The 72,089-nt window shown below is 34.3% G+C and overlaps 2 protein-coding genes across 2 annotated transcripts; one reads left to right on the top strand and one right to left on the bottom strand.

Moving 5' to 3' along the window:
* Window positions 1-47,109: 47,109 nt before the first annotated feature.
* Window positions 47,110-55,066, bottom strand: LOC149565590 (uncharacterized). The gene is made up of 11 exons (XM_089819115.1): window positions 54,123-55,066; window positions 52,330-52,391; window positions 52,157-52,218; window positions 49,379-52,066; window positions 49,205-49,277; window positions 48,989-49,108; window positions 48,798-48,899; window positions 48,467-48,523; window positions 48,301-48,357; window positions 48,111-48,217; window positions 47,110-47,491 (listed from the first exon to the last, which is right to left on the bottom strand). The coding sequence occupies exons 1-11, from the start codon at window positions 54,283-54,285 to the stop codon at window positions 47,386-47,388; spliced, it is 3,597 nt and encodes a 1,198-aa protein (XP_089675241.1). The 5' UTR covers window positions 54,286-55,066; the 3' UTR covers window positions 47,110-47,385.
* On the top strand, window positions 54,617-57,067 carry LOC149565589 (uncharacterized). The gene has a single exon (XM_089816351.1). The coding sequence runs from the start codon at window positions 54,617-54,619 to the stop codon at window positions 57,065-57,067; it is 2,451 nt and encodes an 816-aa protein (XP_089672477.1).
* Window positions 57,068-72,089: the final 15,022 nt, after the last annotated feature.

Here is a 72,089-nt window from a genome sequence, read left to right as displayed (position 1 = left end):
AAGAATCACTACAAACAAACATTAGTTAAAAATCTTGAAAGTGCATCAAAGATTTATAAAAATGAAAGGAACAAACACTAACTAATGCTTTCTTGGGTTTTGCAACCCTAAGCAACTAACAAACCTAATCTTCTAGCCACCTCTATAGCTCAAAAAAGGCACCCATAAGAGGCCTTGTTGGTGTGTTAAGATGGGGGTATGTTTGGTGTGCTCTTCCAAACACAAAAATCAATAAATCTCTTGAGTGTGTGAGTGCAAGTGTGAATATAAATGTGAATGAAAATGCACTAAGATCCTAAGCTATGTGGGATGAAGAACACTTCAAGAAATGGCTATGGAGAAAGTCATTCTTGAAAGCCTTCAATAATGAAGATGATATGCAATAAAGAAAACTAACTAAGAATGTAAGCTATGGAATGGAAATGCAAATGCATGAAGAAAACTAAATGAAAAATGCAAGATGCAAACTAAATCAGCTACCAAATGATTAGCATGAACCTATAAAATCACTATGAGAACTCTACTAATGCAAGCTCAAACTACCATGAAAGCTCAAACTATGAATGGAAACTCAAATTTCAAACCAACATGATAACAATGCAATAAAAATGAGAGATGCAAATGCTTGAGACAACCCTCTATTTATAGGCTTAAGGGAGGGCTTGGTGAGGTGGAATCCATGTAGATGCCACATAAGGTGACATGCAAGCCATACAAATGGTCAATAATTCAAACTTTTCTCACACATGTGTGAGCAAACTTGAGAAGAAGAGTGGGAGACAAGAGTGTGTAGGCATGCCATCTCACACATGTGTGAGCACACTCTTAGGCTAATGAGGGTGATTAGGGAGATGATTAGGAATGATTAAGTGGGATTACAGAAGAAATAGGCTTAAGAGGATGAAAATGATGGTTATAGGCTAGGCTTAAGATTAAATTAAATGAGATTTAATTTAATGATGGGTTTAGAGGAATTATGGGATGTGAGGGTTTAAATAAATAAAATTTATTTAAAAAGGGGGAGACTTGGAGGATCATGTGTTAAATTAATTTAACACATTAGAGCTAGGAGTATTTAAATTGAATTTAAATACCTAAGAGAATGAACTCATTTAATTAATTAGTTTAATTAAATAAGTAGAGGAATGTGAGCAATATAATTAATTAATTAATAATTAATTACAATGTCACGAGCAATATTAAAATTAATTAATATAGTGTTTAGGGACGATTTTAAGCGTCTACAGGTTGATGTAGTGAATTATACAAATATGTTATGGATCAAACAACTACTCAAAGAAATGAAGGAGGAAATTACTGAACCTGTGATACTTTATTGTGATAACACAAGTTCTATAAATATATCTAAGAACCATGTGATGCATACAAGGAAAAAACACATTGAAATCAAGTATCCTTACTTGAGAGAGTTGGTTTAAGACAAAGAAGAGAAGATGGAATATGTGACTACAAAAGAACAAATAGCTGATATATTCACAAAAGCTTTACCTAAGGATGCTCATGAGTATCTAAGAGGTAAACTAGGGGTGATACCCCTATCCAAAGTTGTTTAAGAAGCATAACAAGTGCCCTGCATCAACTGAGTTGAATACCATATTTTCCAATTTGATGCAGTGGATCTTGCTTTAGGAATTGCCTAAGTAATCAAGGAGATGGAACAAAAAAATAGTCACAAACAAGGTAACAAAGGGAAACCCTAAATTGCGAACATCTACATGTTGAGATGACAAATCTTTGGCAATGTTGTCAAAGAGGGAGAGTTGCCTTAGAGGGAGAAATAACTTGAAGAGCACAAAGAGTGAGAGAATACCTAGTAAGAAGGATATATGCATTAAAAGAGAAAGATGGAGACAATAAAGATAGATATCCTATAGATCAAAGAAAGTCAGAGAAATCAAAGAATAGATAGAGAGATTAGAGATATACTATAGAGAGAGATATGAAAGAAAGAAATTAGAAAGAAGGAGATTGACACATTACCCTACACAAAGGAAGGACACATATAGATAAAGGGAGAATTTATAGTACAAAGTATTAATTTTCTTTTTGGTATTGTTGTTGGTATTGGTTTACCATCAATACCAAAGAGGGAAGTTATTGAAAAAAAGATTTTTTAATGAATGGAATCTGGAACAATCATTATATTGTTAATGATGTCAAACCTGCTACTTGGTGGTGAGACAATTGCTTGTTTGGTATGAATTATATCATTTGTTTGATTGATGAAGAGGATTTGATTAGATGTGGTAACAAGAGTACCTAAAGGAAAGGTTGAGTTATTTGGTGTATAAAAGGAGCACTAAGAAAAAGTAAGACATGGATGTTATGATGTATTATTTATCTACTTAAAGTTGAAGTTAATGGATACACTAGCTAATTCTAGAAGAAAAAGGAAAATAAAATGAGTCTGCCAAACTTGATTGAGTGATCAATAGGAGCTGAGTGATGTTAGTTCAAGTTAACTAGAAAATTAGTTAGTGCCAAACAAAGTGAAGATCTAGTGTATGCCGAGTAATTTTAGTATGTGTCAAGTGATAGAAAAAGTTAGTATGTGTTGATTGAATTTTAGTGGATAATGAGAAACATAGTATATGTCAAGCATTAGAGGTTAGTTGTTTCCAAGTGACAAAAATTAGAGTTTAATCAAGGATTTACTAAATCTGAGCTAATAATGTTGATTTCTTGGATTATGTGAAGTGTGTGGAAGATAAGCTTGATGAGTAGAAGGCGTATAATTCAAGACAAACCATTTTGAGGTGAATTCAAAGAGGATTGTAGAAGAAGTTTCTAGAGGGAACAAAATGGAAAAGAGGGAAGATTTGATGAATCTAACCTAACCCTAAAAAGGACAATTGTTATTGAGTGGAAAAAGACCTAAATTCTCTTTATAAGGGGATACAAGGCTTGAAGAAATAGTTGGCATGTGCGAGAACCCAAGGAAGACAAGAATTCTAGGGTGTTGTTTCATATGGTGGCTGAATAGGAGAGTCTATAATTGCCATGCAAAGAAAGAAGGCTTAAGAGGATGAATGCTTGAAGGGTGAACAAGATATCATAGATAAAGTGTCTGAAGCCAAGCAGAATAGAGGACTGAAATAGAGATTAGTAATCTGCAAGTGAGTAGTGATTTATTATCAGATCAAGTCCTACTATTACTTTCTAATCATTGTATCAGTTTATGCTAGATCCTTTGGATTAAGGTTGACCTAATAGTCATTTGTAAATCCTTTAATTGGGTGAAATTCTAATGGAATGTTCTAAAGTCCTCTAACAAGGCTCACTCCTAATAGGGTGATTGAAATCCTTTAACCAAGTCACATTTAATAGTCTGTATTGTAACCTTTAATAGGTTTGGCCTTTCACAAGGCATCACTTCAGATGAGTGAGAATTAGTAGCATGTTACTAATGATTTTTCTCAAATTGGGTTTCCACGTAAAATCCTTGTATCAAAATATGTGAATTATTTTCTAGTGTTTAATGTTTACATTTCTACTAAAGTGATTCTGACCTAGGACAATGACCTACTAAGTTATGGAATTATTAGATGCATGCAAGATACATGATAAGGATATATGTATGAGTTTCCTTAAATTCTAGAAAGTATCATTGGGACATTTAGACCTTGGATAATTGATTCACCCCCTCTCCCTTAGTTATTCTAAAGTATTCCAACACCTATGACCCTTTTTCTAGACCCATTCAATAATATTATGTATGGTTAAGGGTCTTGTGACCCCTAACAACACAAATAAGGTGTTCAAATGTGTCATAAGTGGTCATAAGGTACCCTATGACTCCTTTCGATTGATTTGGTCACATTATGTGTGCTTAGGTGTTCTCGAGAGAGGTTGTAAGTATTATAAATATTTTCAAGGTAAATTGAACATCTAATATATAGGGTGCCTAATTTGTTAAAAAAGAAAAGAAAAAGAGACACATTGGAGATATATGGTATCCAATATCTATCAGGTAACCAATTTGCTTCAATATTCATTTTTGATTTAGTATTAGACTTGGTAAGGAAAAATTCAACATGGCTTTTTTAGTGCTTTTGGACATTTCAAAGCTTATTTTTTTCATATCACTAATATTTGGCCTCACATGATCTTACACATATCCTCATGAAGCATAATACATGCATCTTAACGTATATAAACATTATCTAATGTTAAAGATGATATTAATGCATTTGTATTCTTGTATCTTTACTATTATAACCAACACATAAGAGGTCACTTTGGGAATTTGTCACATTTCCATTCACATATCATAATGCAACTAGTACCCCCACAACCAACATGCAAATAAATACCATCTCTAAATATGTAAGTGGCCTAAGCATCTGCGATAATATGTATTTGGCAAATATGTCAATTGATGCATTATATATCACAACATGAAACAAATCACATTTTCTAAAACTCATTTATGACTTCCATGAGACATGATATCAAATGCACGATAACCTTGATAGCCAAATATGTTAATTGAAAATGTTGAACTTGAATAATTGATAAACACTAAAATAACATGTACACATAATACCTAGTCAGAAATAAAATATTGATAATGCCTAACCCAAGGCATAAATGTGTAGGGGCTACACTTATCACTATATTTTTCCTTAGATGATACTCAACTTCTTTGTAGGTTTGTCATCTATAATGAACATAATTTGTCAAATTATCACATATTATGCTAAATCTATAGATGATGAATATGAATTTAGTACCTAGTAAATTTGAGACCTCTAAATTCAACTATAAGCACTTGAATTATGATGTAATTATTGACATTAAGGTCAATTTGTCTATTAGTGACTTAACACTTAGTCAGTTGGTTTCATTTTTATCAAGCTCTATAATTTCTACTAAGATTATTATTCATCTAGTAGTGATAACCAAGTATTTTAGTTGCTACCAAGCCAAGTAGTCAAATTATAGTGCTTATCGAGTTCTACAATGTCTACCGAGCTTCAGTGGCTAAGCATAGTGTTACCTGAGTGTAGTAGAGTCTATCGATCTTTCCAGTAGAAGCAATGAAGATCTTAGTGTTAACCAAACTCTGTAGTGTTAACCAAGTATATTAGTGTCTACCAAGCTTGTAGTGTTAACAAATAGAATTGAGTGTTGACCAAGTCATGCAGTGTCAATCGAGTGATTTAATATCTACCAATTTTCTTAGTGTTCACCAAGTTATACAGTGTTAACAAATTTTGTGCTACTTGAAGTGATCAGTATGGACCAAGCTTCAACTTTAACTGAGTTTCAAAGTTTGTTGAGTGTTAACTATTTCTATCGAGTGTTAGAACGCCACTGAGTTTTTCTTCAGAACCTGAGGTACAACAATAGGCCAACTTTGTGAATTATGATAAATTTGGTATTGTAGCCGACTCTAGAAGGTAATTAATTGGATTGATATATATGTAATGTATTGTATCATATCCAAATATAATCAAGGATGAGTATGTGAAGAAGGAAGAAGTAGATGAGTGTGATTTGAAGAAGGCTACAAGTAGTATATGGTATAACAAAGACTTATCTATCATAGTTAGGTGATCAAATTGCAATTCAAGGAATCTCATTTAGCAAATCAAAGTTGTAGATTAGAGATCATCCACCGATTCATCCTAATGGGTGCATCAGTCAAATCCTTTAACTGAGTGGACTTAACAGTCTTTTGCTAAATCTCCTAACAAAGTGCAGACTTCAGTGTATGTTTTTAAACCCTTTAACAAGGTGGAACTAACAATCTGTATTGCTCCTAATAGGGCAGATCACCAGAAGTGGTCAATTGTAAGCCTTAACAAGCCAAATTTATATTACAGTACTAAAGTTTGTGGGTATCATCCCTACCCCATTTTTACTTTTTATTTGGAAGATTTCTGGGTCACCATATCTTGTATCAAAGTGTTATGAATGTTATTGCTTTCATTCTTTAATGCATGCAATTAGATTGGAATAATATATGAAGGATTGATTGGTGAAGTAAGTTTAAAGTTTTATTGGTTTATGATTCACCTCTTCCCTCTCAATAACATAGCCTACCTTATATTGCCAACAATTGGTATCAGGGCATTTGGTTCTCACATCAAAAGTTTATCATCTTGAGAAAAGATTAGAGGCAATAGAGGTATATAGGCTAGAAAAGACTATTGAGAATGAAAATTTGGATCTAGAATTAGCTACTGGACAACTAAAGAAAGAAAAGGAGAAACTATCTCAATCCTTGCAAAGAAGGAAGGATCTTGCAGCACAAATGGATGACAATTTCTACATTGAACAAATAATAGAAGAATTATGTTTGGGAAGAAATTCAGATTAAGTTGATGCAACAATCAAAGACCTACTTGAGAGGAATATCATTCTCCAAGAATAAGTTAGAAAGTTGAAAAGAGAGCAAGAAATTCAACTAATTAGATTATGTGAAGTCATGGAACAAAAAGACAAAGCCAATAAAGATATAGAATCCAAATCAAGAGCTTATAAATATAAGGATAGAGAATGAAAGAATGAAGAATGATCTCAACATGGAAAAGCAAACCAATGAGAGAATGATGAAATCTCAAGAGAGCATGAATCAATTAAATGAGAAAATTCAATATAGACACAAAGGAAAAGATGGATTAGGATATACAAAAGGTGAATCATCTCAGCAAGGAACTCAAAAGGAAAAATGGCCTACTTGCAATCATTATGGTAAGATAGGTCATACATAAAATAAGTGTTGGAGAAATGGTAAAGAAAAATTCAATGGAAAGTGTTACAACTATAATAAGAATGGGCATAGAACAAGTGAATGCATAGAGAAACCTAAGTTTGAAGGAAAGTGTCACAATTGCAACAAACAAGGACACAAATCTTCATAGTGTAAAACCAACAGAGAAAATTGTGAAAATGATATTTGGTTGGGATTACAATACATGGTCTAGATGTCACTACTGTGGTGAGTTTGGGCACATTGGATAAAATTGTATAAAACATCACATGAGGAAGAGAGACACTACAAAGACATGTTTTGTATGTATAAAACTTGGACATCTTGCCAAGAATTGTATGAACCAAAGAAGAGTTGAAGATGAAAAGAAAGCCAAAGTTGACAACATCAGAAAACAAATGAAACAACAATGGGTGCAAAAATCTCCAGAGAATACAAGTCAAAGTCATGAAGTTGTTGACACCCAAGTCAATGAGTTGGGTGGCACAATCACTCCGACTTAGTTCTCTATGGAGATCACTGGAACTATGATTTAGAAGAAGTCATCTAAAATTAATTCAAACTAGCAAGTAGAAAGATCCATATCAGCATTCAAGATGCACAAGGATCACTGAGCGATGATGGAAGTTCAAGACCTTACCGAGAAAAGTTCGATCGCAAGACCTTATTGAAAAAGGTTGGGATGCACTAGATTTACCTAGTTTTGGATGTAGATGCTGAGTTGGTGACTCTACCGAGTACCAAGTTTAGATCGAGTGGTGGTAACCCTATTGAGTTTGAAGTTCATATCATGATGAAGTTCCTACCGAGTTGAAGGTATCTTCCAAGCAATAAAGATCAAACTAAGTGGAGGACAACCTGTCACCAAGAAAACATATGTATGAAGCATTAATGGCGATTGATAAGACAAAATTTTGTTAAAAGGAGCAAATTCATTGAATAATTTCACCGTGAATTTTCAGAGCTATTAGTGAAGAGCGATTTCAGAGCCCCCAAGTGATTTGAAGTAGTAATTGGTGAAGGTTATTTTTGTGTTCAAGAATTTAGCAAGCGAATGACATCTTGAAGAAGCAAAGCAAAAAAGGGTTCAGAGATATTGATTCATGGAGTGGATTACAAGGCTCCCACATTTGAATTGACACCAGCAATTGTAGAGGCACTTGACCCAATTGGAGCACAATCTTAAATCCCTTTGAAAGTACTTCTTATACACAATTACATGTAATTCTATCACTATTCAATTCAAGAGCTTGGAACCCTAGAAATGAACCAGGCATTCAATAAACTTTGTATGGATGATGTTTTGAAACCTGAGGATACACATTTGGAGACAAAGGGTTTAACACACATTATGCATATGTCACAAGATTTTCAAGGGAAATGAATCAGACACATTTTAAGCAAAGTTCACGAGATGCATTTGTAGTTGGATCACCCTATCCAGATGACAAAGAAGATGATGCAAAAGATTACCGAGTTGTCAATGTTGAATAAAGCTAAGACAATGAAAACCTTAGGTTGGAGTGAACTAATGAAGAGAACTCTTACTGAGTGGGATGGAAGAGGAATGAAGCTTAATGGAGTGATAAACATGGAAATAAAGTTTGGGATACATGTTATTGTTCACAAGTTATATAACTAGAGCAGATAGAATAATGTTCCCCATGAAGCAGTTAACCTAGCACTGAAGGTGGTGAAAAAAAATTTATCTTTTGAACTTGTTGAGCTATTATTGAGTCAATTGGGAAAAAACATGGATAGTATCTGAGTCTCCAAGAACAATCCATTTCTTCTATCTTTAAAAGTTTTCCCCTTCTAAAGGAACTGTGGTATGGAGGAAAGACACACCTATATTATACCAAATAAATGAGTTCAAATCTAATATGGGAGAAAAATTTGAAAGTATAATGGATGCCAACTTTGAAACATTAAAATAAAAAATGCAAAAAGGATATAGGATTCCTAAAAGGTTAGTAGAAGACTATGAGCAGGACATCTATTTTTTTGTTGACTATGATAAAGTTTACATCCAAGCAGTTAGGCCAAGAGTGGCATGGGTAAAACCTTTGGGTTTTGAAGTGAACATTGATGACATGAAAGATATTATTCTTTCAAATGAGCCTGTGGATCCTAAGGCTACCTACTTTGGAACATATGAAGAGGCAAAGGCTAGTATAGAACTTGAAACCAAACTGCCCTAGGCATTAAACAAAGGAAGAAAGAGGATAGAGAAAATCATGAAGAACACAAAGTCATTAAGCCCTTCTCTCATGCTTATGGAAGGTAAAGGGAGATGAGATAGATGAAGATGAAGATGAAGAGGAGAATGCAGAGGAAATAGAACTTGAGGAATAGGAGCCTCCAAAGAAGAAAGGGAAGGTTATAATAACAAAACCTGCAAAGTCTTCCCTTGCTATGTTCACAAGGGCATCCACCAAATCTAAAAGGAAGCTAAACTTAGGTGATGAAGAGAATGAAGCTAAACAAATCATATTTTAGAAGGCTGCCCCTACTTTTGAAGAGAGGCTAAGTAGAGTAAAAGAAGGAGGAGATGCGACATCCTTCAAAACACTTAAGTATGACACTAGGAGTGCAACAAAGAAGAAATAGATTGAAGATGCACTAGTGGCACAAATGGAAGAATGGAAGTATTCCCTTGATGAACTAGTCAAATGAGTTACCAATCTAATTCTCAAGGTAGTTGCACCAGTATGGGAAAATGTAGCAAATGTTTCTAGAAACATCAGAGAATAGACATTGAGACAACTCGTGCCAAGTCTCAATGATAAAGAGCTGAAGAAATCATTAAAGGACAATGAAACGAAATTTACACCAAAGTTCAATGCATATTTGATCCTATCAAAGGACATAGAGTCTGTGGTGAAATCCAATACTATTGCATGGAAAAATATCTATGGGCTACACAAGCCTAGTGATAATGTTGTGAAAATATATGATAAGGATGGAGAAGAAGATGTGGCAAAGGATAATGAAGATGCTGAAATAGAAGATGAGGAAATAGAAAATGTAGATGTTGATGATGCTGGCGAGGAAGAAGAACAAGAACCTACAGGAGGAAGTCTTCTAGAAATACAAAGTATTGAGGACATTGATGTCGAGAAGATAGCAACAGAGATCATGACTTCCCTTTCTCATTCTCTAAATGAAGCTTTAGTAAAATCTATCTCAGAGAAGGTTTCTACCAAGTTGGTTGAGGTAAAATTTGCAACACCGAGAACCCAACCAATCTTTGGAGTTAATTTACTGAGTACTTCAATGAGTGAAGCATCTAACACTTCATCTCTCGAGCAACAGGCTTAGATCTTTCTAGTATCAGGCTTGACCAAGCAGCAACAAGGTATTCCTATTGTTAGTCTTGTTTTCCCTACATTTGTTCCTATTCCATCTATTTCCACTTTTGTTTCCACCATGACTAGCATAATGACAGTTGAGACTCAGTCTCAATCGAGCACTAGAGTTTTGAATAAGGGAAAAGAAATTGTTTCATCTATTATTCATAAGGATAAGGGTAAAGAGGAAGAAATTGATCTAGATGAGGACATTTTTATTCTAAATTGGGATACCTCTAACCTCACTCTTGAAGAGATGGATACCCTTGGAGAACTTTGGAAGAAGAGAGCAAGGAAACAAAAACTTAGAGATGAAAGGAAAAAGAAAAATGAAGTACTTGAAGATATCAAGAGCATATTTGTTGATGCTCTAAATATTGAGGTTGATGAGAAACAACCCATTTTGGATCAATTGGTTGAAATTGTCCCAAAATATAATGAAGAATTGAATGGACAATAAAAACTTCTGTAGAGGGCAAAGAGAAAATTTGAAAGCAAAGTTTTGGAGCACATAGCTACACTAAAAATATATGTCAATAATGTTGTTTCTTTATTTGTTGAGTGACACATCTATCTTTACCAAGGAAATCAAGGATAAATTATCCAAGATAGATGAGGAGTTGAAGGCAAGTGCATAACAATTGTCACTTGATCCTAGTTGCAGTTCTGCACATTTTTCAAAGATCAGGTACTTGACAGATCTCTAGGCATAATTGTTAAGGGAAGAGACCAGGATTAGGGCCACACTTGTAGAAATCCAAGGGATGATTCTTCCAAACATGGATGCACTGCAAAAGAATATTTTACATGCAAGAACACTCATCCATGACAATAACTTCTCCATAACTGATCACATGATGAAACTTATAGCAGAGGTACAGATAGCCTTGCATGCATATGTGGTATTGCAAGAGAATTGGGACAAGACCATGACAATCATTTTGAAGGTACATTGTGACTTCTTGTCACATTTTGGTATTAACTTATAAATATTTTACACCTTTGGCATTTATATCAAAAGGGGGAGAATATTATTGATAAAGGGGGAGATGATTATCATACTCTAGATATATGTATGGGGGAGAGATATATGTATAAGGGAGTAGTAATATGGAGATATATGTACAAATAAGCATAAAATGTGTTTACAAAAGCAAATTTGAAAAAAATAAAGAAATAGAGTAAGAGGTAACCAAGCCATAGAAATAGACATTAGTCAAAACCAAGTTGAAGATCCTGACTATTGATAAGGAAAGTTTTGAGAAATTAGACTTTTGGTATGATAAGTTTTTTTGTCACTAATGCCAAAGGGGGAGATTGTTGACATTAAGGTCAATTTGTCTACTAGTGACCTAGCACTTAGTCAGTTGGCTTCATTGCTACTGAGCTCTACAGTTGCTACTAAGCTTATCATTCATATAGCAGTGATGACCAAGTGTTTTAGTTGCTACCGAGCAAGGCAGTCATATTACAGTACTTGTCAATTTTTACAATCTCTACTAAGCTTCAAAGTCTAAGCATAGTGTTATCTAAGCATAGTAGAGTCTACTGAGCTTTCCTATAGAAGTGATGAAGATCTTAATGTTAACCAAGTCTATCAGTGTCTACTAAGCTCACAATGTTAACAAAGAGAATTGAGTGTTGACTGAGTCATGCCGTGTTAATCGAGTGATTCAATATCTACCGAGTTTCTAAGTGTTCACCGAGTCATACAGTGCTAAACGAGTTTGTTCTACTCAATCTGATTAGTATGGACCAAGCTTCAACTTCAACCGAGTGCCAAAGTTTGCTGAGTGTTGACAGTATTTTCTAAGTGTTGACAGTGTTTGCCGAGTGTTAGAACATCACCGAGTTTGTCTTCAAAGCCTGAGTTACAACAATGGGCTGACTTTGTGAATTATGATGAATTTGGTATTATAGCCGACTCCAGAAAGTAATTAATTGGATTGATATATATCTAATGTATATCCAAATGTAATCAAGTATGAGTATGTAAATAAGGAAGAAGTAGATAAGTGTGAATTGAAGAAGGCTACAAGTAGTAAATGGTATAGCAGAGACCTATCTATCACAACCAGGTGATCATTGTAATTCAAGGAACATCATTCAACAAATCAAAATTGCAAATCAAAGATAAGCCATTGATTCATCTTAACAGGGGCATCAGTCAAATCCTTTAACTGGGTAGACTTAACAATCTTTTGCTAAATCTCCTAACAGAGTGCTTACTTCACTTTATGTTTGTAAATCCTTTAACAAGGTGGACCTAACATTCCTTATTGCTCTTAATAGGGAAGATCACCATAAGTGGTCAATTGTAAGCCTTAATAGACAAACTTTATATTGCAGTACTAAAGCTTGTGGGTATCATCCCCACCCCAATTTTATTTTCTATTTGGAAGATTTCTAGGTCACCATATCTTGTGTCAAAATATTATGAATGTTATTTCTTTCATTCTTTCATGCATGCAATTAGATCATAATAATATATGAAGGATTAACTGGTGAAGTAAGTTTAAAGTTTTGTTAGTTCCTGATTCCCCCCTCCCCTCTCAATAACCTACCCTACCTTATATTTCCAATAGTAATAAATCATTAAATAATTTAGAACTTACTAAAACCCTCAAATTTTTTTTTTGAAAACTTCTATTTTGTTTTCCAAGTCAAACTATCCTAGTATTTAACAATTAGGGTCAAATTAAGATTAGGGGTTTGTAAATGTTTTTTTTTGCTTAGGAGGTATCCTTGTGACCTAGCCTAATCACCAACAACCCATAACTTGGGATGCGAGGTGACTTGTAAGCCTCCTCCCTTGACCATGTTGGCTGGGGTCAAAGCCCCAAGACTAAATAAACATTACAATTAGAATTTAATTAAGGTTACCATTGAATTAGGGTTAAGGTTAGGGCTTAATCAATATTATAGAACTTAATAATTGGTAGGTTGCAATTTGAGTTTGACTTTAGAAAGAGTTAAAATAAATAATTTAAATGTAAAGTTAATTTTGTTAAAATTTAATTAATCAAATGAGATTTCCACAATCCATTTGTAAATTATGAAATTGACTACATAAATCCACAAGTCAACTTCATACTTTAAAACTTAATTATTTAAATTAAAAATAATATTAATTTTGAATAATTTTGATTAAAATAAATTATAAAAGGTAAATTATTGAAACTATAAAATTATTATTTTTTGCTTAATTTATATAGATTATAAAAGATATATTTACTAACATTTTACTCAAATTATCTAAATTTATATAGATCATATGTCTTAATTTTTTCTTTATCCAATATGAATTTACATAGAATATTGAAGACAATGTAGTGAAAGTTAGATGCTAGTATTTTGAGAGTTAGACATAATGAAATTTAAGTTTGACTTTGAAAATATTAGTATATATATAATTTTTTTCCTTTCCAATAATTTATATAATATTAAAAATTAAATTACAATTCATTATTACTCTATTTGAAAATCTAACTTTATTAAATTAAAAATATTTAAAAATATTTCTACCTCTATCTTGTTCTTTATCTGTATCTCTTTATATTAATATTTTAATGCAAATTATGAATTTTTTACATATCTAATGTAAAATTTAAAAAAATAAAGAATATAAATCTTAGAAATGTGTGAATTGAAGTAAAATAATTTTGACCGAAATAATTTTGACTTTATTAAAATAATTAAAAATCAAAAATCAAAAATCAAAATATAATCGTGATATTGCTATGGATTTAACTATGTGATTTTGAGTCAAACTCATTGACCCATGTTTCATGAATAGTGATTTAACATGAATCCATCTCTCATGAGAATGAATGAAACACTTAGCACTCATTGGATCTAGGTGATGCTCACAAGCGTGACCGAGACTTCCCAAAAGGTCACCCATCCCAGTACTACTCCAACTTGAGCGCACTTAATTGCGGAGTTTCCTCCACAGTTAAACCAAAGCTTACAACCCCATTTGCAAAATATAATCATCAAATTTTTCTTGACAAATTTATCCTCTCAATCCTAGAAGTTTAACTGAAAAGACTTAAGAATATTGGAATCTCAATGGACTACTTGAATACATCGCAGTCAACATTTATATTGTAATCAGTTAAAGGCAGGCACACTGTATTTTTAGCCGATAGGCTACCTTGTGCGGGGATGCCCGCCGAAATTAAAGGTTAGACGCCGAGAAAAATAATTGGTTGACCCATCCATATTTTTATCGAGCCGGATAATAAGCTGCAATAAATATAGATCAACTGAAGTTTAATGTTTGACCGCGTGCCAGGTGGGCGAAAGGGACGAAAGTATGTCATTGCGTTCAATGTCTCACACTGGTAATAAAATGGAAATGGTGGTTTTCAATGCTAGATGCCAGATAATTGTGGTGGTAAATTCGTTGTCGGCTACGAAAGACATTAGCCGAGCTGTTGAAAAGACAACCAACCACGATTAACACATTAAGAAGAGACATCCGACCACACAATTGGCATGTGGAGATGAGACAGCCGCCCATGGCAGTGGCATTGGAACATGTCATTCGAAAGGAGGTAACTTTCATTCATATGCTCCTCCCCTTTTCTATGCACAGCGCATTGTGTGGAGAATTCCAAACTTTTACAAAAAAATTCACATATTCAATACCTTACAAGCCCCGGATTTGGAATTTTATAGTGTCATAAAATTAGGGTGTTAAGTTTCAACCTCGATCGTCAACAGATGAATACTTAAACTATCAAGAAATATACTTGCCTCAAGCAGCTCTTATGCAATAGGTGAAGTATTTTATCCAGCCAATTCTATAGGACAATGTTTATAGTTTTCTTATCTCGCATTTATTAACTGCAAAGACTTTATATAATATACAATATTTTCAATGGAAAATACAAAACATTTCTATTTCTCCCGATAGTCTCTATCTGACTTCTGATTTTGAAATAAGACAGCTGCAGGAGTACTCATAAGATAATTGATTTCTTGAATTGGGTGTAGAAGAGTTTTAGTTTCAGATTCTCCTCTTTTTGGTTTAATTTGCTATATTTGAGCACCAAGTTATTAGTTTCAGATATTCATACGACTCTAGCATTTGAGTTAACACGCCATCCAAAGACAAAAATCTTTGATGGAATCTGGCGAGGCTTAAGGCGAGCTTAAATGGAATTTGCGAACTGCGAATCATGTGTAAACACTTCTAGGATTTTTCTGATGCTCATGCAAAGCTTGCCTTAATGGCAAGGGAAACCTTGCAGAGATTAAATTATCTATAATTGTTTTCAAGGACAAAAGTACCTCAAAGAGTAAAGCTCATTTATGATCTGATTTACTGTTTACTGCTTATATGCGCTCTTTCAGCTGACCTAATTTTTCCAACTTTCTCATTTCTTTTGGTTCTTCCCACAAATTGGACGGCCACGCACAAGATGCTGCATCTTTTTTATAATCCTAGATTTTCCATTTTAAGGGTTAATGTAGCCTAACCCGTAACATAAATTTTCTATTTATAAAAGGTTAAATTGTGGGGACCCATTTCTTTCTGTCTAAAGAAAAATGTCAAATTTTTTGACAATTTGCAAGATGTTATGCTTTATACATAAAACTTGTTCCCCTCGAATTTATAATCACTAAGAAACGGCATGATGTAAATCCTAATTTGAATCATCAGCTATATTTAGTCTTCGGGAGTTTTTAGTCCCTACCTTTTTTAAAGAGGCATCACTTCAGATGAGTGAGAATTAGTAGCATGTTACTAATGATTTTTCTCAAATTGGGTTTCCACGTAAAATCCTTGTATCAAAATATGTGAATTATTTTCTAGTGTTTAATGTTTACATTTCTACTAAAGTGATTCTGACCTAGGACAATGACCTACTAAGTTATGGAATTATTAGATGCATGCAAGATACATGATAAGGATATATGTATGAGTTTCCTTAAATTCTAGAAAGTATCATTGGGACATTTAGACCTTGGATAATTGATTCACCCCCTCTCCCTTAGTTATTCTAAAGTATTCCAACACCTATGACCCTTTTTCTAGACCCATTCAATAATATTATGTATGGTTAAGGGTCTTGTGACCCCTAACAACACAAATAAGGTGTTCAAATGTGTCATAAGTGGTCATAAGGTACCCTATGACTCCTTTCGATTGATTTGGTCACATTATGTGTGCTTAGGTGTTCTCGAGAGAGGTTGTAAGTATTATAAATATTTTCAAGGTAAATTGAACATCTAATATATAGGGTGCCTAATTTGTTAAAAAAGAAAAGAAAAAGAGACACATTGGAGATATATGGTATCCAATATCTATCAGGTAACCAATTTGCTCCAATATTCATTTTTGATTTAGTATTAGACTTGGTAAGGAAAAATTCAACATGGCTTTTTTAGTGCTTTTGGACATTTCAAAGCTTATTTTTTTCAGATCACTAATATTTGGCCTCACATGATCTTACACATATCCTCATGAAGCATAATACATGCATCTTAACGTATATAAACATTATCTAATGTTAAAGATGATATTAATGCATTTGTATTCTTGTATCTTTACTATTATAACCAACACATAAGAGGTCACTTTGGGAATTTGTCACATTTCCATTCGCATATCATAATGCAACTAGTACCCCCACAACCAACATGCAAATAAATACCATCTCTAAATATGTAAGTGGCCTAAGCATCTGCCATAATATGTATTTGGTAAATATGTCAATTGATGCATTATATATCACAACATGAAACAAATCACATTTTCTAAAACTCATTTATGACTTCCATGAGACATGATATCAAATGCACGATAACCTTGATAGCCAAATATGTTAATTGAAAATGTTGAACTTGAATAATTGATAAACACTAAAATAACATGTACACATAATACCTAGTCAGAAATAAAATATTGATAATGCCTAACCCAAGGCATAAATGTGTAGGGGCTACACTTATCACTATATTTTTACTTAGATGATACTCAACTTCTTAGTAGGTTTGTCATCTATAATGAACATAATTTGTCAAATTATCACATATTATGCTAAATCTATAGATGATGAATATGAATTTAGTACCTAGTAAATTTGAGACCTCTAAATTCAACTATAAGCACTTGAATTATGATGTAATTATTTACATTAAGGTCAATTTGTCTATTAGTGACTTAACACTTAGTCAGTTGGTTTCATTTTTATCAAGCTCTATAATTTCTACTAAGATTATTATTCATCTAGTAGTGATAACCAAGTATTTTAGTTGCTACCAAGCCAAGTAGTCAAATTATAGTGCTTATCGAGTTCTACAATGTCTACCGAGCTTCAGTGGCTAAGCATAGTGTTACCTGAGTGTAGTAGAGTCTATCGATCTTTCCAGTAGAAGTAATGAAGATCTTAGTGTTAACCAAACTCTGTAGTGTTAACCAAGTATATTAGTGTCTACCAAGCTTGTAGTGTTAACAAATAGAATTGAGTGTTGACCAAGTCATGCAGTGTCAATCGAGTGATTTAATATCTACCAATTTTCTTAGTGTTCACCAAGTTATACAGTGTTAACAAATTTTGTGCTACTTGAAGTGATCAGTATGGACCAAGCTTCAACTTTAACTGAGTTTCAAAGTTTGTTGAGTGTTAACTATTTCTATCGAGTGTTAGAACGCCACTGAGTTTTTCTTCAGAACCTGAGGTACAACAATAGGCCAACTTTGTGAATTATGATAAATTTGGTATTGTAGCCGACTCTAGAAGGTAATTAATTGGATTGATATATATGTAATGTATTGTATCATATACAAATATAATCAATGATGAGTATGTGAAGAAGGAAGAAGTAGATGAATGTGATTTGAAGAAGGCTACAAGTAGTATATGGTATAACAAAGACTTATCTATCATAGTTAGGTGATCAAATTGCAATTCAAGGAATCTCATTTAGCAAATCAAAGTTGTAGATTAGAGATCATCCACCGATTCATCCTAATGGGTGCATCAGTCAAATCCTTTAACTGAGTGGACTTAACAATCTTTTGCTAAATCTCCTAACAAAGTGCAGACTTCAGTGTATGTTTGTAAACCCTTTAAAAAGGTGGAACTAACAATCTGTATTGCTCCTAATAGGGCAGATCACCAGAAGTGGTCAATTGTAAGCCTTAACAAGCCAAATTTATACTACAGTACTAAAGTTTGTGGGTATCATCCCTACCCCATTTTTACTTTTTATTTGGAAGATTTATGGGTCACCATATCTTGTATCAAAGTGTTATGAATGTTATTGCTTTCATTCTTTAATGCATGCAATTAGATTGGAATAATATATGAAGGATTGATTGGTGAAGTAAGTTTAAAGTTTTATTGGTTCATGATTCACCTCTTCCCTCTCAATAACATAGCCTACCTTATATTGCCAACAATTGGTATCAGGGCATTTGGTTCTCACATCAAAAGTTTATCATCTTGAGAAAAGATTAGAGGCAATAGAGGTATATAGGCTAGAAAAGACTATTGAGAATGAAAATTTGGATCTAGAATTAGCTACTGGACAACTAAAGAAAGAAAAGGAGAAACTATCTCAATCCTTGCAAGGAAGGAAGGATCTTGCAGCACAAATGGATGACAATTTCTACATTGAACAAATAATAGAAGAATTATGTTTGGGAAGAAATTCAGATTAAGTTGATGCAAAAATCAAAGACCTACTTGAGAGGAATATCATTCTCCAAGAATAAGTTAGAAAGTTGAAAAGAGAGCAAGAAATTCAACTAATCAGATTATGTGAAGTCATGGAACAAAAAGACAAAGCCAATAAAGATATAGAATCCAAATCAAGAACTTATAAATATAAGGATAGAGAATGAAAGAATGTAGAATGATCTCAACATGGAAAAGCAAACCAATGAGAGAATGATGAAATCTCAAGAGAGCATGAATCAATTAAATGAGAAAATTCAATATAGACACAAAGTAAAAGATGGATTAGGATATACAAAAGGTGAATCATCTCAGCAAGGAACTCAAAAGGAAAAATGGCCTACTTGCAATCATTATGGTAAGATAGGTCATACATAAAATAAGTGTTGGAGCAATGGTAAAGAAAAATTAAATGGAAAGTGTTACAACTATAATAAGAATGGGCATAGAACAAGTGAATGCATAGAGAAACCTAAGTTTGAAGGAAAGTGTCACAATTGCAACAAACAAGGACACAAATCTTCATAGTGTAAAACCAACAGAGAAAATTGTGAAAATGATATTTGGTTGGGATTACAATACATGGTCTAGATGTCACTACTGTGGTGAGTTTGGGCACATTGGAGAAAATTGTATAAAACATCACATGAGGAAGAGAGACACTACAAAGACATGTTTTGTATGTATAAAACTTGGACATCTTGCCAAGAATTGTATGAACCAAAGAAGAGTTGAAGATGAAAAGAAAGCCAAAGTTGACAACATCAGAAAACAAATGAAACAACAATGGGTGCAAAAATCTCCAGAGAATACAAGTCAAAGTCATGAAGTTTTTGACACCCAAGTCAATGAGTTGGGTGGCACAATCACTCCGACTTAGTTCCCTATGGAGATCACTTGAACTATGATTTAGAAGAAGTCATCTAAAATTAATTCCAACTAGCAAGTAGAAAGATCCATATCAGCATTCAAGATGCACAAGGATCACTGAGTGATGATGGAATTTCAAGACCTTACCAAGAAAAGTTCGATCGCAAGACCTTATTGAAAAAGGTTGGGATGCACTAGATTTACCTAGTTTTGGATGTAGATGCTGAGTTGGTGACTCTACCGAGTACCAAGTTTAGATCGAGTGGTGGTAACCCTATTGAGTTTGAAGTTCATATCATGATGAAGTTCCTACCGAGTTGAAGGTATCTTCCAAGCAATAAAGATCAAACTAAGTGGAGGACAACCTGTCACCAAGAAAACATATGTATGAAGCATTAATGGCGATTGATAAGACAAAATTTTGTTAAAAGGAGAAAATTCATTGAATAATTTCACCGTGAATTTTCAAAGCTATTAGTGAAGAGCGATTTCAGAGCCCCCAAGTGATTTGAAGTAGTAATTGGTGAAGGTTATTTTTGTGTTCAAGAATTTACCAAGCGAATGACATCTTGAAGAAGTAAAGCAAAAAAGGGTTCAGAGATATTGATTCATGGAGTGGATTACAAGGATCCCGCATTTGAATTGACACCAACAATTGTAGAGGCACTTGACCCAATTGGAGCACAATCTTAAATCCCTTTGAAAGTACTTCTTATACACAATTACATGTCATTCTATCATTATTCAATTCAAGAGCTTGGAACCCTAGAAATGAACCAGGCATTCAATAAACTTTGTATGGATGATGTTTTGAAACCTGAGGATACACATTTGGAGACAAAGGGTTTAACACACATTATGCATATGTCACAAGATTTTCAAGGGAAATGAATCAGACACATTTTAAGCAAAGTTCACGAGATGCATTTGTAGTTGGATCACCCTATCCAGATGACAAAGAAGATGATGCAAAAGATTACCGAGTTGTCAATGTTGAATAAAGCTAAGACAATGAAAACCTTAGGTTGGAGTGAACTAATGAAGAGAATTCTTACTGAGTGGGATGGAAGAGGAATGAAGCTTAATGGAGTGATAAACATGGAAATATAGTTTGGGATACATGTTATTGTTCACAAGTTATATAACTAGAGCAGATAGAATAATGTTCCCTATGAAGCAGTTAACCTAGCACTGAAGGTGGTGAAAAACAATTTATCTTTTGAACTTGTTGAGCTATTATTGAGTCAATTGGGAAAAAACATGGATAGTATCCGAGTCTCCAAGAACAATCCATTTCTTCTATCTTTAAAAGTTTTCCCCTTCTAAAGGAACTGTGGTATGGAGGAAAGACACACCTATATTATACCAAATAAATGAGTTCAAATCTAAAATGGGAGAAAAATTTGAAAGTATAATGGATGCCAACTTTGAAACATTAAAATAAAAAATGCAAAGAAGATATAGGATTCCTAAAAGGTTAGTAGAAGACTATGAGCAGGACATCTATTTTTTTGTTGACTATGATAAAGTTTACATCCAAGCAGTTAGGCCAAGAGTGGCATGGGTAAAACCTTTGGGTTTTGAAGTGAACATTGATGACATGAAAGATATTATTATTTCAAATGAGCCTGTGGATCCTAAGGCTACCTACTTTGGAACATATGAAGAGGCAAAGGCTAGTATAGAACTTGAAACCAAACTGCCCCAGGCATTAAACAAAGGAAGAAAGAGGATAGAGAAAATCATGAAGAACACCAAGTCATTAAGCCCTTCTCTCATGCTTATGGAAGGTAAAGGGAGATGAGATAGATGAAGATGAAGATGAAGAGGAGAATGCAAAGGAAATAGAACTTTAGGAATAGGAGCCTCCAAAGAAGAAAGGGAAGGTTATAATAACAAAACCTGCAAAGTCTTCCCTTGCTATGTTCACAAGGGCATCCACCAAATCTAAAAGGAAGCTAAAGTTAGGCGATGAAGAGAATGAAGCTAAACAAATAGTATTTTAGAAGGCTGCCCCTACTTTTGAAGAGAGGCTAAGTAGAATAAAAGAAGGAGGAGATGCGACATCCTTCAAAACACTTAAGTATGACACTAGGAGTGCAACAAAGAAGAAATAGATTGAAGATGCACTAGTGGCACAAATGGAAGAATGGAAGTATTCCCTTGATGAACTTGATGAAGGGCCACACCACCCTTACTCACTCACAATCAAGAAAGCAACAATATGGAGACCAAAAAAAATGCTTCACAAGAATGCAACAATATAGAGATAGAGATGACAAAAATGCTTCACAAAACATCCATTAATACTTGAAAATTCACTACAAGAGCTTACACTTGAAAAGCTTCTATTTTCCGAACTTGATTACAAATGATAATAAGCATTCCTTAAATAGGCACTTCTAACCCAAGACATTACAAACACAACCAATGTGGGATAAAAGGTAAATACAACTACCTTTAAATAAATATTAAATTCCCACCCAAATACAACTAAGCACCCAACAAATATTAAATACATGATTTATCCAAAATCTTCTAGAATTTCCACCTACACACCTCGATTAATGGAATGACAACTATTTTTATTATTTTCTATTTACGCCACCCATGCACCTTGAAAATAGAAATTCCTCTTTTCTCCTTTTTCCCTTATTTTATTTTTAAATTATTTTTCCTTCTATTTTCGTCACTTTCTCTCTCCTCCAGATTTTTTTTTTTTTCTTTTTTTATAATTTTAAATTTTACATTCAACATGTCTCCCCTTTATTTTGGATGCAAGATGCTCCTGCATCAGACTCCCCAGGTCCGAAAAGATGTTCTAATAGCTGGAAGAACATCTTTCGGGATTCAGTACATAAATCCCAAACTGGTTCTTCACATATATGTCCTCCAAATCTTCAACTTGCACACTCTTTCCCTTGTTTTTCTTCTTCTCCTTTACATCCACCATAGGTGTTCTATAGGTTTGCTTCCCATGCTGATTTTCAATCTTCTCAAAATTTGCCAACTCAACTCGACTGCCAACACTCAAGTTTCTCCTACCAAGTGCTTCATTCTGCAAAGGAATCAAGGAAAACTTCCTACCACCTTTCTCAATAGTAAACATATTCCTAACACAATCATGCATAGCCCTACAATCATACTGCCAAGGTCTACCATGTAACACATGACAACTGTTCATATCCACAATATCGCACAATACTTGATCCTTATACTGCCCAATCTGAAAATCAACAAGACATTGCTCTCTCACTTCCAAAGCATGCTCACCTTGCAACCAGCCAATTCTATAAGGACAAGGATGTCTCAATCTCTTCAAACCAATTTTTTGAACCATCTCCTCAGCAACAAGGTTATCAGTACTACCACTATCTATAATCACCTTGCAAACTTTCCCACCAGACTTACAAGTTTTGAACAAACTAGTCCTCTGACAAGAATCCAATGTCTTCTTACCCATTACTACTCGCCGAGCCAACAAACTTTCTCCTTCCTCAGGCTGATTTTCCTGGACTTCAACCTCATTCACAATAGTAGCTGTCCTACCAATAGAACATTCAAAAGATCTATGCCCTTCTTGACCACACTTGAAACAATTACCTCTGAATACACCTCCACCTGTCCTTCTTCTTTGTTCAATAGGTTTTGGTTCACCTTCTACTTTTGGTTTAGCTTGTACCGAACTATCTTGCTTCTCCTTCCCTCGGGAACTACCTTGATTCTTCCTCTTTAGCTTCTCCTCTGCTCTCAAAGCATACTGATAAGCATCCTCAACTGTGGAAATATTCAGCATACCAACCTCATCTTGAATATTGAATCTCAAACCATTAATATACCGTGCTACCTTCTCCTTTGACAATTCTCTATGCCCAGACCGAATAGTCAACTTGTAGAACTCCTCAGTGTAATCCTTCACAGTCATATCCTTCTGTTTCAGATTCTGCAACCTCTTAAACAATTCAAGTTCATAATCAGCCGGAATGAACTTTGCATTTAACTTGGTCACCATCAATTTCCATCTAGTGATCTTCATTTCACCTTCCTCTTCTCTTTCTCTTTGCAGTTCCTTCCACCAAAGAGCAGCATGTCTCTTCAACTTAGTTTGTGCCAACCTTACTCTCAATGGATCTTCAATACCCTCAAGCTCAAAGTAGTCCTCTAATTCACCAATCCAATCAATTAGGTCTTCAGGATTCAAAGTACCTGAAAAATTAGAAACCTCCATCTTATGCTTCAACTTCAACTGAGATCCAGGTCGAGCAAACTGACTAGCCCTAATTCCAATAGGTCTCTCCTCATGATCACTTCTATCCTCACTAGTAGCTTCAAAGTCTTCAGCAACTTCGTCATATCTCTCTTCAGTACCCACATGCCTAGGTACACCAAACAAAGCACTCACAATTTCAGCAATCATGTCACTCTTTATCAATGCAATTTCTAAATTGACCTCTGCTCTTATCTTCTCTAAAATTCTTTCTTCCATCGCTTCACTAAGGTCATCATTTTCCTTGGGGTCCAATCTTCTTGGAGGCATCTTCCAAAAATTTAGCAAACCCTAAACAAATCCACCAATCTAAAAGATCAATCAACCACAAGATCAACCTTCTTTGCAAATCCTGGTGTAAACTGCCTCACGTTCGGCGATCTATCCACACACTCAGGAACTCCCGCTCTGATACCACTTGATGAAGGGCCACACCACCCTTACTCACCAACAATCAAGAAAGCAACAATATGGAGACCAAAAAAAATGCTTCACAAGAATGCAACAATATAGAGATAGAGATGACAAAAACATTAATACGTGAAAATTCACTACAAGAGCTTACACTTGAAAAGCTTCTATTTTCCGAACTTGATTACAAATGATAATAAGCCTTCCTTAAATAGGAACTTCTAACCCAAGACATTACAAACACAACCAATGTGGGATAAAAGGTAAATACAACTACCTTTAAATAAATATTAAATTCCCACCCAAATACAACTAAGCACCCAACAAATATTAAATACATGATTTATCCAAAATCTTCTAGAATTTCCACCTACACACCTCGATTAATGGAATGACAACTATTTTTATTATTTTCTATTTACGCCACCCATGCACCTTGAAAATAGAAATTCCTCTTTTCTCCTTTTTCCCTTATTTTATTTTTAAATTATTTTTCCTTCTATTTTCGTCACTTTCTCTCTCCTCCAGATTTTTTTTTTTTTTTTTTTTCTTTTTTTATAATTTTAAATTTTACATTCAACATGTCTCCCCTTTATTTTGGATGCAAGATGCTCCTGCATCAGAACTAGTCAAATGAGTTACCAATCTAATTCTCAAGGTAGTTGCACCAGTATGGGACAATGTAGCAAATGTTTCTAGAAACATCAGAGAATAGACATTGAGACAACTCGTGCCAAGTCTCAATGATAAAGAGCTGAAGAAATCATTAAAGGACAATGAAACGAAATTTACACCAAAGTTCAATGCATTGTTGATCCTATCAAAGGACATAGAGTCTGTGGTGAAATCCAATACTATTGCATGGAAAAATATCTATGGGCTACACAAGCCTAGTGATAATGTTGTGAAAATAGATGATAAGGATGGAGAAGAAGATGTGGCAAAGGATAATGAAGATGCTAAAATAGAAGATGAGGAAATAGAAAATGTAGATGTTGATGATGCTGGCGAGGAAGAAGAACAAGAACCTACAGGAGGAAGTCTTCTAGAAATACAAAGTATTGAGGACATTGATGTCGAGAAGATAGCAAAAGAGATCATGACTTCCCTTTCTCATTCTCTAAATGAAGCTTTAGTAAAATCTATCTCAGAGAAGGTTTCTACCAAGTTGGTTGAGGTAAAATTTGCAACACCGAGAACCCAACCAATCTTTGGAGTTAATTTACTGAGTACTTCAATGAGTGAAGCATCTAACACTTCATCTGTCGAGCAATAGGCTTAGATCTTTCTAGTATCAGGCTTGACCAAGCAGCAACAAGGTATTCCTATTGTTAGTCTTGTTTTCCCTACATTTGTTCCTATTCCATCTATTTCCACTTTTGTTTCCACCATGACTAGCGTAATGACAGTTGAGACTCAATCTCAATCGAGCACTAGAGTTTTGAACAAGGGAAAAGAAATTGTTTCATCTATTATTCATAAGGATAAGGGTAAAGAGGAAGAAATTGATCTAGATGAGGACATTTTTATTCTAAATTGGGATACCTCTAACCTCACTCTTGAAGAGATGGATACCCTTGGAGAACTTTGGAAGAAGAGAGCAAGGAAACAAAAACTTAGAGATGAAAGGAAAAAGAAAAATGAAGCACTTGAAGATATCAAGAGCATATTTGTTGATGCTCTAAATATTGAGGTTGATGAGAAACAACCCATTTTGGATCAATTGGTTGAAATTGTCCCAAAATATAATGAAGAACTGAATGGACAATAAAAACTTCTGTAGAGGGCAAAGAGAAAATTTGAAAGCAAAGTTTTGGAGCACATAGCTACATTAAAAATATATGTCAATAATGTTGTTTCTTTATTTGTTGAGTGACACATCTATCTTTACCAAGGAAATCAAGGATAAATTATCCAAGATAGATGAGGAGTTGAAGGCAAGTGCATAACAATTGTCACTTGATCCTAGTTGCAGTTCTGCACATTTTTCAAAGATCAGGTACTTGATAGATCTCTAGGCATAATTGTCAAGGGAAGAGACCAGGATTAGGGCCACACTTGTAGAAATCCAAGGGATGATTCTTCCAAACATGGATGCACTGCAAAAGAATATTTTACATGCAAGAACACTCATCCATGACAATAACTTCTCCATAACTGATCACATGATGAAACTTTTAGCAGAGGTACAGATAGCCTTGCATGCATATGTGGTATTGCAAGAGAATTGGGACAAGACCATGACAATCATTTTGAAGGTACATTGTGACTTCTTGTCACATTTTGGTATTAACTTATAAATATTTTACACCTTTGGCATTTATGTCAAAAGGGGGAGAATATTATTGATAAAGGGGGAGACGATTATCATACTCTAGATATATGTATGGGGGAGAGATATATGTATAGGGGAGTAGTAATATGGAGATATATGTACAACTAAGCATAAACTATGTTTACAAAAGAAAATTTGAAAAAAATAAAGAAATTGAGTAAGAGGTAACCAAGCCATAGCAATAGACATTAGTCAAAACCAAGTTGAAGATCTTGACTATTGATAAGGAAAGTTTTGAGAAATTAGACTTTTGGTATGATAAGTTTTTTTGTCACTAATTCCAAAGGGGGAGATTGTTGACATTAAGGTCAATTTGTCTACTAGTGACCTAACACTTAGTCAGCTGGCTTCATTGCTACTGAGCTCTACAGTTGCTACTAAGCTTATCATTCATATAGCAGTGATGACCAAGTGTTTTAGTTGCTACCGAGCCAAGTAGTCATATTATAGTACTTGTCAATTTTTACAATGTCTACTAAGCTTCAAAGTCTAAGCATAGTGTTATCTAAGCATAGTAGAGTCTACTGAGCTTTCCTATAGAAGTGATGAAGATCTTAATGTTAACCAAGTCTATCAGTGTCTACTAAGCTCACAATGTTAACAAAGAGAATTGAGTGTTGACTGAGTCATGCCATGTTAATCGAGTGATTCAATATCTACCGAGTTTCTAAGTGTTCACCGAGTCATACAGTGCTAAACGAGTTTTTTCTACTCAATCTGATTAGTATGGACCAAGCTTCAACTTCAACCGAGTGCCAAAGTTTGCTGAGTGTTGACAGTATTTTCTAAGTGTTGATAGTGTTTGCCGAGTGTTAGAACATCACAGAGTTTGTCTTCAAAACCTGAGTTACAACAATGGGCTGACTTTGTGAATTATGATGAATTTGTTATTATAGCCGACTCCAGAAAGTAATTAATTGGATTGATATATATCTAATGTATATCCAAATGTAATCAAGTATGAGTATGTAAATAAGGAAGAAGTAGATAAGTGTGAATTGAAGAAGGCTACAAGTAGTAAATGGTATAGCAGAGACCTATCTATCACAACCAGGTGATCATTGTAATTCAAGGAACATCATTCAACAAATCAAAATTGCAAATCAAAGATAAGCCATTGATTCATCTTAACAGGGGCATCAGTCAAATCCTTTAACTGGGTAGACTTAACAATCTTTTGCTAAATCTCCTAACAGAGTGCTTACTTCACTGTATGTTTGTAAATCCTTTAACAAGGTGGACCTAACATTCCTTATTTCTCTTAATAGGGCAAATCACCAAAAGTGGTCAATTGTAAGCCTTAATAGACAAACTTTATATTGCAGTACTAAAGCTTGTGGGTATCATCCCCACCCCAATTTTATTTACTATTTGGAAGATTTCTAGGTCACCATATCTTGTGTCAAAATATTATGAATGTTATTGCTTTCATTCTTTCATGCATGCAATTAGATCATAATAATATATGAAGGATTAATTGGTGAAGTAAGTTTAAAGTTTTATTAGTTCCCGATTCCCCCCTCCCCTCTCAATAACCTACCCTACCTTATATTTCCAATAGTAATAAATCATTACATAATTTAGAACTTACTAAAACCCTCAGAATTTTTTTTTGAAAACTTCTAGTTTGTTTTCCAAGTCAAACTATCCTAGTATTTAACAATTAGGGTCAAATTAAGATTAGGGGTTTGTAAATGTTTTTTTTTGCTTAGGAGGTATCCTTGTGACCTAGCCTAATCCCCAACAACCCATAACTTGGGATGCGAGGTGACTTGTAAGCCTCCTCCCTTGACCATGTTGGCTGGGGTCAAAGCCCCAAGACTAAATAAACATTACAATTAGAATTTAATTAAGGTTACCATTGAATTAGGGTTAAGGTTAGGGCTTAATCAATATTATAGAACTTAATAATTGGTAGGTTGCAATTTGAGTTTGACTTTAGAAAGAGTTAAAATAAATAATTTAAATGTAAAGTTAATTTTGTTAAAATTTAATTAATCAAATGAGATTTCCACAATCCATTTGTAAATTATGAAATTGACTACATAAATCCACAAGTCAACTTCATACTTTAAAACTTAATTATTTAAATTAAAAATAATATTAATTTTGAATAATTTTGATTAAAATAAATTATAAAAGGTAAATTATTGAAACTATAAAATTATTATTTTTTGCTTAATTTATATAGATTATAAAAGATATATTTACTAACATTTTACTCAAATTATCTAAATTTATATAGATCATATGTCTTAATTTTTTCTTTATCCAATATGAATTTACATAGAATATTGAAGACAATGTAGTGAAAGTTATATGCTAGTATTTTGAGAGTTAGACATAATGAAATTTAAGTTTGACTTTGAAAATATTAGTATATATATAATTTTTTTCCTTTCCAATAATTTATATAATATTAAAAATTAAATTACAAATCATTATTACTCTATTTGAAAATCTAACTTTATTAAATTAAAAATATTTAAAAATATTTCTACCTCTATCTTGTTCTTTATCTGTATCTCTTTATATTAATATTTTAATGCAAATTATGAATTTTTTACATATCTAATGTAAAATTTTAAAAAATAAAGAATATAAATCTTAGAAATGTGTGAATTGAAGTAAAATAATTTTGACCGAAATAATTTTGACTTTATTAAAATAATTAAAAATCAAAAATCAAAAATCAAAATATAATCGTGATATTGCTATGGATTTAACTATGTGATTTTGAATCAAACTCATTGACCCATGTTTCATGAATAGTGATTTAACATGAATCCATCTCTCATGAGAATGAATGAAACACTTAGCACTCATTGGATCTAGGTGATGCTCACAAGCGTGACCGAGACTTCCCAAAAGGTCACCCATCCCAGTACTACTCCAACTTGAGCGCACTTAACTGCGGAGTTTCCTCCACAGTTAAACCAAAGCTTACAACCCCATTTGCAAAATATAATCATCAACTTTTTCTTGACAAATTTATCCTCTCAATCCTAGAAGTTTAACTGAAAAGACTTAAGAATATTGGAATCTCAATGGACTACTTGAATACATCGCAGTCAACATTTATATTGTAATCAGTTAAAGGCAGGCACACTGTATTTTTAGCCGATAGGCTACCTTGTGCGGGGATGCCCGCCGAAATTTAAGGTTAGACGCCGAGAAAAATAATTGGTTGACCCGTCCATATTTTTATCGAGCCAGATAATAAGCTGCAATAAATATAGATCAACTGAAGTTTAATGTTTGACCACGTGCCAGGTGGGTGAAAGGGACGAAAGTATGTCATTGTGTTTCAATGTCTCACACTGGTAATAAAATGGAAATGGTGGTTTTCAATGCTAGATGCCAGATAATTGTGGTGGTAAATTCGTTGTCGGCTACGAAAGACATTAGCCGAGCTGTTGAAAAGATAACCAACCACGATTGACACATTAAGAAGAGACATCCGGCCACACAATTGGCATGTGGAGATGAGACAGCCGCCCATGGCAGTGGCATTGGAACGTGTCATTCGAAAGGAGGTAACTTTCATTCATATGCTCCTCCCCTTTTCTATGCACAGCGCATTGTGTGGAGAATTCCAAACTTTTACAAAAAAATTCACATATTCAATACCTTACAAGCCCTGGATTTGGAATTTTACAGTGTCATAAAATTAGGGTGTTAAGTTTCAACCTCGATCATCAACAGATGAATACTTAAACTATCAAGAAATATACTTGCCTCAAGCAGCTCTTATGCAGCAGGTGAAGTATTTTATCCAGCCAATTCTATAGGACAATGTTTATAGTTTTCTTATCTCGCATTTATTAACTGCAAAGACTTTATATAATATACAATATTTTCAATGGAAAATACAAAACATTTATGTTTCTCCCGATAGTCTCTATCTGACTTCTGATTTTGAAATAAGACAGCTGCAGGAGTACTCATAAGATAATCGATTTCTTGAATTGGGGGTAGAAGAGTTTTAGTTTCGGATTCTCCTCTTTTTGGTTTAATTTGCTATATTTGAGAACCAAGTTATTAGTTTCAGATATTCATACAACTCTAGCATTTGAGTTAACACGCCATCCAAAGACCAAAATCTTTGATGGAATCTGGCGAGGCTTCAGGCGAGCTTAAATGGAATTTGCGAACTGCGAATCATGTGTAAACACTTCTAGGATTTTTCTGATGCTCATGCAAAGCTTGCCTTAATGGCAAGGGAAACCTTGCAGAGATTAAATTATCTATAATTGTTTTCAAGGACAAAAGTACCTCAAAGAGTAAAGCTCATTTATGATCTTCCATTTTAAGGGTTAATGTAGCCTAACCCGTAACATAAATTTTCTATTTATAAAAGGTTAAAAATTGGGGACCCATTTCTTTCTGTCTAAAGAAAAATGTCAAATTTTTTGACAATTTGCAAGATGTTATGCTTTATACATAAAACTTGTTCCCCTCGAATTTATAATCACTAAGAAACGACATGATGTAAATCCTAATTTGAATCATCAGCTATATTTAGTCTTCGGGAGTTTTTAGTCCCTACCTTTTTTAAAGAGGCAGGGAACTAATGTAATCTTTTACACCCCCCCCCCAAATTAATTTTTTCTGAAGAACCCTGCACAATTCCAAAGTTTGGAAAAGCTATATTTAAAAAACAATTATTGAATAGAAATTTCTATTTTTCGATTGGATGAATCAATTTTCTTGGGGTATTTAGCTTTTTTTAGAAAAAAAGTTGCTTGGATTATGAAGAATAGATAGATAAAATAAAAGCACATTAAATGGTAAGAGATAAACATGCATTTAATATGCATTTAATATTCGTTTGCACAGTCCAAGAGATGCACATTAACCAACGTATTCAAGAGAATTAATTAGACAAAAATGTTGTCTCAGCCCCAATATTTCTTATATCGTCAGAACGTCAAAGAATGCACGTATCGAGCGTGTAAAGTTGGAAACTTGAAACAGTAAGACCGCAGCTCTAAATTTTCGGAGGCCAAGTCTGCAGGACGATGCTGGCGACTTCGGATTCGCCCACGTGTACGGGCCGCATATTTGTTGTTGCCAACTTCCTTGTCAGATATTTGTGGCCAGTGGTGGTAACGCACAAAACCACTTATTCCATCTGCTGGACGGGAGCGTACGCCACGTGTGCCCTACCGCAGATTTTGACCAATGACATCACCCATGATTTTTGTTGATATGTTCAGGATTTTCATTAATTGGCGTGTGACGTCTCAGATTTGATCCTCCAAAATCACAATTAAAGTTCTTCTCCAGACATATATAAAAACAACCATTCTTCATCCATGAAGATTGTGCGAGTGTAATGGCTTCCGCTCGTATGAAATAGGATTTCTTCACATGGTACAAGCTGCCCACACCAATTGAGGAGGGGATATGAATTTAAGAAAAAAAAGTAAAGATGAGAATATCAAACAAATTATTAACTTAATATGATTATAAAAAATAGACTGGAGGCAAATATTAATTTTATATTCTCTATGATAATAATAAAAAAATTTAATTGCTTTAATCTTTTATTTTCCCCCTTAAATTTTGTACCTATCTTTCACTTCGAAGATACCGTGTAATGGGTTAATCATAGATAAATATAACTTAGGTCATGATTTTTTAAAATTAATTTTTTTTTTTTTTTACTAATTCATTTTCAAAATATTTTAAGAAAAATATTAAAATAGAAAAAATCAATGTTTTAACATTTTAAAAAAATAAATTAAAATAGACATGTTTAGAAAATTCAATATTGAAAATAACTATTAAATTATAAAAATAAAAAATTAATTTTGAATTAATATAAAAATTTAACAAATTTAACATATAAATTCAAACTTCAATTTATTTTAAAAATATTATAAACTATAAACATCTTTAAAAATAAAAAATTACATAAATTATTTGCAATCTTAACTTTCAATTTTAGCTTTAGCAATTGTTTAGCGTAAGTACTCATTGTCTCTATCATCAAGTAAGCTAAAAGCTTATATGTTAATATCAAATTACAAAACACCCCATAATGCTTTTTTATAAGGGAAGCTATGTACTAAAAGCCCTAGAATCTAGAGTAATCAAAAATAAAAAAAATGTTCTCATTTAAATTAAATTATAAAAAATATAATTATTTTTATCTCAATATTTAGATATTTAAATAATATATTATTTAACCATATGTTCTAATATACTTATTATAAAACATCATATAAATTTTAGATAATTATCTAATTTGAATATATAACTTTTTTAACTTCTAACAATAATAAGAAAATTAAATTATTAAAAATTTCATATTATTGTCTTAATATTAGTTAACTAAATATTAACAATTCTTTTGTAAACAAATTATATATTTTAAAAAATAAAAAAATTGTACATTATATGTTATAATTATTATTAAAATAAGTTAAAATTATAAAATTTAATAAATGATTAGTTTAATGAGCATAGTGCAAAAATATCCTACCATACTATGAGATTTGGAGTGAGTAACTAGCTCGATTAATGTCATGTGGTTATCATCTTCATATCTTTCACTAGTAGAATTTGACATAAACAATATAAACAATATAAGATGCAAAGGCTTGATTTTCAGAGCCTGGTGGTCTGGGGGACCTTCATACTCTACAACAAATGCATAATCCTTTTCCTCACCGCCCAATCTCCTCGTCTTGCCTGCTTTCGATTTGTTCATGCTTCAATAACAAAAAAACACTTGCGTATGGGGTTGAAGGAGAAGAAATGCACTTGCCATGAGACAATAGCTACCAACTATAATTACCTTGCAACATGATCGCCAGCCTGTATCAGCCATTCATTCGTTGTCTGTCTGTGTAGAGAAAGCTGACTTTAGCATTTGGACAGAACGGATAAGTATTGACAAGTTGCTAAGAGTTGTTAGTCCACCATTTCATTTACAAAACATGTGCTAAGACTCAACACCACCTCGAGCCCAAATATTTACATTATATCTTAAGGCAGGGACTCGAGCTCGCTTAGAGCTCTCTTGTTGATGCATGTTTTGGTTTTTGATGCACGCTTTTTATCATGCGCTTTATTAATGTTTGTTGTATCTTTGGATCACTCTGATTTTAAAAAAGGGACTTTTATCCATGTTCAAGAAACAATTTTTTTTAATTTAAAATGTATTTGGGATGCATTTTAGATCAATTTGCATGTAACTAATATCGGTTAAAACCTTGTACCATTGGGTACAAGTGCTAGTGTTATTTGATTATATTCCTCTCGTATCCATTTAAAAGGGAATACATACCAATTAATTAATGTGTCCAATGAGACCTTAGTGTGTCTCAACGGCACCGGCTACGGTGCAAAATATTTGCACCGAGCCGGGCAGGTATAAACGCTTGCTGCCTGCACTTGATGTCTCATGCTGACAGTACTGTCAGATGTTGTCAACGAAACATTTGACTGTACTGGCGATACAAACAATTTTAGTAAATGTGTGACAATCCACCGGCTTCGATTTCTTCTTTTTGGGAGAATTTTATTTTCCATAGTTGAATTTATCGAGAACGGATTTCCACTTTTTAGAAACCGAAAAATGGGGGAGTTTGGTTTTTGAATTTGACCATATTTTATTTTATAATATAAATATATGTCAAAGGATATATACTATTGTTCTAAACTTAATTAATTTTCATCAATTACAAACAATTTTTTTTATTAACTTAAATATTTCATAATATGATTTTTTTTAATCGAGGTTATCCATAAACGAGTTTTGGGTACTCGATGAGTTTTAGGTAGTCGATAGAGGCCCATGCCCACATGTGATATGATTATTTTAAAATAAATATATTTTAATTTATTTAATAAACACTTGCATCCCATAAATTATATAAATGATTGAAAAAAAATTGTAAAAAATGAATTGCACATCAATTTATTGATTCAATAAAAAATATCAAATTTTATAAAATTAGATTTTGAATTAGTACACCAGCTAAATCACCCATTATATAAATTATTTTTAGTCATTTGTATCACTAGTTACATTATTTTAAAAACTTTATATCTTTTACACAATTGCATACTTTATAACAAATTTGATTTTTACAACAAGTTTTCCACTTAATTTAGATTTACTATTCAATGAAATAGAATTAACTACTCTATGTTTAAAAAATAAAATTTCTAAAACTTTAAATTTTTAGATTTTTGAACTTAATTGAACTATAATATCAGAATTAATTCAAATAATGATAATTTTAAATTTTTTTTATGCTTTTATATATTAAATAATTATATTAGAGATATTTATTATAACAAGTAATACACCTAAAATTTGGAATGATGAATTTAACAAATGATTTCTAATTGATTATAAAAAATCATGAAATATTTCTAATACTTTTTATTTTGATATGCATAATAATGCTTACAATTTAACTTATGAAATATGTAAACCTAAATTTTGGAAAATATATTAATTTTTTAATAATATTATAGTAATAAATTTTCCCTGCCCATCCCTTCACTACTCCACTATCGTTCACTGACATGAAATAAGTTCCTGTGTTTGCCGTGCATTATTTCCCTCGTTTCAAAGTATAACATTGATTTCAAAGGGAAAGGGACTAGTTTTATTTATTAATCAAAATTGTTTATTTTTTATGTGTTTTTAGGAATTTTATTAGTTTTATTTTAAGATTTTCTTTCATGTTTAAAATTATAAATAATATTTTTTTAATTTGAATATTTTTAGAAAAAAATCTTAAATAACTTTAAAATAAAGAATACTAAAATAATTTTTAAAGAATTATAAAATATTGGAAACTTCATTAAATTAGAAAATGTTTATATTTGTAATAATATTTTGAATTATAATTTAATCAAAATCTTGTACTGATTTGATTTAAGTCAAATTGTAATACTTTTTATTTAAAGAGATAATATGATATGCATAATAATATTCAAAATTTAATTTATAACTTAAATTTTGAAAAATAAATTAATTTTTATAATATATATAGTAATAATTTTAAGTAATCTAAGAACTTACTATTAAATAAATCATTTAATGGTATTGGGGGAGTGGCTCATTGCAAATAAGTTGCATTGTGGTAAGTCATGCCTAATTTTTTATGCCCAGATATCACCTCGTACTCACATTGGAGTCTAACACTACAATGTCCTTACTTGCCACTATTTAATTTTGTACATAAATATTAATTTATAATATTTAATATTTGTACATAGATATAATTTTAAATTTATATTAATTCAATATTTATTTTTAATAATTTAAAATTATTTTATTTAATTAAAAAATAAAAAACTATACAAATATTGATATTAATAAAATTTTTAACATCATTTTAAATTATATACATAAAAATTATATAATAATTTTTTTTTTAATATTTAGATTTGATAATAGAAATATATTTTATTTAATCTTAAATAATTTATAAAATAATAAGTCCTTAATTTACTTAAATTTCTTACTATATAATATTATGTATTTAACATTTAATAAATTTATAGTAAATTTTATTAAAAAATAATATGGAAATGTTGGCTTAAATTATAAATAAAACTAATAGTTTTTTTTTCAATATAAAGTAAAAATATATTCTATTTACTTTTGAACAATTTATTTAATAGTAAGTTCTTAGCTTACTTAAATGATTTACTATATAATATTATTAAAAAATTAATATATTTTTCAAAATTTAAGTTTACATATTTCATAAGTTAAATTGTAAGTATTATTATGCATATCAAAATAAAAGTATTATAAATATTTCATGATATTTTATAATCAATTAGAAATCATTTCTTAAATTCATCATTCCAAATTTTACGTGTATTACTTGTTATAATAAATATCTCTAATATAATTATTTGAATATATAAAAACATAAATAAAATTTAAAATTATCATCAAATTATAATTATAATTTACTGGATATAATCTCAACACTTTTTTTTTTCTTCTAATATATTGATTATTTTAGTATTAGTTATATTGTAATTATTTAAGATTAAAAGAAAATGTCTTTGTACATATCATTTTACATAACATGCTAATTTTTTTAATTTTTTTTATATAAATTTTTTTAAAAATGGAAATAGAATACACACACACACACACACACACACACACACACACACACACACACACACACACACACACACACACACACACACACACACACACACACACACACACACACACACACTCACTCACTCACACACGCACGTTTTAAAAAATTCTATATAAAATTAATAATATTAGAATATTGAATGAAATAAATAATATATAACAATAAGTTAGTAGGTATCTGATTTATATACTTCAAAAATACTGAAATGATATTCATTACCATCTAAATAATATGAATATGATTATGATTTTAATATAAATATTATCTCAAGCCTATATTCAGATTGTTAATTTATATTAAAAATAATGTCAGGACGGTACTGACTTTTATCGATGCTGCAAAAAACTGCACAGGTGATGGATGTAATGTACTATACAGCTCAGCAAAGGACAATGGAGTCAGTTGATAGACAGGCAGGGCAAATGGGCAACGGCTCAGTGCAAATATGTTGCACCGTAGCCAGTGCCCTCTACTTGTGGTAGAGTGGTCCCCACCATACCATCATTTTTCTCCATCTTATCCATCATGCCTCTACTCGTGTTAATAGATTCAAGTGGACTTAGTCATTGATTAAAGAAAAGGTCTAGTTAAGTGGCATAGAAAGTAGGAATAGTTAAAGAGGGAGTGTTAATAGATACAATATAGTGCATAGGTTTGGAAAAACTAGGGTTAGTGCTTAGACTTTAGTGCTAAGAAAGTCTAGGAAAGGGCCACGTAGGAATAAGTTATGTTAGGAGTTTGAGGTGGGCCACGTGGATATAAGAGGTAAGGGAGAAACAAATTTTAGGATAAAGTGCATCGATAGTATTAGGAAATGTTTTAGTTTATGCATAATATTGTTAGGTTAGAGATCAAGCACTATCATGACGAGTGGATATGTAAGGATTAAAATGAGTCACGTGGGGCTTAGAGGAATATATGGAAGTTAAGGTTGTTTAATATAATGCACATGTAATAATTACAAGGTAGGTTAGATATCTATTTTTAATTAGTGAGTAGCAATGTAATAGCTAGAGACTAAATGTTATTAATATGTGATAGCACAAAAAGAGTAATAAAGTTAGTTAAATAGTGATTTGGTTTTAGGATTTAGTATATTTTGGTTAAAATAGATAGTTGTTATTATTATTATAATAGGGTGGTGTATATGAATTAGTTAGGATAGTATAGTGGTTTACTTATTTTATAATACTAATTATAGTGAAATATAAATGTTAGGTTTAAGGAATCATGCAAATCACTAATAATAGGAAGTGCAAATGATATATTATTTAGGATGCAACATAGGCTAGTACCAAACAAATTGTATATAAGTATAAAATGAGTGATTTGTTTATCCCATGTGAAATTTAGAATGGTAGGAAAATTAGGTAAGGTTCATGTATATTGGGATTTAAATTCATTAATATAAAGTGTGATCAAATAACTTCAAGTGTTGTTAATGAATGGTTATATGGAGATAAATACATGTACATATATTTGACAAGCAATTGACTAAGTTACAATTGTAAATACAAACTTGTCTCCAAGGGTATTCACTCATTCATTGTGAAATGACCTATAGAAAAGAATGTGACTTTCAATCGGGTGAAACTATGTTTCCACCACCCCCATAGAAACACATTTTAATGTCATTGAATTCTTTGCGTGTCTAACCTAGAAGTAAGAAGAAGACCTCCACTACAATTATGAGGACCAATTCGATTAAAGATTTGAGATTATGTTGGAACCTTGTATCATAACTAATATATATCCCAAACTCTTAGTCTTCTATAACCTAGTATAAATTTTTTTAGCTTCCTATGTTATATCCTAAACATTACCTATAAAAAATAAATTTAAAATTTAAAATAAATAAATAAATTGTAGTTTTGTTTTACCCTAAATTTTTGGGCATGGCAACATCAAGTGTCAAATCGCCAAAGATTAACCATAATGAGTCAAAGATGGGAGAGAACTTAATGCTTAGAAGAGTTCTAATCAAGTAACCAATCAAAGAGTAGCCAAAGCATAGGAGAGCCTTATTCAGGATAAGATGTAAAATAATTGGCAAGGTGTGCAAGTTTATTGTGGATTCAAGTTCAATAGATAACATAATCTCAGAGGAAGCAGTAAAGAAGCTTAAGTTCGAGAATATACCCCTTACCAACCCATACAAGGTGACATGGATGAATAAGGGGTAAAGTATACTTGTGAAGGTGTAGACATGGGTAGAGTTCTCCATTGGAGGATATAAAGACAAGCTAATTTGTGATGTGTTACCTATAGATGCATGCCATCTTCTATTGGGAAGACCATGGCAATATGATAGAGGAGCCATCTATGATGGAAAGGAGAATACCATTTCTTTTTAAAAAGGATGGAAGGACCTTCAAAATACAATCATTAATATAGGAAGGGAAAACACACAAAAAAAAATCCTAGTGTCCTATTAAGTAGTGACAAAGATTTTTTTTATACTCGTCAACAAAGAGGTGAAGAATATGCTATAATGGTTCAACCTAAAGAAAAAGAAGAGACTATGCATGTACCAATACCTAAAGAAGTGCAAGATCTACTTGGGAAGTTCAACGATATGATCAATGATGGGACACCTCCAACATTAGCTCCTAAAAGGGATATTATTGATTAGACAGACTTTATCCTAGGGGATTCTTTACCAAACAAGGTAGCCTACAAGCTTTCCCTAGAGTAAAACCAAGAAGTGGCTAGACAAATGCAGGAGATGTTAGACCAAGGCTTGAACAAGAAGAGCATTAGCCCTTATATAGTACCAATGGTATTGGCATCCAAGAAATGTGGCGAGTGGAGAGTTTTTATTGATTCTAGGTGTTAGAATATATAGTCCATTGATATAACTAAGAGGGCGGGGAATGAATTAGTTATCCAACTATTATCACAATTATCAACCTTAAACAAACTTAACCATATGAGCAATATCAACTAAAAATATAAAAAGATACTTATTCACAATAACACTAGATATGTTATCTAGGGAAACCCTTGACAAAGGGAAAACCCCAGTGGGGATAGTGCCCACAAGATGATGTACTAATATAATTGTTCCTTATTAGAGGACATACTCTGTTGGGAGTCTATGAATTCATTCAACATGTATGCATCCCTATTGGGAGACTTTAAATCCCTGTTAGGAAATTCCAACCCTGTTAGGATTTGTAGAAGAAAGCTAGACCCACAACCTAAATAGCTTCAATAGAAAGACCAATGAACCCACTGTCCAAATGATCTCTGTATTATTCCTTGCAGAATAATATAAATGTATTGTATTATTCCTTCCTCTTTTTCTATTTTGTCACATGGACTTCTGCTCATTTTGATCTTGTAACTAGATCACAAATCTTGCATCCAATATTTCCTTGGGTTGCTTACATGCATTTAGTAAGCATTCTACTCCTTTTCACACTTTGCAGTTCATACAATGATCACAACACATTAAAAATAAGGGAAACGTATTTTCCTTAATACCATATCTTTATAATAATTTAGTGAGTTGGCCTTGAGGCTTTCCCAATTAATTGTAATTATAATAGCACTTTTAGCTTATAGTCTATTTAAAACTTCACACATGTGATACTAGGGATTGGGCACTTGTTGACATCACCACTTGACTATCCTCTATCACTTCTTGACTGCACATCTTTTCATTGCATCTCAAATGTAAGTTGTGTAGGAGCACCACACACAACCAAGCCAAAGTTGAAGTTAATGGAGACCTCAAAGACCCTCAAAACAAATTAGGAGGATGGAGTGTATAAGCAGGGTCATCAAATCAATTGGAGGATCTTAAGACCTATAATGAAACTAAAATAATGCAATTCCTCAATCATTTTGTAAGTCCTCAAAATGACTAATAGTTGGTTGTAATGGACCAATTTTGTCCAAGTTTCAATGATTTTCTTAATAAGGTTTCTAGGAGTCTAAGATAGGTTGGGGGTGAGTCTGGGACTTTAGGAAACAATTAGGAAGGAGTTACAAATTCAAGTAAAGCCATTTATGGTTTTAAAAATTCAAATTTTCAAATAATAACTGCTATCTCAGGGAACTATTATTTTTTTATGTTTTGGTTTAAACATTCAACTCAACGCTAAGAGTTGGTTGGATTAGTTTTGGGAGTTATATTGGAGTCCTTTTAATAGCAAGGGAGTCTCTATTATGGGATAAAGACAGTGAGATTGGTGTATAGATTGGTGAAATACAACAATAAAACTCTTTGTGTCTACAAGTTTGTTCATTCTTGAGAATCTCAAATTGATTTTTTTGATATGTCAATGAATCAATAAGGTTATTCATTTAGTATCACTATTTTGAATGTATTTATCTTTTCAATAAAGTTGTTGTAGCACCAACTTGTAGGACATTAAGTTTTCTTTGTCTATTACTATTACTATAGTAGAGTTTAAGGAATGGGAGTCATTCCATTAACAATATAGGGCCTAATATTCATGGGATGACCAAACTAACTTGTACTATTAAGTGCTAACTGAGCAAATGTAGGAATAAGCAAGACAATGCGAGTTCAGTCATAATTGTGAACGAAGAAATAGTGAAATGATGGATTGGGTAAAGTAGTAAGCTTTCCATCCAATCAAGGAGTAGTTTTATGATTGGAATCACCCTGGGAGGTTGGAGTGAAGGTTATTTGATCATCAATTTTTTTCAAAAGTGTGTAGAACCAAAACATTGAGAAATATTCAAATCTAAATATTCAAAAAATATATATATATATATAATTTTTATGTACATAATTTAAAATGATGTTTAAAATTTTATTAATATCAATATTTGTATAGTTTTTTATTTTTTAATTAAATAAAATAATTTTTAATTATTAAAAATAAATATTGAATTAATATAAATTAAAAATTATATCTATGTACAAATATTAAATATTATAAATTAATATTTATGTACAAAATTAAATAGTGGCAGGTAAGGACACTGTAGTATTAGACTCCAATGTGAGTACAAGGCGATATCTAGGCATAAAAAATTAGACATGACTTACCACAATGCAACTTATTTGCAACGAGCCACTCCCCCAATACCATTAAATAATTTATTTAATTTTAAGTTCTTAGATTACTTAAAATTATTACTATATAGTATTAGAAAAATTAATTAATTTTTCAAAATTTAAGTTATAAATTAAATTTTGAGTATTATTATGCATATCATATTATCTCTTTAAATAAAAAGTATTACAATTTGAATTAAATCAAATCAGTACAAGACTTTGATTAAATTATAATTCAAAATATTATTACAAATATAAAATTTTTCTAATTTAATGAAGTTTCCAATATTTTATAATTCTTTAAAAATTATTTTAGTATTCTTTATTTTAAAGTTATTTAAGATTTTTTTTTAAAAATATTCAAATTTAAAAAATATTATTTATAATTTTAAACATGAAAGTAAATCTTAAAATAAAACTAATAAAATTCCTAAAAACACATAAAAAATAAACAATTTTGATTAATAAATAAAACTAGTCCCTTTCCCTTTTAAATTAATGTTATACTCTGAAACGAGGGAAATAATGCATGGCAAACACAGGAACTTATTTCATGTCAGTGAACGACATTGGAGTAGTGAAAAGACGGGCAAGGCAAACCGGCAAGGCAAATTTATTACTATAATATTATTAAAAAATTAATATATTTTCCAAAATTTAGGTTTACATATTTCATAAGTTAAATTGTAAGTATTATTATGCATATCAAAATAAAAAGTATTAGAAATATTTCATGATTTTTTATAATCAATTAGAAATCATTTCTTAAATTCATCATTCCAAATTTTAGGTGTATTATTTGTTATAATAAATATCTCTACTATAATTAATTGAATATATAAAAGCATAAATAAAATTTAAAATTATCATTATTTGAATATCTCTAATGTAATTCTGATATTATAGTTCAATTAAGTTAAAAAAATGTAAAAATTTAAAGTATTAGAACTTTTATTTTTTTAAAATAGAGTAGTTAATTCTATTTCATTGAATAGTAAATCTAAATTAAGTTAAAAATTTGTTGCAAAAATCAAATTTGTTATAAAGTATGCAATTGTGTAAAAGATATAAAGTTTTTAAAATAATGTAACTAGTGGTACAAATGACTAAAAATAATTTATATAATGGGTGATTTAGCTTGTGTACTAATTCAAAATCTAATTTTATAAAATTTGATATTTTTTTATTGAATCAATAAATTGATGTGGAATTCTTTTTTGACAAATTTTGTTACTTTAATATTTTACTTTTTCAATCATTTATATAATTTATGGGATGCAAGTGTTTATTAAATAAATTTATTTTAAAATAATCATATCATGCGTGGGCGTGGGCCTCTATCGAATACCCAATGCTCGTTTGTGGATGACCTCAATTAAAAAAAAATCATATTATAAAATATTTAAGTTAATTAAAAAAAATGTTTGTAATTGATGAAAATTAATTAAGTTTTAGAACAATAGTATATAGCCTTTGACAGATATTTATATTATAAAATAAAATATGGTCAAGTTCAAACCAAACTCCTCCAATTTCCGGTTTCCAAAAAGTGGAAATCCGTTCTCCATAAATTCAACTATGGAAAATAAAATTCTCCCAAAAAACGAAATCGAAGCCGGTGGATTGTCGCCGAATTCTCGCCTTTACTAAAATTGTTATTTGCACAAGTTATTTGCATGCAGGTGTTCTTGGCAATCTATGAAGTTGGTTTTCACAACTTCTACAAAAAGAACAGTATACTTAGGACCACAATATGTTACTTTTCTCTGCGGGCCTCTAAAATATACAAAAAGTGCAAGTTAGATCACAAAGAACCTTATGTAGCTTTAAAGAAGGATGTTGTATTTTCGTAGCACGGGGATGTTCTTCTTGTTGGAGACATCAATGCTAGAACAATGAATAATCAAGTTGGCATGTTTAGCTACAAAGCAAATGATAATCCTATTTGGCTCATAGAATTTTTATTTTTTTAAAAAAGATGAACATTAGTGGGAAAGAGTATCAGATGATGCTAAAGCTTGCAATTATTTTGGGGAAGAATTGGTCATCTTGTGTGGTACTTTTGATTTAATTATTTGTAATGGTTTGGCTAGATGGATAAAATCTACTTACAATGGTGCGAGTGGGGTTGATTACGTAATATGCTTACACAATCTATATGAGAGAATCGACGAGGTTATGATTAGGGAGCACATATAGGTTCTTAAATTAGATCATAGACCGTTGCACATAAATTTGTTGTGGGAAGAGGATAGGCAAATTGGGGCAAAAAAAATGAAATCATCAACAATGACCTTCATAGGAAAAAATTATTGACTTTAGAAAAGAGGGACATCTTCAGAACCATGTTTGAGAGAATATATAAGGGCGTGGGCATGCATGTACATGATAATAGCCATGCATTATCTAACATCATTCACAAGGCTCTTTCCAAGTACAAGAGATCAAGAAAAGGAAACCTTAAACAAATTGTTTTCCAACCAATGTGTGGTTTGATAAGGAGTGCAAACTAGCTAGGAGAAAGCTAAGAGAGTCTAATAAAACAAGTCTTGACATTAAGTGTACAAGCAAATTTTTAAAAAGAAAGAAACAAACTTTTTGTTCACAAGGAGAGAAGAGCTCATTTTTCTTAGTAAAAATAACCCAAAATGTTTTTGGAAAGAATTACAACCAAGAAACAAACAAACTGAAAATACTATTATAGCCACTCGATGGTTTGAGAATGCTAAGAAACTTTATGAAAAAAGAAGATGAGGTGGAACTATTAGTAAGCACGTGGTGGTTGTTGCACCAAATAATTGACATGTCAATGTCTGATACAACCAATAGTCTTATAAAACCACAAGAAGCAGTTAAGCCATGTCACGAATCCTACGAGGGGCATTGGCCCACTACCAATAGTCCCCCTCCTAGTGTCACTTGTTGTGGCCTGTGAGATTCAAACCTGTGCCAAGCTCTGATATCAATTGTTAGTAAGGATAGGGTTGTTGTTGCACCAAAAGATTGACCTATCAATGCTTAATACAACCAATAGTCGTATAAAACCACGGGAGGTAATTAAGTCATGTTGTGAAACCTGCAAGGGACTCTGGCCCATTGCCAATAGGACTTGTCACTCTCTTGGTTGAGATGGGTATTAAGAAGTTGGGCCCTGGTAAGGCAAAATACTTGGCTGAATTTTAAGTAGAGTACATTAAATGGGGCATGAAAACCCTTGCACTACACACTCCAGAAATGTTCAATAATATTAGCCAACACAGGTTCCCTAGAGACTGGATGATTGACCTTGCTATACCCTTTTCTATGAGTGGTGGTGTCAATAATTACTCCAACTACAGGACTATAATGATCAACCCTCTATTTGCAAAACTCTTCGGTAGCATGATAGAGAATAGAATCAGCAAATGAGGTGAACAAAATTATAAACATGCAAAAGGGCAAGCTAGTTTTAGATCAAAGCACTTGACAATCAATCATTATATCACCTTGAGGCATATTATCAATAAAGCATGGGAGAGAAAGGATGAGGTATTTTTATGCTTTGTAGACTCTAAAAAGACTTTCGGCACTGTCCCTAGGGATAATCTTTGGCTCAGGATGGAAGAATTGGTGATCCCTACAAATCTTAGAGTTGTTCATAAGATGTATGAAGAGGTGAAAGCCAAAATCAAAACTTCATATGGCAATTCAAAGTGCTTTAGGAGTAATATAAGGGTCAAATGGGGTTGTCCACTATCTCCTACTTTGTTTGGGCTATATATTGACAAACTTGAAGAATGGTTAGACATGCAAAATGGTGAGAGTATCTAGTTAGATGAATTTTGGTTGCCAAATTTGTTCATGGTTTGCAAGATCACTTGAAGTTGCAGAGTATAGATACCTTGGGATTGATTTCAACAAAAAGCTAAGCTAGGAAGGTTGTCGAAAGGAAAGAAGTGCATTCTCAAACAACCTTCCCAGCTTAGCTTCGGGATTGGAAAACTACTCAAACTTTATTTGGGCTTCTTGTGCTGCTGATTGTTCTCTATGGTTGTGAAATATGAGCCAACAACACTTCAACCTTACAACCTTACAGTGGAAACAAATCAAGGGGATCCAAAAGCATTGGATCATAAACAAGTTTGAAATTTAAAAGAAATACTATTTCATATGATATTATATTCAGTGAAGTTGGGGCCGCACCTATAGAGGCAATTGCTATGGTTCACCTCATTAGTTATCTAAAAAGAACTAAAAAAATGTGTGAAGGTAGATGGCCTAAAGTGGTCTTTTATGATATTTTGTGCAAACGTAAAAAGATATGGATGCAACAAAACATCAAGTGGGTGAGCAAATGGAATATTCATTTCAACATGTGTCCCATAAAGATAAAAAGATCTTTGTTATGGAAAAATTTTATAAGAGAAATTGGGGAAATGGACTTGGAAGGGAAAAACCTATTATATACATTAGCCCCACGTGTGATCAACTTTAAAAGGCATACATTGGAGCCAACATTGCTTGGAGAGCTAAAAATCATATTGCACAACTCAAAACCAATTCTCATCAACTACAATTTGAAACAAGGTGATGGAAGAGGCCAAAAGAATCTTGGGAATAAAGGTGGAAACTAAGCAACACTTTGTGTTAGAGTGTGAGGCATACAAGGATATCAGGTTTAAATTTGTGGATATTATATTTGGCACCTCTTGGCACAACTTATTTAGTGAGGAAAACATTGAGAAGTTAGGTGGGCTCATCATCAGCATGTACAAAAAAAGAATAGAATTGTTAAAGTTGGTTCAATTGAAAGGTTGTTCCATAGGCTATGTTTAGCCTCATAGACATCAAAAATCATCTATCTATCTCTATCTAAATGTGAATTGTATAAAACAATTAAAACATTGCAAGCCGAAAAGAGTCTAAAACAAAATCCAACACAAATAGAAAAGATGTTAAGAATACATTTTTACTTTTACTATTATATTTTTTATAATTAAATATCCTAATGTAAAGAAAATCATTCAAAGACTTAATAAAAACTCAACTTTCCCAAATAAATATGAGAATTAAACATTGGAACGTTACGCTGAATAACATAATTCATACTAACACAATTTTCAAAAACTTTTTTTTATAAATACCCTTAATATCATTTTAATAGACAATAAAGACCTAATCTATACTATTCGAATCCTTCAATAGAATGATACATTTTTCAACTTCGTTTTTTTTAATTATATTAAAATAAATCAAAATTTAATAAATAATACTTTAATAATGCTTATCTTACTAAAAATTGTCATTACTCTCAAAAAAAAATTATTTACTTTACAGACTGTTTTGCATCAGCAGAGTATTACATTCTTCGACTGCTGGAAAAGGCTTCTCTGAACGAATTACGCTCAAATATACATACAAGCAATAAAATCTCGGGCACATAATTTACAACATCCGCATCTAAGCCTCTTATTTTACACTTGATAAGAATAAAGAATCGTAGAATTGTCGCGATTTCAAGAATGATTGAACAAACACCAGATTGAAATTCAAACTGCAGCTCTGACCGATGATTCCACTCCTTTCGTACAGTCCCTTTTGGAGTGCATGGGATGAAAATTTGGCTCCTTGGGTGTTGTCAGCTTTTTAGTTGATCTATAACATCATCACCAAACAGATCAGTGAAGTAAGTTTTAGTCCTTTAAGCTTCCCGGATCGCATTGGATCATGCCAAATCTTTTTTATTCTAAAAGAAAGTTACGTAGGATACAAAATCCAAACTAGCTACCTTAGAAATAACTCAACACAAATTCTAGATAATTTATTAAGATAGAAGAAACATCTGAATCAGATATTAGAATGGAATAAAATCATCAACACAAATTCTAGATAATTTATTAAGATAGAAGAAACATCTGAATCAGATATTAGAATGGAATAAAATCATCAACACAAATTCTAGTTAATTTATTAAGATAGAAGAAACATCTGAATCAGATATTAGAATGGAATAAAATCATCAATTAGATGCCACAATGTTACTGTCCTGCATACAAATTAGATGCATATTACGTTTCAGATGATAACAACCATAACCTAGAGGTTATGCTTTATAAGAACAAATACTCTTCGCTTTCAATAAAATGAGCAGAGCAACAATTACTAGCAAAGTTGTTAGTACAGGAAATGGGGTTTTATAGAGAATTTAAGGTCAACATTCAACAAATAATGTAAACTCTAGAAGTTTTGAAAAGAAAAGGAGAGAGCAAGACACCTCATAGGTTTGAAAGGTGGTTTGCAAAAGTTTGGCATCTTAACAACAGGCCGATGGTGTAGTGCCTCCTCTGGAATGCTTTTTATTTCTTCTCCTATGTCATCCAACTAGAGATTGAATTATGTCAGCATTTAAATTTCAGCATGTTAATTATTTAATAAGTCAACATAGAGTATAGGAATCAGTTTACCATTTTTGCTTTGACAACATCAATATTCCTAGGTCTGGATTTGAGTTTCCCTTCATGCTACCATATCAGAAAAAACATTCAAATAAAAAGAGGGTGTTAGTGATAGATACAAGGAGAAACTCCAAATAATGAAGCCCTCAAGCGTTGCTTCACACAAAACACTCACAGATTTAGGTGTTTCAGGTTTCCCGTGCTTTGATGGATCAATATGTGAGTGGTTACCCTGTTGTGGAAAATAATTATGAAAAGCAATCAAGATTACAGAATTTAAAGTTTCTAAGCTCATAATTATTAGAAAACAGCTTCATGAAAGACCTGTTATTAGTTATCTTCAAGAAAGACCTTTACCTTGCATGATCGTCTATATAACAAGTTTTATTTAGATCCAGAACATTAACGGTTTCTAAATTTTAATCATGTCTATCTTCTCCTCAAAGCTACACAAAATTTAAGTTGCCTAAGTGTGAATTCAAACTACCAAGAAAAAAGGGGCTAACCTGCATTTTGTTTGCCCTTATTGCCCTCATTGGCGAGGTTTCATTTTCTTCCGCAACTTGTGTTCTCTTGTGGAGGCTGTTCTCCTTACGCTCTCCTCTTTCCTACAAGAAAGAACATACAAATCATATGTTGCTGTAAAGTAATAATAAGATTCCAAAATTGTTCTCTTCCAGAAAGACCATTTGCATACCGCAGTTCTCAATCGAAAAGGTTTAGGCAATGTAGGTTTAATCTTCTTATGGTTGAATGCATGTGGTGTAGATGTACCATAAACTTTTGTTGGCAGTGCTGTCTGGCATGTGGAGAACGCCTGTTAACAGAGAGATTATTAATTAATATACCATGCATGTTTTTCTAGGTGAAGATAAACTGATATAGCAATAAATGAAATAATTGGGAGGCCAACCATGCAGCAACTATCATCTTGACAGGCTTCACCATTAGAACAATTTATCTTTGAGTTCATCTCACCACTTGTCCTGTTGAAAGATTGTAAGAAATCATATCAATTTTGGAGTTTCTAGATCAAAATACAAATTCCTTTATACAAAGAAAATGATAAAGAGAATAGATAGCTTACCTCTTCTCTCCTTTTGATGGAGTGGAGAGATTTTCTTTGTTTACAGCACAATCTGCAACAGCTAAAATTCCAACAGCTCCATCCGATTTTGAATGCGGGAAACAATCTCTGTCAAACAACCCAATCTCCTCATTTTTTTTGAGTTCAGCAATTTGAGGTGTTTCGTCACGGTTCCTTGGTAGCTGACAAACAACTTCACTGCATAAGGAACCTGAAATAAATAACTGAGAACTTCTATCGGGCTTTGATTGAAGACAATTTGATCCTCCATGGCGGTAATCCTCAAAAGTTTCTAAACAGTTTGTGTGGCAGACATCAGCTTTGATTATCTCATTTCCTACAAGATGAACCTGGTGATTAACCTCTGAAAGGCAAGTCCCGGAATCAGAAATATCAACCTTAATGGTATGGTCTTTTAGCTTGTTGCAAGAAAGGCCTACATTCTCGCCATTTTCAGGTACCAAGTCATCTTTATCTATCTTTTGCATTGAATCACTATTATCTTCTTTCACACATTGAACTGCAACATTCGCAATAACCTCCAAACACTTCCTAGAATCTGAACTTACATCTTTGTGGAATCTCTTGCTCTGAAATTTTAAATCAGACTCCAACTGAATGGCTTCCCCTGCTTTCCCTTCTTTTGTTCCTCTGATGTCATGCTCTTCATCAAATATAACATGATCTTCATTCTCCTTTAAATTTTGCTTGTTCTTCAGATAAAAATGATCCCTTTTTCCCATAGCCTTGGACACAAACTTTGAAGACTCAACTACAACTCCAGTTTCTAGCATGGCTCTTGTATGCCCAAAGTCAAAAAGTGTCAGAACTTCACCCACTTTCTGGTTTTCAGTACCAGAATTCATCACTTCAGTTTTTCGTTCTTTTAGATTGTTATCATTATGTCTGACATCTAATGCATCTTTCCCATCAAGTTTTCCATCTTCAGTTTTTGTCTCAGCTCTCTGATCAGAATCAACTTCAAGTTTAGACTCAGATTCAGACCCCATCCAAATTATAATTGAATTTTCAGCATCGGATCCTTTGTTTTCAGCAGCTGAGCAGCACATAACAAATTTATTAGCCCCGTCTCCTAAGTTTTGTTCATTGTGCTTCACATCAAATTCAGTTTTCTGAGCTGTCGTTTCTATCACCCTTATATTTCTACCACTTAACACTGACTCAGAAGCAGAACCATCATTCTTTTCTTTCTCCTGTAGACTTCCATCAATAGGCATCACATATTGAATACGCTCATCATCATTCTTTTTGTCTTTAAGAATTTCTTTCTCATTTTTCCCATCAGATTCATTTTGAAGGTTGGACACTAATTCAGAAGGAAGCGAATTTTTTATCAATGTTAGTTCTCTAGCTACTCTATTTTCTGTGGTCAAATTCATCTCAGCTTCACGACCTCTCATTTCTAGATGATGATCATCAGCTTCCTCATCAAATTTACTCTGATCATCATTCTGTCTAACTTCGAGATTTGCTATCTCAATTTTCCCATCGGAATGATTTTGATTCTTGTTTTCCTTGCCCTTTCTCAAATCTTTGAAGAACTCCACCCCATTTCCTTCATCTTGATTAGATGTAGATTCCTCTGCACCATAGCTCTCAGATGCTTTCTGGATTTCTATCTCACTAATGCCATAGGTTAATCGCTTGCCAGGAATTATAGAAGCAAGCTGTGCCACATATTGTTCTTCCGTTCGAGATTCATGCTTCCCAGTTAAATTGGAATTTCCTTCTTTACTAGTTTCTCCAGGATATATTGGAGGATTCTGTTCATCATTGTTGCCAGTGTGTGACTGTTTAATTGATGATTGATTCTGACTACACCCTCCATCTGTACAAGTGCTTCCAACCTTCCCCTGTACCAAATCCGTTTCCTGTACAATTGCCCTTGTTAAACTTTCTTTCTCATTACTTTGTTCAGAGACAAGGACTTTTCTATTTGATCGAAGGTGATTTCTTGCTTTTCTAGAATCTTTTGGTTTTGAAGAACTTGGGGAATTATGAACCTTTGAAAGAGGAGACTCACTAGGCTGGAGACTGCAAGGAGTTAAACACACCCTAGGAGTTTCCTTTGCAGATGAAGAGTATTTATTATCATTTGCAGCAAACTGTTCGTGTTTTTTAGGATTAGAAAAGTGTTTTCTCACGGGTGTAAGGTCTTTTGACGGAGTCTTCTTCACAGATTTAGTTGGAGTTTCAAATAATATGCGCCTTGGTGCAGCTGCTTTGCTTCTAGCAGCAGTATTCGTCCCCTTTGACAAAGCTGGGTTACTTCTGAAGGGTTCTCTTTTTACTGAGTGATTTTTCTTAATCCGGGGTGTGGAAAAGGCTGCAGTGACTTTATTGATAGATTGATTTTGTGGCGTTAAATTGATATCGGATGCTGGAACTACCTGTTCTCCTGTCAAGATACCTGGTGGATTCTCCTTTAAACTGTCCAACCCATCTGTATTGGATGATGGTTTCAGAGATGAAAGGCCTTCAGCACCAATGACAACCAGTTTGCAATTAAGGGTTCCAATATCTGTTGAGTTTGGATCCTCGTTCTCCTCACATTGTTTATGTCTAAGTTTGCTAGCAGACATAACTGTAGGTTTTGCTTTCCCTGGTGTTCTGTCCTTGCCCTTTGAAGTTGGGGTAGATAACTGAGCTCTTAGTCTTGGCCTAACGCTGATAGCAGCATGCAAGGCCAAAGTCAGCATGGGAACTAATGGTTAGTGCCTCCAGAGAATAAGTGTATGAAATGATGATAGACCTCACCTGGATTTACCCTCCATTGTGGGTGACTTGGAAAGAAACCCAACAGATTTGGATGCTTGAGGCTGAATATAAGGCAGAAAATCAGCAGTCATCCTTCTAGTTAGAATCATCAAATAACAAGTACATATAACAATTGAGATATTGTATACCGAAAGGAATAAAATAATCCCAACCTTCAGCAAGTAAGAAGGTTTAGGTGTTTGATCCAAGAGCATGCCATGTTTCTGATCACATCCTAAATCAGAACAGAAAACAAATCAACATCAAAAGTTTTCGTTCTATACATAAGTTCATAACATAAAATAGAATCATTCAAACTAGAAAAGTTTAAGTCAATCACAAACAAATTATTTTTTGACCTAATAAATGAACTGGAAACAAAAAATTAGCAATCTCATGCATAAATAGATAGTAATCATTGTGGAGTTGAAAAATCAAATAAGATACAATGACAAACTGCAGATCTAGATAAACTACATCTAAAGAATATGCAATTAGGAGAAATGGGACCATCTCTAGTAAATCTGAATTATATTATTAAACCCATCACCTGAAGTTCCTAATTCAATCTACAGAATACTTCTGAATATGAAATCAGGACGACTACCCCATGCATGCCATTGAACTATACAAACTTTATTCTCAATATTTTAATTCTGAAGCAAAGCGACCTCATCAGCCCTCACATTAAGTTACAGCGATCAACGGGGGGAATACCAAGTTTGAACCCTGTCATTGTTCAATCAAGCAATGTAACATCCAAGAGTAAAATTGGATAGGCTCTATCCCTAGTCCTTCCTCCGCTTGAGAAATGTGGTGTACTTCCCCTCTTCTGGGAGAGGTGAAACTATCTCCCAAGTTCATTGGATACTGGATAGGTTCTCTCTATTACACAATCTCACAAGTGCACTTCTACCTCCCCAGGTGGAGGACACAGAATCCTTTTACTCGAGAAACAGACAGAGCTCAAAGTTTTCTTGGGATGAAGATTATGGTTTCCATTGATGCAAAAATGCAAATCCAACCAACTTGATATCGGAAAAAGAGAGAATTGTTCATTTATCTATCCGTTGACGAATGAAATAATGCAAATTCAAAAAGCATTTAAAACCTATAAACAATCACCGATATTATTTTTCACAACAAAGACTACTCTAGGCAGAACTTCCGAAAAAAGATTATCCAAACCACGATCGATTTCCCTTTGCTTTCCTTTTGGGCTTTTGGGGATAAGAGTACAACTGCTTTCTGACAATATAGATATAGTGCGCTCCCTGTATAATCTGATCTCTGCAGGTTTCATTGTCCCACCCTCAACGATCCCTTCTATGCATGATATGTGTCCCTATATGATATGGTACCTCTGTTTGAAGTATGACCTTTAATGAATAACTACCTGAATGCCTGGTTTTTTTATACAATTTGTGTGTCAAAATACAATGCTCTTCTGGAATAAGCTGCCTAATTTGATTAGTTTCTGACATCTTGGCTCTTTCTAGTGACCCCATTGCCAAGAAAAAAGATCAACCGTGTGTCTAACTCAGTGCGGTAATTTCAAATCTACTAAAATTTCATCTAGAAGGTATACACTCTCTAGATAGATAAAATCTCATGCACCCTCCACCATGAGATATATACTTTCTCTTCCAACGATGGATTTGGCCAATAAGATACCGTTTGATTGCGCGTCTTACAAATGATCATGTGGGAACATCAACTTCCCTCTCTACAGAAGAGACGGAAGAACATTAATCCCTCAGTGGGTTCGCCCAAACCCCTCAGATCCCCATAAGCCTCTGAAACCCCTAAATGACCTAGACCCGAAAACCTCAAAAGCCATGAAAGATAGGCAGAGATGAAGAAATTCGGAGTGGGTATGATAGAAATCTGACGCAAACTACTGGAACAATGACAAGAACAAAAAAAAAACTATGAAAGCACAATGAGGTTATGGAATAGAACATACCAACTCGAACACAAAACCATGCATTGTCGTCAATTAGAGGTTCCTCTGGGACAGGAAGGGTAAAATCAAACCACTTGGGAGCTTGAATACTCTCATAAAACTCTTCCCTCACGAAGGTGAGAGATTCTTCCTTCCAACATTCCTGAAAAGCCTCCACTTCCATGGTGTGAATTCACCTCTGCCTCTCAATCTCAAATACTCTCCAAACACAAAGAGATGCAGGCCTGATGGACGCTTCACTTCTCTCTCGCCATGAGTGACAAAGAATGCAAAAAATCCAACATTTCCATGTTGCTTGTCCAAACGAGGCCCCGTCAATTTATAATAATTGTCGAGGTGCCATGCAACAGGGATGGGACCGGGCGGGAAGAAAACAGCTGGATCATGTACATAAAATCAAAATCACTCTTGTAACACCCAAAATCTTGGCCCTGCACCGAGCCGGGCAGGTATAAACGATTGCTGCGCGCACTTGATGCTGACAGTACTGTCAGATGCTGTCAGCGAAACATCTGACTGTACTGGCGATAGACACAATACCTTCCCCTGCACCAGCGAAGCAAAATTCCCCCCATGCTGACCCTTCTAAGTATAAATCATTGCCGCCACTTTCCAACTCTACTAGCACGCAGCGGAATGTGTTTTCTGTCTTCTCGCCAAGATCCTCCCCTAAACTCGTGAAGCAGGAGTCGCTGAAGACAGAGGAGCTTGCATTGATCCCCCATCGGTCACTCCCTCCCAACGGATCCTTCTCTCCAACGGCTAGTAACCAGCGGGTGTCTCAACTTGGCGTCCAACCGCATAAAGATGTTCAATCGCATTTACATCCGGGTACGTCCTTCGCTAACCTCTCTGACTCCTCTCCTTCTTGCATTAATTCTATCTTGGTTGATGTTGCCTCTCCCCATTTGAGCCCGCGATCTCCGCCTACCCCTCCTCTCGTTACAACCAATAACTTTTTGGAGCGTCCCTCAAACCATTCTCTCCCTTTTTCCACTTCTAGCCCGGTCAACCTTGCAAGCGTGGCCCCCACCATTTCTGGTTGGGAGAACAAATTAGTGGTTAATCTTTCCAGTGCTTTTCTTGACCCGCTAACTTTTAATTTTGTCAAGCGTGGTCTCAATTTTGCCCTTGCCCCCCATGAGGTTCCGCGTGTGGATTTCTTAGTGGAGATTGAGAGTGCCATCCGTTCGCTCCCCCATGATGTTGCTGATGAAATTCGGCAGGACTGTGCGGTTACACTTAGACATGCTAAACCTCCTAAGCGTAACACCTCGAAGAGAGAATCCATGGCCTTCAACAATTTTTTGAAAAATAACGATGTTATACTTGTCAAAGTAGACAAAGGCAATGCTACTGTCATTATGAACAGGCATGACTACCTTGCTAAAATGACAGATCTTCTCTCTGATTCTAGCAGCTACAAACCCCTCTCCTTCAACCCATGCTCTAAGATTTCCAAGAATGTTAGAAGGGCCATTTCCTCCTCTTCTTTTGATGATGTCACAAAAAAGAGGCTTTTACCGTCCAAAGAGTTAACCCCTCGCATCTATGGTGTCCCCAAGATTCACAAAACTGGCATTCCCCTTAGACCCACCGTGGACACCAGAGGTTCTCCCACTTACCATCTTGCCGCCCATCTTGCCAAGCTTATCTCTCCGCTTCTTGGCCATTCCAACTCCTTCATCAAGGATTCCTCCCACTTTGTTAGCTTCATCAAAGAGTCCAAACTAGATGAGAATGACATCTTGGTTAGCTTTGATGTGGTCTCCCTCTTCACGAAGGTTCCTATTCCTGACGTCGTTGGTATTGTGGAAAGGAAAACTAATGTTGAGATCGCTAATCTGGTTGATCTTTGTTTAAGGTCCACCTTCTTCTCCTTCCAAGGGACTTTCTTTGAACAAGTGGATGGGGTCGCCGTGGGCTCCCCACTCTCCCCGGTTATTGCTAACCTTTATATGGAGCACTTTGAAGAGCTGGCCCTCCACTCTTTCCCCCTCAAGCCTAAATGGTGGAAGCGGTACGTTGATGATACCAATGTTTGCTGGCCCCATGGTATTGATAAACTAGAAGAGTTTCACATTCATCTCAACAACATCTCTCCTAGCATTGCTTTTACCAAAGAGCTTGAAACCAACAATCAATTGCCCTTACTTGATATTTTACTCATTAAGAAACCAGACGGCTCTCTGGGACGTCGAGTGTTTCGGAAGGCCACGCACACCGATCTGTACCTTCATGCTTCTTCTCACCACCATCCGAGCCAAAAAGTTGGCACGCTCAAGACCTTAGCCTTAAGAGCCCTCAGGATTTGTGATGATGACCACTTAAATTCGGAGTTGACCCACCTCCGCCAAGTCTTTAGACTAAATGGGTACTCCCACAAACAAATCTCTAGGGCCTTTGTCCGTGCTCGCTCTTTCTTTTTTTCCCTCTCTCCTCCCCAACCCAACCCCTCTCCGCCTCTCGCTGTTGTGTCACTTCCCTTTATAGATGGGGTCTCCCAGAAACTTGCCAAGATTCTGAGCAGAAAAGGCCTACGCGTGGCCTTCAAACCTTGGTTTAGGCTCAAGAATCGTACCCCCGCTCTCAAAGATGCCATTAATGTTTTTTCAGCATCAGGAGTCTACAAAGTTTCTTGCTCTTGCGGGATTCCGTATATTGGTGAAACTGGTCGCTCTTTCAGCACTAGAATCAAGGAGCATAGTGCCGACATTAGACACAACAGGGTTCATCAGTCTGCTTTAGCGGAGCACTTGTCAGCCACTAAGCACCACATTTGTTTAGAAGATGCCCAAATCGTATCCAAGGAGGACAACTATTTTAAAAGGAAGCTCAAAGAAGCTATAGTTATCAGCAGTCACCCTGTCAACCTCAACAGAGACGATGGGTGGACCTTAAACCCTTCGTGGCTTCCTTTGCTGACTAAAGACCAACGACCTTGATCCTTTGGTGTTCTGAGTCCGTCGGTCTCCCCTCGCCTCCTTGCTCCTAGTTTCTCCCTAGTTGGTGGCCTGTTTGAGGTCGGTGATTGCTCTCTTCCTTTTCTTCTTTTCTCCTTCCTTTCACAAAAATGCCCGGAAACACCACAAAAACACTAATAAACTATCTCAGAAGTTTAATCACGTCCCAATACATATATTTAGCTCTATTTTAACAGCTTAAAGTCTGAAATACAGCAGCAACCAAAACTGATATGAAATACTCAACTAAAAACACCAAACTCATGCAAAAAACACACCCAAAAACCCACAAATCTACACTGTTCAGCACAAAGGCAAACTCTGTATGAGCATGCACATAGAATGGCTTCAAACTCCCATCCTTAGCCTTCCTGGAAACCTGCAAACTCCCATTCTTGGGTCTCCCTGGAAACCTGCAAACTCCCGTTCTTGGGTCTCCTTCTCCACAGGTTTGGCAGCCTCTGAAGAATAACAAAGAATGAGCAAAAATCAAGTTCTCCTCCCTGTCCAAAATGCCTCCAAACCCCTTAAAAGAGGCCATAACCGTAACTCACGTCTAAAAGAGGTTAATGAAACATATTTTAATAATAATTTCATTTATTAGTCCAACGGTTTCCAAAGATTAAACCCCCCTTTTTTCGAAACTTCACTTTCTTGGGCCTGCCTGTCTTAGCAAAGATTATTATTTTTTTATTATTTGAAAAGGGGACATGACAAGTCCTCCCCTCCCCAAACATTGCTTGTCCTCAAGCAATGGCTGAACAATAAACCAATCAATCCACCTAGATCCCAAATGTAGTCATGAACTATACTACTACCAATTAACACAGGCTCCTGCAATATCCTCTGCAATATGACCAAGAGGAATCCATAATCAAACTAACAATTATAGCTCAAAAAAACTCCAAAATCACCACCACCATAGTCAAAAACCCATGAGACACAAACTCTTAGAACATCAGAACCCAAGTAAAGTCGAAAAATCAAACTGCCAACACAATAAATACCATCAACGCATCCCACTGGCCTATACGAAATGTACAATCCAACTCTGCAACAATGGTGAATGCTCTCATATGAAACTATACCAAGTATGGAGAATCCACACACTGTACAACTCCTGTAATCAACACAACTCTGTAGATTATCGGCCACTGTCTCATAACCATAACTCCCATGCACCCCTGATGGTGAAAAGCCATCACAAGATGAACAACAAGAAATGGAACCCAAACCGAATTTTCCTACCATCAACTCCTCAACACAAGGATCAATTGCTAATTGATCTACATACCCTGCTGAAGCATCACTCCAAAACTCCTGCTCTAAGTCATGTATTATCAAGCTATCAACTGTAGGACCTATCACCATGTCGTGCCCATCACAACTCTCATCTCGAGGCATTAAACTATTCCATAACTGATGATAAGCACTAGGAACCAAAGTACATCTCTGTATCATAATCTCATTAACATGGTCATCAAAGGTAAATTGATGAGCGTACCTCATAGTGTAATGCCGATAGAATGCGCCAATCTCAGTCAGTGGCTCAGACTGTAATCTAGATGAAACTAACTGCAATTGATCATTAACCATGTTGGAATTGACTACTATCTCTGAAGATATCACCAAGGGAGTAGTATTACTAGTAGGAACCATGCCAACTGTCGACTCACCAACATCACACATGCTCTTTGATACATCTCTAGTCTCTGTGCCATCAGTACTAGAGGCCACCACCATGTCAGGCATACAACAATCTGCTACAAAACCCAACTCAACTGAACCTGACTCTAGTGGGAATGAACCTGATATGCCAATGTTAGTATCAAGGATGGATGCATCCCCATCTCCACTGTCTCTGAAAATCTCGGCCATGGACATCCTCGGATCACCAAACACCATAGCTTGTGACTGTATAGAATCAGGTAAAGACTGTAGCCACTCTAACTCCATGATCGCCTTAGCCAAATGAAACTGTGACTCCTTGAAAGCCAACTGTGTACTCTCAAGAATCTTAGAAGTCACCTCAAGTTGCTCAGTAAGCTCACTCACCTCATCTTCCTTGGCCAACAATGCATCATATGTTGTACTACCCCACTCCATAAGATAATCTCTGTCAGCTACCAACTGCATATAATTCTATCTCAAAATCTGAATAGCCTCCCATAAAGAGTGGATCTCTTTCAAGGAAAGATAACTACCTTTTTGCTCATCACTAGTAGGAGAACCCCATCCATAAACTGCTAACAACTGACAAGCAGCATCAAAATGCTGGCAAGTGATAGCAATGTCTCGGTCACTAACTCTTAACTGATTAGGCACATGATGGCACTGGCTTGACTGTCTCCTACAAACCTCCTCTGATGCACTGTCTAAAGGAGTATCCTCAAAGTCACTAGTCTCTAGAGTATTACAATCCATACCCTGTGAATTAAATCTAAAGCTCATATCAACATACGGAGTATCAAAAACATTAGTATTGCTGTCCAACTCCTCTGTACCCAAGGAAACTAAGTCTTCAAAACTGCCCACTACATCCTCCTAGATGTCATCAATGCCAATATGATCCTGGGACTCATCTGTACACACTGCCAAATATGAAATATCATCAACACATTCCAGCAAGTATGGTCGACTAGATATATGAACAAAGCCCAACACCGGTGTATAAAAACTAATACAAACATCGGATAAGCTCCTGGCACAAGAAAAGACAATACCGTGCAATCTGCTAATCAAATCCATGGTAGCACCCAAACAATCACTGCTACCAAAAAGTGTTAATGATTTACAGTCAACTGAACCCCAAATGCCAATATAAGAATCTCGAGTCCATATCTGTAAACTAGAATTAGCTGGTAACTCAAGAAAAATCCTGACTTGAGTAATATGACCAATACCAACTAACTCCACATACCTGTCATGATGAGATAATGTAGTGACAATACTGTCTTCACACACCTTCAGCTGGCGGGATAAATCATGTGAAGTACTACTAGCCTCAACCTCATGTGACGAAGCATCTGACTGTGCCTGGTACTCTCTCTCAGAAAAGTCATGAATGCTCAATGTTTGCTCATCTACACCAGGTATCTCACCATCATGCACAACAACATCCTCATAATCATCATCCTTGAGGTCAAATCTATCTATCACTCTTTGACTAAAATCATCAAATGTAGTTACCTGATCATGACCTTGAGTAGTCATTCCATGATACCACCAATCACAGGCTGCATCTTCCAAGTGTAGACTTGCAATTTGAACAACATCACTCTCCTTCATGGGGTTAAGTGTGAAGAAGGTCTGTAATTTTTGTAGCCATGCTCTAGCTGAAATTTTATTTGTTCCATCAAAAGTAGGTGCTATAAACTTTCTTATTTTATTTTTGAGCTCTCTTCCACTTATGTCATGCTCCCTTCTGTACTCTTTCTTGGGCATCAAAGTGTTCATCATATCCACATATTCTCTAAAAGGAACTGAACTACGAAAGTCATCATCTAAGCCATTATAAGTAGCTCTTAATGTAATCAAGTTACCTGTAACCTCTTCCATAGGATTAATGGCTTGATTTGGTAATGGTGGCTCATCTACAGGCAAGAAAATAGTTTTGGTTGATTTAGATGGTGTGGATTTCAAATTTCTTGGCTCCTCTGAAGTGCTCCCTTTCTCATTAATAGATGCAAGTCCTTGTAGTTTTTCTATCAATATTCGCAAAGCTTCTCTAGTTTCTGCCAAACTATCCACTGTTTGCTTCTGAGTATTTTGGATGTCTTGGAAGAATTTCTTTGCCATCTCATCTAGATTAGCCATACTTTTCCCTTCCTTGGATTTTGTACTTTTACTTTCAACTGGAGGTTTGATCAAAATTTCTTTATTCTTTTCTCGCTGCAAATATCTTTTTTCTCTTTCACTTAGTTGCATGCAACCATAAATTTTGACATGCAGCTGATTATAAGCAACATGCAACCACCAGATTCACCAAGAACTAACATGCATATGATTAGAAGTAGAATGCAACCATAAATTTTGACATGCAAGATTTGGGTAGTTATCAAAACTGACATGCAAGATCTGGGTAGTTGTCAAAACTAGCATGCAAGATCTGGGCAGTTGTCAAAACTGACATGCAAGATCTGGGTAGTTGTCAAAACTGACATGCAAACTTCTACAACCACCAAATTCACCAAGAACTAACATGAAAATGATTAGAAGTAGAATGTAACCATAAATTTTAACATGCATCTGATTAGAAGAAACATGCAACCATAAATTATGACATGCAAAATCTGGGTAGTTGTCAAAACTGACATGCAAGATCTGGGTAGTTGTCAAAACTGACCTGCAACTTCTACAAACCCTCAGGCTGGCAAGATCATGGCTCTAATACCACTGAAATGTCCCTTTTCTAAATTTTTATGATATTTCCAATCTTTAATCAGATCTTTAAGATCAAACAACTAATATCACAAAGATCCTCCAAATTTCTCAAGAAACCCCAAATCGGGTATGCCAGAAATGGTGCCAAAAGCTTCACAGCTTCACCTATTATTAATAAATCTGAAAATGGCCATTTTTACAGATTTTTCAGCAGCATAACGGCCTACAAAATGACATTTCCAGATCTATATAGCCTTTACACAACAACTCACAAATGCAGGACAAAAACTATGCTCATCGGGCTCCCGAAATTAACACAAAAATGCCCGGAAACACCACAAAAACACTAATAAACTATCTCAGAAGTTTAATCACATCCCAATAGATATATTCAGCTCTATTTTAACAGCTTAAAGTCTGAAATACAGCAGCAACCAAAACTGATATGAAATGCTCAACTGAAAACACCAAACTCATGCAAAAAACACACCCAAAAACCCACAAATCTACACTGTTCAGCACAAAGGCAAACTCTGTATGAGCATGCACATGGAATGGCTTCAAACTCCCGTCCTTAGCCTTCCTGGAAACCTGCAAACTCCCATTCTTGGGTCTCCCTGGAAACCTGTAAACTCCCGTTCTTGGGTCTCCTTCTCCACAGGTTTGGCAGCCTCTGAAGAATAACAAAGAATGAGCAAAAATCAAGTTCTCCTCCCTGCCCAAAATGCCTCCAAACCCCTTAAAAGAGGCCATAACTGTAACTCACGTCCAAGAGAGGTTAATGAAACATATTTTAATAATAATTTCATTTATTAGTCCAACGGTTTCCAAAGATTAACCCCCCCTTTTTCCGAAACTTCACTTTCTTGGGCCTGCCTGTCTTAGCAAAGATTATTATTTTTTTATTATTTGAAAAAGGGGACATGACATGGTGATCTGCCCTATTAAGAGCAATAAGGAATGTTAGGTCCACCTTGTTAAAGGATTTACAAACATACAGTGAAGTAAGCACTCTGTTAGGAGATTTAGCAAAAGATTGTTAAGTCTACCCAGTTAAAGGATTTGACTGATGCCCCTGTTAGGATGAATCAATGGCTTATCTTTGATTTGCAATTTTGATTTGTTGAATGATGTTCCTTGAATTACAATGATCACCTGGTTGTGATAGATAGGTCTCTGCTATACCATATACTACTTGTAGCCTTCTTCAATTCACACTTATCTACTTCTTCCTTATTTACATACTCATACTTGATTACATTTGGATATGATACAATACATTACATATACATCAATCCAATTAATTACCTTCTAGAGTCGGCTACAATACCAAATTCATCATAATTCACAAAGTCAGCCCATTGTTGTAACTCGAGTTTTGAAGACAAACTCGATGATGTTCTAACACTCGGCAAACACTGTCAACACTTAGAAAATACTATGAACACTCGAAAAACTTTGGCACTCGGTTGAAGTTGAAGCTTGGTCCATACTAATCACATTGAGTAGAACAAACTCGTTTAGCACTGTATGACTCGGTGAACACTTAGAAACTCGGTAGATATTGAATCACTCGATTAACACGGCATGACTTAGTCAACACTCAATTCTCTTTGTTAACACTGTGAGCTTAGTAGACACTGATAGACTTGGTTAACATTAAGATCTTCATCACTTCTATAGGAAATCTCAGTAGACTCTACTATGCTTAGATAACACTATGCTTAGACTTTGAAGCTTAGTAGACGTTGTAAAAATTGACAAGTACTGTAATATGACTGCTTGGCTCGGTAGCAACTAAAACACTTGGTCATCACTGCTATATGAATGATAAGCTTAGTAGCAATTGTAGAGCTCAGTAGCAATGAAGCCAACGGACTAAGTGTTAGGTCACTAGTAGACAAATTGACCTTAATGTGAACAATCTCCCCCTTTGGCATTAGTGACAAAAACACTTATCATACCAAAAGTCTAATTTCTCAAAACTTTCCTTATCAATAGTCAGGATCTTCAACTTGGTTTTGACTAATGTCTATTGCTATAGCTTGGTTACCTCTTACTCAATTTATTTCTTTTTTTCAAAATTGCTTTTGTAAACATATTTTATGCTTAGTTGTACATATATCTCCATATTACTACTCCCCTATACATATATCTCTCCCCCATACATATATCTAGAGTATGATAATCTTCTCCCCCTTTATCAATAATATTCTCCCCCTTTTGATATAAATGCCAAAGGTGTAAAATATTTATAAGTTAATACCAGAATGTGACAAGAAGTCACAATGTACCTTCAAAATGATTGTCATGGTCTTGTCCCAATTCTCTTGCAATACCACATATGCATGCAAGGCTATCTGTACCTCTGCTAAAAGTTTCATCATGTGATCAGTTATGGAGAAGTTATTGTCATGGATGAGTGTTCTTGCATGTAAAATATTCTTTTGCAGCGCATCCATGTTTGGAAGAATCATCCCTTGGATTTCTACAAGTGTGGCCCTAATCCTGGTCTCTTCCCTTAACAATTATGCCTAGAGATCTGTCAAGTACCTGATCTTTGAAAAATGTGCAAAACTGCAACTAGGATCAAGTGACAATTGTTATGCACTTGCCTTCAACTCCTCATCTATCTTGGATAATTTATCCTTGATTTCCTTGGTAAAGATAGATATGTCACTCGACAAATAAAGAAACAACATTATTGACATATATTTTTAGTGTAGCTACATGCTCCAAAACTTTGCTTTCAAATTTTCTCTTTGCCCTCTGCAGAAGTTTTTATTGTCCATTCAGTTCTTCATTATATTTTGGGACAATTTCAACCAATTGATCCAAAATGGGTTGTTTCTCATCAACCTCAATATTTAGAGCATCAACAAATATGCTCTTGATATCTTCAAGTACTTCATTTTTCTTTTTCCTTTCATCTCTAAGTTTTTGTTTCCTTGCTGTCTTCTTCCAAAGTTCTCCAAGGGTATCCATCTCTTCAAGAGTGAGGTTAGAGGTATCCCAATTTAGAATAAAAATGTCCTCATCTAGATCAATTTCTTCCTCTTTACCCTTATCCTTATGAATAATAGATGAAACAATTTCTTTTCCCTTATTCAAAACTCTAGTGCTCGGTTGAGACTGAGTCTCAACTGTCATTACGCTAGTCATGGTGGAAACAAAAGTGGAAATAGATGGAATAGGAAAAAATGTAGGGAAAAAACGACTAACAATAGGAATACCTTGTTGTTGCTTGGTCAAGCCTGATACTAGAAAGATCTAAGCCTGTTGCTCAACAGATGAAGTGTTAGATGCTTCACTCATTGAAGTACTCAGTAAATTAACTCCAAAGATTGGTTGGGTTCTTGGTGTTGCAAATTTTACCTCAACCAACTTGGTAGAAACCTTCTCTAAGATAGATTTTACTAAAGCTTCATTTAGAGAATGAGAAAGGGAAGTCATTTAGAAGTCAAATTGGAAAATATGGTATTCAACTCAGTTGATGCAGGGCACCTGTTATGCTTCTTAAACAACTTTGGATAGGGTTATCACCCCTATTTTACCTCTTAGATACTCATGAGCATCCTTAGGTAAAGCTTTTGTGAATATATCAGCTATTTGTTCTTTTGTAGTCACATATTCCATCTTCTCTTCTTTGTCTTAAAGCAACTCTCTCAAGTAAGGATACTTGATTTCAATGTGTTTTTTCTTTGTATGCATCACATGGTTCTTAGATATATTTATAGAACTTGTGTTATCACAATGAAGTATCACAGGTTCAGTAATTTCCTCCTTCATTTCTTTGAGTAGTTGTTTGATCCATAACATATTTGTATCATTCACTACATCAACCTGTAGACGCTTAAAATCATCCCTAAACACTATATTAATTAATTTTAATATTGCTCGTGACATTGTAATTAATTATTAATTAATTAATTATATTGCTCACATTCCTCTACTTATTTAATTAAACTAATTAATTAAATGAGTTCATTCTCCTAGGTATTTAAATTCAATTTAAATACTCCTAGCTCTAATGTGTTAAATTAATTTAACACATGATCCTCCAAGTCTCCCCCTTTTTAAATAAATTTTATTTATTTAAACCCTCAGATCCCATTAATTCCTCTAAACCCATCATTAAATTAAATCACATCAAATCATATCAAATCCAATATCGAATCAATTCAAAATTCAATCAAATCATATCAAGTCCAATCCATTTCAAATCCAATTAGCATAAAGCTCCTAGTCCTAAGTTTGTATCCCATCCATCATCCATCTTTCAGCTCTTCATCTAACATCTATGGATCTAAATTTGCTTAATCAAATGGTTGACAATCTTCAAAGATAGTATGGATTTATACCTCTCGTTCAACCTGCATATCAAATTCATCCTCAACATTTCATACCCAACTCTCATCCATCTCATGTGCATTATTCTTCTACCTTTGACAAGGGAAATCCACCTCATTACCCTTCCACTACATATAGTTCCACTCATAGCCCACATAATTCCTCAAGCACAAAGACCCTTGCCATGGAAATGGAACAATTAAAGCATTATCTATTAGCAAGTTAGCAGAAGGAGTTTGCTTTCCATGCCATGTGTCCTCTTCCTCCATACAATTCCCTCCACAATCCTGATCCTCCAAAAACATCCTCCCCACCTCGTAAGGGGTATTTCTCATCATTCTTGGCTAAGTGTAAAATACAAGATAAAGTGAGCCAATCACCCAAAGTCATACACCCCATTCCATCTCATGACCTTCCTCCAAAGTAGGACATTATAGATGCCTCTTCTCCTCTAGATCCCAATATTTCCCCATCTCATTGTTCCCCTATCCCTCAAGATCCATTTATCCCTCCTGGTCCATCTCATGATCCCCTTCCTAATCAAGATCAAGGCATTCCATGTGTCATACACCTTACTGCTTCCGCTCCATCTCACGAGTTAGCCTTCATAGATCCTCCACTTCATGAAGAGTTTTCTTGCACTAATACTCCTACATGTCAAGATCAAATCACCCCAGCTCATGGTTACATTCCCTCCACTTCATTCAATGATCCTATTCCATTTCATGATCCATGCATTCCACTCCATGATCCTCTTCTAAGTCAAGATCAAAGTATCATGATCCCACTCCATCCCAAGATGCTATTATCCTTCATAATCCCCTATGTGATCCTCATCCTCCACATGATCCTATCCCACCCATCCAATCCATTCATGAACCCCATATACCTGGACTTGCATCTTTTGTTGAAAATGCTAACTATCCTATTGAAGAAATAACGTCTCAAGATGTTGGTACACCTTCCACTTCTTCCAACCCCACAATTCCTCCATCCAAACCTAAAGCTTCCCATCATTCATATAACAAATCCATTTTGGGACCTTATATCCATATTCCCATTCCTTCCTCCCTTCCATCTATTCTAGGTCCTTATGTTCCACATCCAAACCCTTCATCCCTTCCTTCCATTTTGGGTCCTTACATACATCCATCCACCATATCCATGTCTTCCACATCATCCCCTCATAGTCCTAATCAAGATAAAAAAAGGCACACATCCTTGAATCCCTTCCAATGTTCACCATCCATACACTCTCCACTACACTTACCTTCATACACCCATACCATAGCCAATGGAAGCAAATTGGATGCTAAAGAAAAAGTGAATAAAGTCAAAAATCCAAAAAATCCAAAGGATCAACATTTCCCCTCTAAAAGACATGTTCCAAAAAAGAAAAATCTGATCCAAAGCAAAATCAAAAGGACACAAAGGCTGAAAATAAAAAATGCAAAAATTTTGTGGATACCAAAGCTACTTAATGTAGCAATGAATCTCAAAGAAAGATTCAAAATGACATCCAATTTGGCTAATCCAAAGGCTTCCACATCCATTTTGGTTCCTTATATACCCAAATCCACCATTCCAAATCCATCGTCTGCTTCATCCATTTTGGGTGCCTATATCCCAAAATCCACACTTTCCCTTGCATATCCTCCAAAATTTTCTCCTTTCCATCACCCTTCAAGGTGTGTGCCAATGACGATCCTTCCACCTCCTTCATCCATGCATTCACAAGTCTTCCAACCTAGCATCCATCAACCATGTCTTCCTCCCACCCACTCCATCCCCTTCATCCAAACTTTTTCATAAGTCATTGTCCTCCATTCCCCATTCCACGTCATCCTTCTTTTCACTATCCTACCAACATCTATGAGAAAATAGCTAAAATTCCTTGAAAAATAAATAAATAAAGAGACAAAAATATCAAGGGATGCTATCCATATAAATAGATGCTTGAGTCCTCCCTTCATTTTCCTATCATGTATCTCATGTCTTCCTATTCCACTTATCCCTCCATTCACTTTTCCACTTCCACTTGCACTCTACACTAGGGGCAAGCTCCATGCATACCACCGCCTTACATATCTTCCATCTACCGTTAATATCCCTTTCCATCTTTGATCTTGACTTTCACTTTCCTTTCATCCATCCATATGCACTTTCCATATCCATTGCACATTATCCACACATTTTTCTACGTACTTCCATCCACTTTCACATCCACATCTTTGATCTTGACATGCTATCCCTCTCTTGCATTCCATAGTCCTTCTCATGTTCATCCATTTTCCATCCATACTCCTATATACTTCCATCCTTTTTTCATATGTCCTTGATCTTGGTTATCCCCTCCACTCCATATCCCACATTTCATCCATACTCTTCATATCATTATCCCTTTTTCATAACCTCCCCCCCATATCCCATATTCATTTCCCTTTCATGCCCATGCTCATGATCACTATTAGAGGCACAGTACTAAAATGTTCATACATGCTTTGGAAGAGCACATGCCTTCCCTTCCTCCATACACTAGCGTTCATTCCATCTTTCCATTTTCATGCATCCTCATATCCCACATTTCATCCATACTCTTCATATCATTATCCCTTTTTCATAACCTCCCTCCCATATCCCATATTCATTTTCCTTTCATGCCCATGCTGATGATCACTATTAGAGGCACAATACTAAAACATTCATACATGCTTTGGAAGAACACATGCCTTCCCTTCCTCCATATGCTAGCCTTCGTTCCATCTTTCCATTTTCATGCATCCTTTCTGACCATATTTCCTTCCATTTTCCTATCCTTGGTATGGGGCATTGAGACTCCTTTGAAACACGGTCCTTGGTTTCGCATTTTCTGATCCCATATCATTTCGCCCCTCATATCCTTTCACCATTCCTGTCATCCCCCAACTCACGTTGCTTTTCCTCCATTTACCATGCTTTGGTTTTCCCTTGTCATTGGTCCCAATCCATTCCATCCATTCTATCCATTCTCTCACACATTCATTCAATCAATTCATTTCTATCCATTCTATCCACTCTATTCCACCTTCCATCAATTTTTACTTCTTCCAATCCATTCGATCAATTAATTTCTCCTCTAATCTAATAATATTCCCTTCTTCTAATCATTTCATTCAAATCATTTCCATAGTCAATTCCTTCATTTTTTCATCTATTTGCATCTACCTTGATCAAATTTCTAGTCTTCCATTCAATACACTTTCCTCTATAAAAAAAATCACTTTCTCTCTTCTATTCCAATTCAATTCATCCATTATCTTATCTTATCCACATTCTTCTATTTCTCTCATGACATTGAGCTTCAACCCATCAAACTGAGCTTATCAAATAGTGATTGCAAACAAATTTACACAAATTCACACTGAGACTAAATGATTTAAGAACATTGTTCCTTTCACACTATTACCAATGAACAATCACATACATTTCAATACAATTCGATTAAACAATCAATTTTTTCCTTACAGGATGAATCCTTCCTACACAGGCTTAACAAATGTCACAATCAAAATCAAGTTCATGGCAAACACGGTGAATTGAATGACTACTTGGTCATAAAGACTTTTTGTTGATTTTATCTTTGTGTGTCAGTAATAGCCTTCCCAAGTGTGCCTTGATCTTCAGTATCTTGGTATCATTTGAACAGTTTAACCTGATTACACGTGTCATTTTGTAATATGATCTATTTTCATGATTCTTTAGCACATTTATGTCAATTTCAAGTTATGGTTATGCATTTCTCACTAGGGGCAACAGGTTAGCACACTTTCCACCAAGATCCCTAACAAGACTTTGGGTGTGCCCAGACCTCTCTAGTGTGTATATGTCATTTGTTCCATCATGACTCTGAAACCTATATATATTGTGTTGAGATTCTAGTCCATGCAAAGGAATATTGTCATCTATGCTACTATAGCATTTGATGCATAACTCCTCTTGCAATATCAAAATAAGGTGTGCTCTCTCCAGATGAACACAACTGAATCTCATGCATTCATGTAGTTAAGTTGTATTTATATTAATCATTATCCACTTCACCCCGCTTCATGTCAAGCTTACCAACAAGTCATGCAAGGTCATCTTTTAAGCCTTTTCTCTTTCTCTTTTCCTTCCCATGTCTATTTTCAAAAAAATGAGGCAAAACATATTCATTTTCACCCCTTTTCCTCGAGGGGGCACCCTCATCCCTTGTCATCGCTTCAGCACAACTCCTAGGACTCCTATCCTTCTCTGGGGCAACCTATTTTTTCTATTCTTTGATATGATGTCATTCCAACATCACATCAAAGAGGGGAAAAATGTAGATGCTTAAAATTGTCCCTAAACAGTATATTAATTAATTTTAATATTGCCTGGGACATTGTAATTAATTATATTGCTCACATTCCTCTACTTATTTAATTAAACTAATTAATTAAATGAGTTCATTCTCTTAGGTATTTAAATACTCCTAGCTCTAATGTGTTAAATTAATTTAACACATGATCTTCCATGTCTCCCCCTTTTTAAATAAATTTTATTTATTTAAACCCTCACATTCCATTAATTCCTCTAAACCCATCATTAAATTAAATCTCATTTAATTTAATCTTAAGCCTAACCTAGAGCTTAGCCTATAACCATCATTTTCATCTTCTTAAGCCTATTTCTTCTATAATCTCACTTAATCATTCCTAATCATCTCCCTAATCCCCCCCATTAGCCTAAGAGTGTGCTCACACATGTGTGAGATGGCATGCCTACACACTCTTATCTCCCACTCTTCTTCTCAAGTTTGCTCACACATGTGTGAGAAAACTTTGAATTCTTGACCATTTGCATGGCTTGTATGTCACCTTATGTGGCATCTACATGGATTCCACCTCACCAAGCCCTCCCTTAAGCCTATAAATAGAGGGCTTGTCTCAAGCATTTGCATCTCTCATTTTTATTGCATTGTTATCATGTTGGTTTGAGATTTGAGTTTGCATTCATAGTTTGAGCTTTCATGGTAGTTTGAGCTTGCATTAGTAGAGTTCTCATAGTGATTTTATAGGTTCATGCTAATCATTTGGTAGCTTATTTAGTTTGCATTTTGTATTGTTCATTTAGTTTTCTTCATGCATTTACATTTTCATTCTATAGCTTGCATTCTTAGTTAGTTTCCTTTATTGCATATCATCTTCATTATTGAAGGCTTTCAAGAATGACTTTCTCCATAGCCATTTCTTGAAGTGTTCTTCATCCCACATAGCTTAGGATCGTAGTGCATTTTTATTCACATTTATATTCACACTTGCACTCACACACTCAAGAGATTCATTTATTGTTGTGTTTGGGAGAGCACACCAAACATACTCCCATCTTAACACACCAACAAGGCCTCTTATGGGTGCCTTTGTTAAGCTATAGAGGTGGCTAGAAGATTAGGTTTGTTAGTTGCTTAGGGTTGCAAAACCCAAGCAAGCATTAGTTAGTGTTTGTTCCTTTCATTTTGATAAATCTTTGATGCACTTTCAAGGTTTTTAACTAATGTTTTTTTGTTAACCCATGCTCTTAACAGGTCACATTTTCTAGCATACACAACCACATATTCAACTTCAACAGTAGATTGTGATATACAATTTTATTTCTTACTAGTCCATGTGACTAGTCTCTTTCCCAAGAAAAATGCTCCAGCACTTATACTCTTTCTGTCATCCACATTTCTAGCCCAATTAGCATATGTATAGGCTCTCAATTCAAACTTATCATTTTTCTTATAATATAGACCATAATCCTTTGTTCCTTTAAGATATCTCATAATCTTTTTGACTTCCATCAAATGATTCTCCTTAGGACTTGAAAACAATCTTGCAACAATCCCAATAGTTAATGCAATGTCAGGTCTGCTATGAACTACACATTGTAATTTTCCAATCATAGACCTATATAAAGTTTGGTTTTCTTTAGCAAAATCATCAGTCTTTGATAGTTTATGTCTTGTGACCATAGGTGTGCTAACAAGTTTTGAATCCTCCATACCAAAAGTTTTTAATATTTCTTTCACATACTTAGATTGGATGATGTAAATACCATATTTCATTTGATACACTTGCAAGCCAACAAAGAATTTAATCTCTCCAAACATGGACCTCTCAAATTATTTCATCATCTAATCAGAAAATGTCTTACATAATGCTTTTTTTCCCTCCAAGTATGATATCATCAAAAAAAATTTCAGCTAGTAAAATACCTTTACCTCCTTCAGTCT

The sequence above is a fragment of the Cupressus sempervirens genome, chromosome 3, assembly GCF_028749045.1.
Source record: "Cupressus sempervirens isolate cs-2001-9-10 chromosome 3, ASM2874904v1, whole genome shotgun sequence".
NCBI classification, from domain to species: domain Eukaryota; kingdom Viridiplantae; phylum Streptophyta; class Pinopsida; order Cupressales; family Cupressaceae; genus Cupressus; species Cupressus sempervirens.
Note: the sequence above shows the minus strand (reverse complement) of the source record. Positions and strands in the feature narration are given on the sequence as shown.

Coding starts and splice junctions, on each gene's coding strand:
- LOC149565590 (XM_089819115.1), bottom strand. CDS start 54,285: ATGGAAGTGGAGGCTTTTCAGGAATGTTGGAAGGAAGAATCTCTCACC. Junction 49,109..49,204: donor AAGATGATAGTTGCTGCATG/GTTGGCCTCCCA, acceptor CTCTGTTAACAG/GCGTTCTCCACATGCCAGAC. Junction 48,358..48,466: donor AACCTGAAACACCTAAATCT/GTGAGTGTTTTG, acceptor CTGATATGGTAG/CATGAAGGGAAACTCAAATC.
- LOC149565589 (XM_089816351.1), top strand. CDS start 54,617: ATGCTGTCAGCGAAACATCTGACTGTACTGGCGATAGACACAATACCT.